This window comes from Diceros bicornis, chromosome 18 (genome assembly GCF_020826845.1).
Source record: "Diceros bicornis minor isolate mBicDic1 chromosome 18, mDicBic1.mat.cur, whole genome shotgun sequence".
NCBI classification, from domain to species: domain Eukaryota; kingdom Metazoa; phylum Chordata; class Mammalia; order Perissodactyla; family Rhinocerotidae; genus Diceros; species Diceros bicornis.
In genome coordinates this window covers 51,358,584-51,430,672 of record NC_080757.1, presented here as the reverse complement: position 1 = coordinate 51,430,672, position 72,089 = coordinate 51,358,584, and the positions used below count along the sequence as shown (strand labels likewise).

The 72,089-nt window shown below is 38.8% G+C and overlaps 1 protein-coding gene across 2 annotated transcripts; it reads right to left on the bottom strand.

The window, feature by feature from the left end:
- Positions 1-18,868: 18,868 nt before the first annotated feature.
- On the bottom strand, positions 18,869-70,937 carry KCNJ16 (potassium inwardly rectifying channel subfamily J member 16). Of its 2 annotated transcripts, none has more exons than XM_058561451.1 (2): positions 70,844-70,937; positions 18,869-22,511 (listed from the first exon to the last, which is right to left on the bottom strand). In XM_058561451.1, exon 2 carries the CDS (start codon positions 22,415-22,417, stop codon positions 21,158-21,160), a length of 1,260 nt encoding a protein of 419 aa, XP_058417434.1. In that variant the 5' UTR covers positions 22,418-22,511; positions 70,844-70,937; the 3' UTR covers positions 18,869-21,157. The 2 variants fall into 2 exon arrangements, with proteins under 2 accessions (XP_058417434.1, XP_058417433.1); XM_058561450.1 differs by lacking the exon at positions 70,844-70,937 and adding an exon at positions 43,007-43,511.
- Between the last annotated feature and the right edge of the window lie 1,152 nt (positions 70,938-72,089).

Genomic DNA, 72,089 nt, shown 5'->3' with positions numbered 1-72,089 from the left:
AATATAAATAATGCTTTTTTGTAACCTGATTGTCATTTCCCTGCATGTAAACTGAAATACGTGAAGACTCATACTGTACCTGTTAAGTCAACTTGGGGGAAAAAAATCAATTAGGAGAGCTAGCTTTCCTGCTTACTGAGATTAAATCTCTTATACGTGTTAACACATGCAATACAGCTTTCAAAAAAAACTCCTTGAAAAATAATGATATATTTCCCATTTGGGCAAAGGTCAAACTCTAAAGCCATTGCTCTTAATGTCTATTATTTTTATATAAAAATGTAGTACCTCCTTAGTACAGAATTAAGTGAAGGAAGGAATGTACTTAATAAATTAGTTGGCAGAAAGCAAATTCAAAGTATATATAAACAGGCAGACACACACACGCAGAGTTATATCTGTTGACCCAATGATGACATGTCTAAAAACCTCATAAGAGGTTGAAGACAGCTCAGTTTTGATTTGTTCTCAGTTCTGACAGAAGAGCTATAGTCAACATTGAACTCCATTTCTCAGTAACTTGCTTTCATGATTCTGATTTTATGGTGTTCAGAGTTCAGTTATATTTTACAACTTGCAATTTAAAAAAATCATCTACTCACCCATTTCACACATATTTCTTATGCATTAAAATATAAAAAATTCAAAGTAGATAGTGGCAGTTCTCTCAGTATTTTCCAAAAATAGAATAATCTATCAAGCTCTGAGGCTAAACAGCTTCAGTATTTCCATAAAACACTAGCTAAGTACACATCACATAAGCAGTTCCCTTAGAGTAGAAGACAATGAAAATGTTATTTGTATTTCCTTGGAGAAGTTATCTGAACATCTACCTGGTCAAAGCATCATTTAGCACTAAAGACTTAGTCACCAATGCCATACCCATAGTCTCAAAATCCAGACAGAATAATGGAAATTTATGCAAGTCTCCTTAATCCTGGGCTCAAAATGAATCAGTGCTCTTCCTTAAGTGAATTAAGCAAAGAAATTAGTTTACTCCTGTCTATATTCTATCCTCTTTCCTCATGCATTGCTTGCCTTGGTTCATTTTTCCTCTCCATGGTCCATACGTTATTTCAAATCCTACAAAAAGAGGATTGGAACTCAAACATAGCCAGTGATCCAGGCAGAGTGCTCAGAATTCTATGACTACCACAATTTAGCATTTGGTTCATCTCTGGAAATGTAGCTCAGGATCTGCATGATTCCAGCTCCACAGGCTCCATTAAAAAGCATAACTTATCAAAGCCACATGCGGGAAAAGCACCAAGCACACGTAACAATAAAAAACCAACCCATACCCTGCAGGTGAGACAGTCCAGTCAGCCAAAAAAAAAATCATTTTGAAATTATTTCTCCATAAGGGAAAGCATTCTCTATGAATGGACTTACAGGCCATGACATAAAACCAAAAAAAAAAAGAAGGAAAGAATAGAAAAAAAGAAAGAACCCTAGGCACTGACAGATATTCTGTTCTTTCTCTTGTCTCCTGAAACCTCTTCGGAGTATCCATCGGAAGGCAGCCTGACCTGCAGCCCATTCCAAGCAACATAGGACTTGGAGATCTCTCCCACAAAAAGGTTCCACCCCTAACTCCACTGAAGACCCCCTCAGACCAAGAAAAATTTTTCTCACGAGAGAGTTTGAGAGAGTTTATGAATTCATGCTCTAAGTGAATTTCATAATTTCCTCTCTGTGCAAATACCAGGGTATTTATTTCTCTTACGTAATTTCCAGGGAGTCCGTTACATGACCCGACTTCTATTCTGTTGGTCTACTGAGGGACCTTACCGTCAAACAGTCACCCTCGGTGAGAACATACCGGGGACTGATATATGACTGCAAAGGAACTTAACAATTCCTGGAAGGAAAAGGGTTAAGAGCCAGTAAAAACAGCATAACTTTACACATGACCTAGTACGATTACACTTTTATTCTCTTCCTTGCAAGGAACAACAACAATGGCAACCTCCATAACTAATACTTCTGGTCTAAAAAACCTTCTCCCTAAAGGAGATGTTTTCATCCTCTATAGATGATCTCAACAACCTTCTGGGTAGAAAGGATCTCCAGACAGAGAGATGTATTTGCTGGTGAGTTTTCTTTCAAAAGGATCTAACAGTTTCATTACATCATGGAAAAATAATCTCAATTGTTGGGCTGAAGGGAGCAGGCTGAAGGTTTGTGATGGTTTGATTCTGGCTGACAAGTACTAGAATTAAAACTGCTTTGTCCCAATCTTAACTTGCTAGAAAGGGAGATGGCTTGAATAGCCAGAGGACTTGGCTTCAAAAAGAATTATAAACAGATAAAAGCCACTGCAGTAGCTTAAGTGAAAAAAAAAAAAAACTGGCCCTGGGGAGAAATAGAAGACATGCATTTATTTTCCTTTACAGATGAGATCAAACGCTCCAAAGAGTGAATGAGAAGGACTTCTCGGTGCTCTCTGTCCTAACCTTGCAGTGGAGGCTTCCCTACATGAGCAAGCTGGCTCACTGCAAACTGAGCTCTCGGTAGGGGAATCACATGGCCCAGCAGAAAGTGGACAGGCTGGGCTGCAGCCACTGAGTGGTGGGACACCCTCTCCCGTACTCAGATTCCTTAACCACCCAGCAGCCCTCTTTTCTCTTTCTCCTCTAGGAATTTTCCATCAGTTAAGAGCAAGGACGTCAGTTGTCATACTGATGGAAGATGTCGCACTTTTACCCTTGGCCATGGATGCATCTGGGTGACCCTATATTTGTCTGTAGAGCCCACTAATGCTAGAGTGGCGTGCAGCAGCCGCTCTGGCAATGCCCCACCAATGTTGCTCTGTTCTTTTCCTCCCCTCTCCTCCTTCTTCTTTGCTGTCTACACACAAATTCCTCAAGGAAAACCTCTATGATGCTTCTAGATACAGCCAACTCTGAAAGGAGGTCTCCCAAACAGATCCCTTTTCTTTTGTTCATGAAAAACAATACAAGAACTGAGCATTTTTGATGGGAAAGTATCTGCAAGAAAATGACCCAGAATGGAGATATATGCTTTATAGGTGAATATCTTCATAATACAAGACCCATAGAAAATAAAATATTTTTCTGAAACCCGGGCCTTTCTGATATTCTAAATCAAGGTCATTACACTTTCCACGGTCCTGCAACTGGAGTCTGTGAACTACAGCCCACAGGCAAAATCGGGCTCATCCTCTATACAGCCCGTGAGCTAAGAATATTTTTACATTTTCATATCGTAGGGAAAAAAATCAAAAAAATAGTAATATTTTGTGACACTGAATATTTTATAAAATTCAAATTTCTATTTTCATAAATAATGTTTTATTGGAACACAGCCATGCTCGTTCGCTTACAGATTACCTCTGACCGTTTTTGGAAGAGATGAGTGGTTGAGACGAGACCATGTATGGCCCACAAAACCTAAAATATTTACTATCTGTCCCTTTACAGAAAAAGTTTGGTGACCGCTGGCCCAGAATAACGCTATGGAGCATAAGGCCGAATTGAGTAAAAAGAGTGTAAATGCTATTTCTCATCTCTGATTCTACCAGGCTGAATAAATTTAACTGTAGGATTTATTTGACTGTTGGTGCCTCCTTGTTAAAGTTGAGGTAAAATGTTATAGATTTATTTTAGGATTAACTACATAGTGCTTATAAAATATGTATTCAAACAATAAATATTTTCTGTTCAAACTAATTATAGTTGACATATTTTGATCAAATTCACTTACATGTTAAAATTAAGTGGGTTCATAAAATAGAATTAAGGTTACTATTAATATCTATCCTAAAAAAATCAATGAATGTCAAAACTGATGCTATTGAGATTGAATTTTGAAAATCTATAGCTAGACTATTTCAAGCTTACTGATTCATAGAGGGATCTGAGAGTCTGTGAAACTCTCAGGCAGGTATTTCACTTTGGGGAATTTGATCTCATTAGTGATCATTAAGTGTTGGATTTAAGAGTGTTTAGTGATTGAAAAACAACATAGAAAACAACAAATAATTGAATAAATTGGATTATTTTGTTACAAAAAAATTATGTCTTGAAAAATGTTTAAGAATTTCTTTTAATTTTGAATGCAGAGTATATCATATGACACCATTTCTTTGAGAAAAAATATTTATCTGTTTATATCAACTTCTATATCTGCACCTCTTTCTATAATTGTCTTCAGTGCTAGGATTAGGGCATGGTAAGGAAGGCACTGCACACCTCAAGTGTGAACTTTAAGAGGCACCAAAAAACCCCCCAGTAATCAAGATAAGTAACAGTTTAATGCACTATTTTTTAAAGTAATAAATAATGCAAAATAATCCATGATAAGCAAAACAGGTCATTGTTGTGTGTGTATGTGTGTGTGTATGTATATATCTCTCATGTAAAAACATCTGGAGATAGGTACTCCACAGAAGGTATGGTGGGGGCCCCATGGCATTTTTAATGCATCAGGCTCCCATATCTCAGCTCTAGCATCATATATCTATATCTCATATATATGATATATATATCATATATATGTTATATAACCTCATATATATGATATTATATTTATACAATTTAACAACAATGATTTAGTTGTGATTATAATTTTTTATTTTCTGTTTGTTTATTGCTGTGTTTAAATTTTTCTTTAAATATCTATTATTTCATAATATAAAGAACAAAACCTAATACACTATATAATTTTAAGACTACAAAGAAGATTTTTGTTTTAATTAAAAGTCTGTCTTCTTTATTAAGGCCAAGATGGAATTGTGATCTTTCATTTGCTGAGGTGGCTGCAAAGAATACCAGGTAAATGTTCTTCCAGGGCACGCAGATTTTGCAATCATGTTTCTCTACTCATTAGGGGAAAAAAATATTTTATCTGTCTAGAAACACAACTAAATCATTCATATAATATTTTGTTCTTCAGCTGTTAAATGAGTGAATGCAGACATAGTTCTAAACCAATATAAGTTCACTGGTGGAAGAAGCTCAGGGAAATTCCCTCATCAGGTTTAACAAGAAATAATAAAAAGTAGAATGCACATTTTCACCATAATTCAGTGTGCAGTTTTTACCACCGTGCCTCCTAGAAAGCAAATCTTCGTAAATTTCCTCTAGGAACCAAAGTAGAAAATTACCAAAGACTTGTTCCTACTAGAAATTTCCAAGAATTAGTGGAAGTTTGGTCTTTTCTCCTTGAGCCCCATTAGATGCGCCTATAAGCCTAATTTAATCCTATTCTGTAAGAGTTGTCTGTTTATTTTAATATCAAAAGCTCAGTATTGCATAAATAGGGTTTTTGGATTTCTGCTTATTTAAATACTTTCTTTAAAAGGAAGAGAAGCCAGAGTACATCCTATCATTAGCTCTCCTGCCCCTGGTTTGTCATTGCACTATTAATACTATGAAATGCTAAACCCACAGACAGACTCTATAAACCAGATTCTAACGTGAGAATCTTCCTGAAAATATTGATTTTCAGTGAGCTTATTTCTGATGAGTTTGTCACCTGACATTAATTTTTCTTAACACAATTAAATGGTAGCATAAAGCTGTGCTTCCATAGAGAAAAATTAGCCATTCAAATCATGTGGCATATGTGGGTAAAAATTTCAGAATTGCCTCTGGGAGTCCATTAAAGAGAAATACAACAGAGGGGGAAAAATCAAATACAAAAATGGATGGGATTTAAACAATAATAAATTATCACATTTCATGAGAAATTGTAGGAAGAAAATTCATCAAACATTAAAAAGAAATAAACCCAGCTCATTAATTTCCATGGAATTTTGAGTTTCAGAATTTACTCTAATGGCATGGAAATGATGATACTAATTACCTCGAACAAGGTAGAATTCTCCCAAATCCTTTATATTTAGTATTAAAAATTTTATTTTAAAAACAGATTTTAGTGATCTTTGGGATTCAATATTTATCAGAAATCCATGGACAAATCAATTCTCTTCTCGTATCCTGTTTTTTATTCTACAAACATGGAAGAGAGAATTGAACAAGATCTTCCTTATGATTCCTTCCAGATTTATTTTTCTGTGATCTCTTTGGCCAAACTAAAATGGCAGAAATTTTACCTTACGTTATTGACCCTCTTAACAATTTGATCCACTAGAAATAAAATGGTTATAATCAATTTTCAAAACTTCTGCATGAATGTAAGTCCTCTGACAGTCATATAATTTAAATGATTATGATATAAACACAGGTAAATATGAGTTATTATGTTAGTGCTCGGTGACCTGGGTGGTTTCAGTTGTATGACATGATTATATATTTTTTCTGTTTGTTTTTGCAGTTATTTTAATCTGATGACCTCCAAAGGTTGATCTAATGGTACTGTTACTATTATTACTATTCTCGTTATCATCCTCAATGTTGTTTTCAGTTCAGAGGATGCTAAGCTAAAGACCACTACTTTCTTTATTCATGGCCAATACTGCATATGAGTCTAAAAATAATGATGTTCTATCTTTTCAACACAGTGTTCTTTCAGGATTGTGGATTTCCTTCATACAGGCTTCTGGAGAAGCTAAGCAGACACCTGGCAGCTGTCATCGCAAATAATCAAAAAATAAGAAGATAGTGCATTTGACGCTCTCAAGAGTGTTTGCTTTGTAAATATTTGTAAATAGGCATACCAACAAGTTTTCTAAGCCTCTCTCTTGTTTATTTATTATGATAGTCAACAAAAATCAATGATTTACTGTAGCTACCTGATAAAGAGCAACTTTACTATAAAGGAAACATAAACACATCCCTCATTCAAATACTACAATTGAATTTACAATGACAACCACAAAATACACATTAGAGTTTTGTTTACATCATAAATGCCTATTTTTTAACACTTTTAAGAATATACATTTAATATTTTTCGTTAAACAATACGGTAACGCATGCCCTAATATACACCCAAACACAGCTTTACAAATACTTAATTTCTACACCGAAAACCCCATTATCACACTTGAATCCATCACTCTCTCTCTTTACACTTTTGATGAAAAGTGAACCTCTCTAGTTGTTATGTTCTGATAGATTGAGTGCAAATAGCCCTATTAGATTTTAGCGTTATTTAACTATATACTTCGTAACAGAAAATTTTAAAAGCACGAAAAGTAAATTTAAAAATCAAATTTAAAAAGACTTTGTTCTAAAAGAATACCAAAGACTATATCCCAAACCAAGGCAGCAGGAAATCCGTTAATATCTGTCCCATCTTCTCCCCAAAAAAGTGAATACACAAAGGGTCCATTGGGGAGCAAATCAACAGCCGTAGAGGGTATATAGATGGGATGGGGCTGGCTTTAACTGGCCCAGTTTTGACATTATACACAAATTGACATTGTAAACAAATGTGTAAGAAAAAAATCAAATCTATGGATGGAAAAAAATATGTTAAACTATCATGAGAAGAAACAACTCTTTGATTGAAATTTTTGTTTCTCAGTTGATTGCTATTTAGCTCCAGTATTAACCCACAGGAGCCAGGTGGCCACTGTTCTGGAACAATTTCAGTTTAAAGCAGACTCATGGTTCTCTTGCTCATGCACTCAGCACTTAGCCCTTTTACTATCCTTTAATATGATATACTAAAAAGCTTGTGAAATAGTATCCAGACCCATGGGCCAGGAGAGAGTCCCAACACACTTGACACATTTCCCTCAACAGTTGGTTGTAACATATGACCAACTAGAGAGAAAGATGGAGATCTGGCACGTTGCAAAGAGTCATAGGTTTTTTCTTTTTGGTATACTTAAATAGTAAGATGTTCTTCTTGAGCCAAAATGGTGATCTAGCCATTTATTTCTAGATCCTCACAATTAATGTTTCAAGGGCAGATTAAATTAGTTATCTCTTTTTATTGAATTGTGTGTGTGTGCATGTGCTACTCACAAAAATGAAATGTGTTCATTTGAAAAGCTGAATTTTTGTTAACTGATAAATTCTTGGGAACTAAACTTTATGACAAATGTCATAGATGAAGAAAAACACACCACCATGCTGGCAGCTGTAACTTTAAGGGTAGGATCACAAACCTCAAAAGGCACTTTGGGACTGCCAGGCCATCCTATTATATTTCCCTCGTTCATTCACACTCTTAGTCTCTGAGATGAGTATGTGAATCTTTTCTACCTTCACTCAAGCCTCTAATACCCTTCACTCTCAGCTGGTTCCCTTGCTTCTTGTTACACTGAAAAAAATGCAAGCAGAGAGAAGAGAACATCTTCAACCTTCAGTCCCCTACATCCCAACATGACACCCACCTCTGCATTTCTACCTACTATATATGTTGTTTTCCCTCCTGGATCTGTGGTTAAGATGTCACCCCTCCCTCCACTCATAGACTAGATGCCATCCCTTCTCTTCTATTCAAGGACTGTACTTCTTTAATTAGCCCATCTCTCCTACATCGTCTATTTTTTCCTCTCTATGGGATCATTCCCATCTGTTCATAAACATGTTGAACAACCTCCCACTAACGAAAGAAAGAAAAATGCAAAGAAAGAAATAAAAAAAGGAAAGCATCCCTTGACCCTATATCTCCCTCCAGCTATTACTTCATTTATTTTTCCCCTTTGTATCAAAACTTCTCAAAAATTGTCCCTGCTTTCTCACCTGTTCTTCTCCATTGAATCTTCTTGAGTCCAGCATTGACCCCAGGCATCCTTTCCAAAGCATGCTGAGTCAGCCAATGCTGAGTCCCAGGGTCAACTCTTCCCTCTTACACATGGCCTGTAAGCAGCATTTGGTGGTCCATCACTTCTTGGATCACTTTTTTAACTTGGCTAAGTGCCCAGTCTTCTCTGTGTTTCTCATCCCTCACTGACTGCTCCTTCTTCTCTTCTTGAACGAGTTTCCTGTTTGTCTCAACCTCCTGATGTTGCATTGCCCCTGGCCCTGCTACCAGGCTCCCCTCTCTCCATTCATTTCCTGGGAGATCTCATGCAAGCCTGTGCCTTTAAATACATATCTATGCAGAGGGCTTCCAAATTTACATCCCCAGGTCTGACCTCCTCCCACGACTCCAAACTCACATGTACGACTTTCTGCTGTTTGTTCCTGCTCGGCATCTAATAAGCATTTGAAACCCACCCTGGCCAAAACTGAACTCTTAATTTTTGTTACTCCCCCAGACTCTCAAACTTCTTTCTGCTTTAGGGCCTTTGCACTGGCTTGGAACTCTATTTCCCAGGTATCTACGTAGTTTACTTTTCTATGCTAGATTTTTGAGTAAATGCTACCTCCACTGAGAGACCTCCCTGACTACCTACCTAAAATGGCATCCATGGCTCTTTTTATGGGTACATTCCTTTATTTTTTTTTCATAGCACTTAACTATGTCTGGCATTAAATTATATGTTTGTTTCTTTACTTTCTTTCTCTCCTATTAGATTGTAAGTTCCAAGAGGGGAAGAGGGAAACCCAAAAATTTTTCTGTTTAATTTGTCACTGCCTTCACAATGTCTATGAATGACCGGACACAGGATGCTCAATATATGAATGTGTGAATTAAGGAATTTTAGAAAAATCGAGTACTGTGACTGAAAGCTCTTATTTCACTGACTGCCTTAATTCTAGTCCTGGCAAATAAATAAATAGATAGTGATAGATAGATAGATGGAGATGGAAGGAAGGAAGGGAGGGAGGGAGGGAAGGAAGGAAGGAAGGAACAAGGAAGGACGGAAGGGAGGGAGGAAAGAAGGAAGACTAGTCAAAAAATAAAGCCATGGTTCAGAATGAGAATTATTGTTCATTGCAGCAATCTCTGGGTAAGGATGCACAAGTAGGAGATATGGATTCATGTAGAGGTTCTGCTACTTAGTTGCGTCAATTTGGGTAATACGTTCTCTGATTCTTAGAGTTTCATTGATAAAGTGGTTAGAAGAGGTACATGGAAGATTTTTCTGTTTTAAAATTCTGTGAGCTACATCTCTATGGTGACATTATACCCCTAAATGAGGCAGTTTGGGAACATCTTGTGATGACAGGGATTTGAATATTAAGAATGGATACTTTCTTTAGATAATAAAAATAAAGGCGAGCACCATATATTTGCCGCTAACTCTGTGCTAAGTATCGTCTTAAGTACTTTTACATGCAATGTGTCACTTAATTGTCACAATTTTATGATGTGAGTAATTTTGCCCCTATTTAACAGATAAGGAAAACAGGCTTAGAAATATGAGTAGTTTGCCCAAGGGCACACCATTAGTAATCCACAGAACTAGGATTCAAATCTAGATCTGTCGACCTCCTAGATTTCCGTCTGAATTAAATTAGAGAGTATAACAGACAGAAACACAGAGACAGAGGGAAAGAGGCAGAGAGACTAGAGATAGAGAATGAGAATAAGAGACAGAAAGATAGAGAAATTGATAGATATAAAGACAAAGAAACAGAGACCAAGAGACAGATTGACTTAAAACCAATACTAGCATGACAATACATCTACGAGAATTTATTAACTTTCTCCTTCTCTCTCTCTCTCTCATCCTCTACACACATACATTACTTACGATGAGACAATTGTTGGAACTTTGTATTTTCCTAATACTTTCATCCTTGATAAAAACCATAGCCTTGATCAAACAAGCACTGATAATATAAAACAGTGGCCATTAAATTTCTAAATTTGTTACAAGATATATTATTTAGTCTCCAGCAGCCAGTGCTCTGTGGGAAGGTGGCCAATCCTATCTTTGTCTGCTCTTCACATCTGGATGATGACATAAGTGGAATTTAGAAAACAAAAAAATCCTTTAAATAAATGTCACAACTCTTTGAAATGCATAAAAATTATGAGATTATGATACACATATTTACAAAGCAAATCTTGACTCATGTTATTAAGCTGTTTTTATATGTGCATTAACATGATTATTCTAATACAGTATTGGTAATTGATACTTAAATTCTGGCTGCTTTGTCGTGCCATAAATAGATCACTGAATTATTTATTAGATTCTCAATGGAAATGATCCAGACTTCCATGCCTATATTTGTAGATCGAGAATGGCAACCTAAATGAACTCCAATTTCGTCTTCTAAATATATAATCCACGTTGAGGTAGCAGAGGGAAAAATCTAGTACATGGAATCCATACTTAGACCAATGCCATTTGTTGCTTTTCAGTGTACGCTATTTTCTGACTTGAGTGGTGCCCATTATATTTTGTTTATAGGCATTCTTGACAACATGCTTCCCAAGTTATTTTTCCAAATATTATCCCATAGCAGGGGGAGGGGGGGGGTAGGGGTGGGAGTGGGGGTGGGGAATAAAAACAATGGATTTACTTCACGGAAAAAAAAAAAAACGTGAGTTCTCTTGTGACCACAAGGTGGCACAATGGTGACCAATAATACTCATCCTTCTAATAGAATTGCAATTACCAGAGGCTTTTACATAATTGCTATTATTAATACTGTTGCTATTATTGTCATTATGATATTTCAAAAGACCGACACATCACTTTAGCCTCTGGGGAAAAGATAAAGTGCTTTTATTTATGTTTTTATCTTCTTTCATCTGCCTACAAAATCGCTAGTATTTTGCTTTCACCCAACCCCCAGTCCCAGAAAGGACAATTAGGTGTACAGATCTTTCGTTTTATTTATTGTCCAAAGCTTTAAAATAAAGGGTAATAACTTAGATAATGAGTTACATTGCTGGAGAAGGATAAACAAAACCTTATATGGTTTGATGGATCTGATATTGCTCTCGATTAAAAGTTTTAGTCATTTCATGACTATTTAATATTTATTTGTAATATAACAATAAAAAATCATTCTGGAAACTTTAGTTTTACGCTAAGGTGCAGATTTGTTATTTGCAGATTGCTATTTCTCTGATGTTGGGAAGATCACCCAGAATATTCCAATGTGCTCTCCATTTATTTTATGATTGTTTGGTATTAAGATTAGTCTGTCTCTCCTCATGCTCAGGGCATGGACTAGATCACTGGTGTTTGGGAATCTAGGTGCTGGAATCATAGTCAGTTATACTTATTGGGAGGATACAAAAGAACAGCCACTTTTCCCCAAATGGTAATGAAAAACAGGCTGGCCAGGTATAGTTGTTCAAGTCATTCACTGCATAAGTCACCAATTGGAAGATGCCCCTCTTAATAATAACACAAAGGATTAGTAGTACCCTGGACTGAGCATTTTTCTCCAACTTCCATAGATTAAGCATTCTGGCATTTCACAAAATTTAATAGGACATTTGATGCCTTTTGTTAGTTTGTCATCAATTTAGGTTGCCCTCATCAGAATCTCAGTGTTCTACTCTAGTTACTACATTTTTTACACCACTATTTGCTTCCTGCCATTGTAATTGCGAAAGCAGTATTTTGTCTTTTTAAAAAATCAGACTTTAAGTGCCTTAAATTGGGCTGTTTAAAATAGGTCCAATTTTAGAAAAGGACAATAATATTAGATCTGAAAACTAAATTCAACAAATACTATTATTGTAGCTGAATTGTTGATGTATTATCACGGGAAGTTTAAATTGCGCATCACAGTCAGTTGTACATGAAAGAAGGATTTAAAAAGAAGCAGAAAATAGCGTGAAATTAGAACTTTCCTATTAAGTTCAGATAGTACAGTCAGCATGAGAACAGGAAAGATTGCAGTAAATTATATATGCTAACAAAAAAATGTAAAAAGCCAACAAGAAACAGAAAAAGAATCAGGGCTGGTAGTAGAGTGGGGGAAAATCATCACATTTTTGGCTGCAAGGAGTCATGACATAATTTACAGCAACATTCATGCCATAAGTGTTTGGAAACCGTGGACCATAGAGGGTCAGTAACTTCCCCAAATCCCACTAAAATCAATTACTCTTGGGAGCAGGAAGAGAGTTCATTTAGAAAGCTGACCTCAGACATCCAGATGAAAGCCTAGATATTCAGAAAAAAATAATTTTGTGATAATTAGTAGATCATTATTACCCTACAACTAATAATGCTTTTGCTTTCAAATTCCTTTGAAACATACTATTACTGATATATATGAAGGAAAACAGGGAATAGTAGTTTATTGAGCAACTGCTATGTGCCAGATAGTTATGTGTACATGTGTGTATATATATCTTCACACACATATATACACATATACGTATGTATGTGTGTTTGGGTATCCTGATATTCTCTTCACAATTAGCCCACAAGGTAAATAGTATCTCCATTTATAGTCATAAATGAGACTGGACCTAAGTGACAATTAGGAAATTGCCCAAGTTCGCACAAGGGGCACTCCAGGAATTTGAACCCACTTCTTTCTGATTTAAAGTCCACAATCTTCCTACCATCATATGTCATACATTAGAGAAAAGGAAGAATTGTTCTTCCCCCATCCCAGGTGAGTTCAACGCATTTCTCCCTTTCCAGCTCATGAAGCATGGCTCTGTCTTCTGGGTGGTTTGCAGATCCCCGGGCCCACCAGCACATCACAGGCCAGCAACTTGCTCCACGTTCAGTTAGCAGGAGCTTGTTCAGGGTGTGTTGGGCCATTCTTGGGTCATGAGCCTGCTCCTCCCTGGACCCCTTTAATTGGCCGGAACATGTTGAGAAGTTTGAATATAATGCATGGTATTATGGTATAAAGCAGTTAAATACTTTTGGAAAGAGCTTAAATTTAATGCCCTGTAGGTAGTTTACACCGGGGGAGTATCCTGTATGACGTGCAGTCTGATTTTTCCTTGGTTTGGTACTATTCACTAAACCTGTGTATCTGAGTAGAGCAATATTTTTATTTCAAAGCACCGTTTTACTGAATCCTGTTGCCTCCAACAATGAACAGGAAATGCGGTTTACGTAATCCAAAGTGGTTTTGGTAAGATAGGACACAAATCATTTACATTTGGATGCGGATAATTTACATTCCTTCTACCAAATGCTTGCTCCTTTTAATTACTTGTTCTTTTTCTTTTTGGCTTAGTCAATGTTAAAAGTTAAGGAATGGAAATTAATTGATGAAAGACTGAAAGAGACGAAGAGTTTACTGCTGGCCATAATCATAGTTTGTGCTTTATTAGCACTCATTATGTGCCAGGTACTGTTCTAAGCAGTTGACAAATATTATCTCACTTAATCCTTACAAGAACTGTGAGGCGGGTGCTATTATTTTCCTCACTTCACAGTTGAGAAAACTGGGGCACAGAGAGATTAAGTAAATTGCCCAAAGTCACACAGGAAGCAAACAGTAGAAATAGGACCCAAACCCAGGCAGTTCGATCCTTAAGCCTGTACTCTTAGCCACAGCTTAAAACAGAAAGGAAAACTATAGATAAGGGAACTAAGACTCAGAAATGCCAACTAAGCTGCTCCAGGTTGCACAATAAATAAGATAAACACCTGTCTTAAACAGCCCAGTCTTTGTGACTCTCGGGTTGGGCTCCTTTCCTTGTAGGTCCTGCCTCAAAAATGGACCATATCCATTTAACGGAAGAAAACCCCCACTACTCATTGTGTTTGCTTATCCCTAAGGCAGGCCCTGCCAGAGGACTAGATGTTCCTGCTTCCAAGTGACAGGCTTGGCATGGCCCACTGTGCATTAACATTGCCCTGAAAAAGGGTGAGCCCTTTTAAAAAAATTCAATCATTTTTGTTTACCTTTTGGAGGAGATTATCCTCATTCATCATTGCTCTTACCAGCTATTTCCCACATTTCTTTTTCCTTGCCTACCCTCCAACCTGTCTAAATAATTCAAGACCAATTAACAGTTCAGTTCAGAAGCACTTCTAGAAAAAAGTGGGCTTCTGTGTAACAAAGGGTCTTGAAATGATCACTTTTCCCATTTAATGGTTACAGAATAAAAATATCTCAAGATAGGGCAGCATCAGGACTGCTTATTGCCTTTGGTGATTCAAATGAGCCCTGGTCGTTGGTAGTTGGGTTTTCTTCCTCTGCTGTCCCTCCATGGCTGTGTCTCTTTGGGCAGATAACATAACTTCTTTATGTCAGAGGTTCTCTCATATGTAAAATGGAATCTGATTAAATGAGTTGATGTCCCTGATGTCCTAAAGATCTTTGGTTCTGGAATTGGCAGCTGGCAGAGGCTAGCTCTGTCCTTACCCTGGCGCACGCAGCTAGCCTCCCTTCCCTAGGCAAACTGACATCAGAAAGAATCAACAGGCAGCACAATAAATAATTGATTTCCAACATGTGCTTCTAATTCAAATAAAGAGCCTTTAACCACAGTGTGTAGCGCTTGTGACTGAAGCATTTTATGTGGAAATTTGAAGGTTTCTGATAACTTTCTGTAAAGAAGTTTTTGCAGAGACTAAACCTCTTGGGGCTCTTTCTTTCTCAAGTTCAAGTTACTTAGCTAGTGATTAAGGATGTTTTATAGGCCCCTGTGGTAAATGATAGCATGGAGAAAAAGCGTTCTTTGGCTATGTAATTTAGCAAGACTTAATCTCTCTGTTTGGGTTTTCATCCACCGGGCTTGCCGATAACTTCAAATGATTAACCTGTTTCTCTGCAGCCTGTGGTGGCTCCGAAGTTTCCATCGAGAGCCTGCGTTCAGTGATTACCCGGCTCAGGTTGCCTAATTTATTCAGAAGACGCTCAATCTCAGTCCAGCTGCTTTCTCGTGGGATGACAGATCGACTCTAGATCCGGTATTCTTTTACTGTGTAGTGTTTATAAAATAGAACAAATCAATGAGACTAAACAGCAAAAGGCAATAGTTAATTTAATTTAATTTATTTTAAATTTTTCCTGCTAGGTACTCAGCAACTAAGAGCCTATTCAACTTTGAAACATTAAACTGTGTAGACTTGAGTCTGCACAAAAGATCGCAAACCACAGGCATGGACATTCCCCAGCAAAGGAGCACGGGTTGACATGATGAGGCAAGATGCTGCTTGCCCGCGGCCAAATCTCATGACCCAACCACACAGTCTAAGAGGATTGTGTTAAGTTGCTTTGGTAAACTAAGAGCAATGAAAGAGAACTTGGAAATTCACTTGGACATAAGGTTTTTCTTACCGAGGAAAAGCTCAAAGGCAATGCAGACCAGCGATGGTTTCCCAGCAACTCTGATTTTGCCTCTTCAGGAAAATGCTCCTGCAAGGAGGCCTTGCTTGCTCTCTGCCCACGGATTTATCTGAACTGAGTCTCAGTAACTAGCTCTCATTTTCAGAGATCTCATATCTAGGAGAATCTTTGCAGAGAATTTGTCAAGCGCCTCCTTGCTGCTAAATTGGTCTGTCTGTGTTATCCCCACTTGCATGCTGGTGTCCAAAGTCATTTTCTCCAGAGTGTGGGTCATACTGCTCCTTTACAAATGAAAGTGAGAGAAACAGGCCACACCAAATTTAGAATTGAGGCTCTGTGATTTATAGAGCACCAAGGGTGTGCAGGGGTGGTTTCTAGAAGTCCACAGGAGAAGCTTACCTTAAGAAAACACAGGGGTTTATACACACGCCTTGTAGAATATTCAGAACAGAAGAATCAATCCTTGTAATGAGTGGAACTAATAGAATATTTTGAACTGAGCAGAATTTGGTGCCCAGTCATTTAAATAGGAGTGGCCCAGAGAATCTACTTTGCACATATCCTGGCCAATGCAAAAGTAATAAAATGCAAATATTTAAAGTAAGGTTCTAGGTTCCTTGGTACATAATTAGAGTCCACTTGAATAAATTGATGGAGTTTTGTCTCTCTGGGGGTCCGAAACACAGTATAGTACAAATCTTAGTTGACTTACAACGGGGTTACACCCTAATAAACTGATCATCAGTTGAAAATATCCTAAGTCAAAAATGCATTTAAATATACCTAACCAACCAAACATCATAGCTTAGCCTATCTGACCTTAAACATGCTCAGAACGTGTACATTAGCCTACAGTTGGGCAAAATCATCTAACACAAAGCCTATTTTATAATAAGGTGTTGAATATCTTACGTGATTTACTGAACACTGTACTAAAAGTGAAAAACAGGATGGTTGTGTGGGTACAGAATGGTTGTAAGGATATCGGTTGTTTACCCTTGTGAGCACGTGGCTGCCACTGCCCAGCATCACGAGAGAGGATTGTACTGCATATCAATAGGGCGGGGAAAGATCAAAATTCAAAATTTGAAGTTTGATTTCTGATGAATGCGTATCTCTTTTGCACCATAAAATTGAACCACCCTAAGTCAGGGACCATCTGTATTAGCAGAGTTTTGTGTTTTCACCCAAGCTGTACAGTGCTAGCTTGCCTGAGTCTCCATGGATTTCGAGTCACTAGCCTTAATCAAAGCCCCATTAAGACACAGAATGTAATTCTATGTGAGGGAAGGAAGAAGATAAAGGGCAGCCCAACAGCAGGCCTAGTCAATCCTGTTATCAAGGTCACTCAGCCATCAGTGTCTCAGAGAGATTTCCAGGCCAAAACTAATTCTTTTGTGTTTGTTTTACAATAATAGTGGCATTTTCTCAACTCCCCAGAAATACATGGTTTCCACAGAGACCAACTCCATCAAATGTCATGTGCAAGTACAAGTTGGACCTATCTTTTCCATCATTTTTTCCTGACCAGCCTTTGTTTCCTGGATAAATCCCTTTAGATAGATTGCTCACTGTGTCAGTTAGAAATCATATTTATTTCCACTCATGCAGAAGAAGTCTGGAGATATGCAATCAAGAGTTGCACTCTTTCCTACTTTTCCAATTTTTCTTGGAAGGGGTGTCCTTGATTCTGATTCTCACAAGATGGCTGTAAGAAGTTCAACTACCAAGTTTGAGGTCTAGATGAGGAGAAGAATGAATGCAGGGAGTAAAAGGGCATATGCCAGCTAAGGCAACCCCAGTAGAAGAGCTTTCTTAAAGGTCACATCCAGAGAGTTCTGCTGCCATCTCATGGGCCAGAACCATGCCACTTAAGAGACCTTCCTCCCCCCAGCTGCAAGGGAGAATGGGAAGAATAGTTGTAATTATTTTTTTTAACCTGGGCACATTGTTGTCCTAATTGGGAATTTGTTAGAAGCAGCAAAGAGTGAGGTATTTGATGACATGGCAATTAAAAATATCCACCTTGCTGTTTTGTGGGGATTAAGTGTATCTGTGCAACACATCCATCAGTGCCTGATGAACTGGTGGTACATGAAAATAGCATTTCCTGGGCCGGCCCGTGGCTTAGTGGTTAAGTGCTTGCGCTCCACTTCTGGCTGCCCGGGTTCGGATCCCGGGCGCGCACCAACACACCGCTTCTCCGCCGTGCTGAGGCCGCGTCCCACATACAGCACCTAGAAGGATGTGCAACTATGACATACAACTATCTACTGGGGCTTTGGGGAAAAAAAAGGAGGAGGATTGGCAATAGATGTTAGCTCAGAGCCGGTCTTCCTCAGCAAAAAGAGGAGGATTGGCATGGATGTTAGCTCAGGGCTGATCTTACTCATAAAAAAAAAAAGAAAAGAAAATAGCATTTCCTCCTCTCTCCCTCCCTCCTCAAGGGCCCGGTTCACAGGCTTTGTCACGCTGTGGAGCAATGCTGTGATGCTTCAATTTGTTTTCCATCTAATTAAGTCCATTGAATAATTTCTTCTTTAGGGAGAAAATAGATGCCATAAGAAAAAACATTCAAGCTACTTATCATCATCGACAGAGCATTTAAGACTAGAAATGCCGTTTTGCATAGAGCCCTCTTGCGATGCTTACAGAAGCACTTAATTGTTAACTCGGATATAGCTGTTCTACAAGCTGTTAAAAACCCATAAAAATGGTTTATAATTCTGCCTATGTTCTAATTCTATGAGGCAGCAATCTCATTTTTGGTTCACCGTACCCGACGCTGACCATGTCTGCAAATAGAGTTTACACTATGTGAAATATAGGCATGTGCACACACTTTTTGCATTATTTTAAGATCTTTATTATTAAGTAACTCATTGGGCTGTCAAAGTATGTTAGAAATCTAAACAGAAAATTAGAGGTAAATATTACATGGGAATGCCAATTTTACATTCTATTCTGGGTAAGAGGATTTAACGGTGGAGTGGCATGGTACAACAGGATGTATTTACTGGGCCTTGCTGCCTCTATTCTGGTACTGACAAAGCAAGATCATGGATAGGCAGAGTTCAGGAAGCAAGGCAAAGTAAAATGAAACTAGATGTGTGTGAAACAAGCTAGCTAACAATGGAAAAAAACAAAGGCATTTTTGTTTGTGGTGGTGGTAGTTGTTTTCTACTAAGTAGATTGTTGTACTCTTATTTAGCTGAGTAATTGTTGCTACAAAATCTGAATCTACAGTGCAGGTGCAATTTAAAAAATTGGGTTTTGCTTTCCTGAAGCAACACAGAAAAAAAATGTGTTATTTAGATCTCTGGTATTAAGCTTTAGGACAGTTTTACAACTTGTGACTGAACAACTCTCTCATCCATAAAATACCAAGAATAAAATATTTGCACATGTGCATTTAAAAAGTAACTTTATTGCTCATAGACAAAAGAAAGAAAGGAAGGAAGGAAAGGAGGAAAGAAGGGAACAAGGAAGGGAGAGTGAGAGGAAAGGAGGCAACTGGGAAAGGAGAAGGGAAAGAGGAAGGAAAAAGAAGGAAAAAGAAGAAAAACAAAAGAAAAACTTTACATACCTGTATATTTTACTTTTATTGCTAATTTTGGACTATGTGATTCAGTTGACTTGTGTGCTTTAATTTACGTGAAAAGAGAGAGAGAGATTTCTCAGAAAAAGCCAGAACTATGTGTGTGTATACATTTAAATAAAATAAACAAATAAAAAACAGTGGCATATATTTATTGTCAGTTCAGCAACAATGTGAAAAAAAAACAGATAATTCTGAATGTAGCTAATAACTCTTCAATTTATAAAGCTTAAACTGACTCTTCACTCAAAGGTGATTGGATTTGTACTTAAAATAATCATGATTAACATTTTTTAACGTGGAAATAGAGTATACAAATTTATCTCATGTCCTAAAATTTAAGCAATTCTATAGCATTCAGCTTATCCACTTAATAATGTGCATTTAAATCACCTTAATTACATTTCACAAAATCTTCAATTTAAATGATTGTTCCAAGTTCAATGGATGAGTTTCTTAAAATCCACAATTCAAGTCATTTATGTCTTATAAAGTGCCCAAGACAGGAAGCATATATAACTGCTTCTGGGCACAAATAAATACCTTTCCCCTCGCCCTCCCCCTTTACCCCCTTCCACAAAAAGTGTTCCAGGCAAAGCTGCAGTTCATTCAGGACACATGCAAAGGTTTTTTCCTAAATAGTCTGAGACTGTTTCTCCTTTCTATCTATTCCCTCAGCCCATCTCTACGATCCTGTTCCTTCACGCTGTCCTTGGGGAAGGTGGCAGGTGGGCACAGGAAGCCCATTGTCAGAACACCTAGAAAGGTCATAGTTGCCTTATTTCTGCTTTTCCATATAAAGCCATTTGTTGGAGTCAACCAGGGCATTTAAGAGAGAAATACTGCTCTAAATAATAATGTCAACTTTTCTTCTGCCTCATGGGTTAGAGAAAAAATAGCTTCTAGGACTCATTGATCATTACCTGGGCAAGTGGCAGTAGAACTGTCTGAATTGGTGACATTGCCTATTTCTTACAGCCACTACCTCTGCCTGCTGATATCAAGACACTATGAGGGGCAAACATGGTACCCACCAGTTAATTTCACAGTTAAATATCTCCACATTACCATCTACTGAATGCATATCTTGCATATGTTGGTTAGACGACATGACGCTTTTATAGGAAACTACTCATTATGCTATTGATTTTGATACATTTAAAAATTTGTTATTCATGCTGGCTGCCTGTCTTCCCATTTTTATTTATTCCAATACCCTACCTTTGATCACCATTACTGAATATTACACCTCCAATTCAAGATACAAGTATATGGGATAATAAAAGGAGATGAAATTTAAGTTAATCAATTAGGTTCTTAACAGCTTCCCTAGTACAAAATTTGCCAGCCAAAAAAAAAAAAAAAAAGCTTAAATGACTGGATACTGTGTAATTTTAAACTTTTATCAAGTTTAACCTGCTCTTATCCCCCATCACTATCAAACATACTATAACCGTTCTTTAAAAACCTTGATTATAACTACTTGCCTTAAGGTGATGGGCTAAGAGTAAAATGATTGAGTGGTAGCCCTGGTAAACATAATTTAGGACTACATTTGGGATTCTACAGAGATTCTATTTAAAGTCAGGAGAGCTTTCTGATAAGGTGCTTCCTTACACTCATCCGTGGCAGAGGTGGTGATCTCCTCCGGGTTTTCACAGCTGCTGACAATGGCAGCTGCACTAAATGACCTTCTTCTAACCTTGATGTCTGATGAGCCGGATCCTCGGACTGGTGGGGCTTTCTCCGTGTTGTGGAGCTGCTGGTCTTTCCAGTCCAATTGTTTGGCACTGCAAAAGGGAGCATAGACTTCAACACTTCCCTCAAATTGCAAACAGTTCACTCTGTAATACTTTCTCTTAACTTCCAAGACATCATTAAACCTATGGCCCCAGAGAATTTCTCGGGGAACATAGGAACTTCTGGATTGATGGGATGTCCCAGTGGAATCACCAGTGTAGATAAACGTCACCAAAATCTCAAAGTTATCTTTGGCCACTGCTTTTCGGTCAAGGGCATACAGAGGGCTCTCGTGGTCAATTTCATGAACGATAGTTACTGGCGTGACGAGGATGATCTGGTCATTGACTAACTTGAGGTCTTTAAATGCCATTGTCATCCGCCCTTCACTGTCTTCTGTGTAGCGGAGAAGCTGGGCTCTAACTGTGCCTTCTACCACATGGTTTGGTCGGAAATCACCAATGCGCCACATGAGGCAAAGCTTCCCATCTCTCATGCCTATGAGCGCAAAATAGCTGAACCGAATGGTTTGGGCTCTCTTTCGAGCAGTTGCCATTTTGGCCAAGGCGGCTCCAATGATGAAGGTATTTATGATGCTGCTTAAAATGGACTGAAGTATCACCATGAGCACTGCCATGGAGCATTCTTCAGTGACACAGCGGTAACCATAACCTATGGTGGTTTGGGTCTCAAGGGAGAATAAGAACGCCGCTGTAAAAGAATGGACGTTGTCAACACAAGGTGTGATATCGGGATCATTTAGCAGATCTCCATGATGGAAGGCTATTAACCAAAAGATAGAGCCAAATATCAACCAGGAGAGGATATATGATAAAGAAAATATCACAAACATATGGCGCCACTTAGTGTCTACAAGAGTGGTGAAAATGTCCACCACATAGCTCCCCCATTCTCCAAAAATGTGCTTGAAGTACACATTACAGCTGCCATCTTTGTGGAGCAGACGTCTTCTTGCTCTTCTCTTCTCGGCTATAATGTGCTCTGCGGGGTAGCCTGGGTATTTGGGGTCCACGTTTACAATCCGATAGCTGCTGCCGTAGTAGCTCATGCTTTCCTGTACCCTTCAGGCATCCAGCTGAGTTTTGCAGTTGTAATAGTTCTAGGTGTGTTGCTATTTGTCAATTTGGGTTTTCAGTTAAGACCTGGGGAAAAAAAAAAAGAAAATTAAACACAGTTTAGCTTTGGCTATTAATTTCCATCTTGACAGCAATTTGCCAAACTTGAAGCAATTTTAAGCCATCTGAAATAGCTAAGACTTCACTTGAACGATAGACATTCAGTATTGATTACTCATTTCAGTTTAGAATTCAACTCAGTCATTACAGGAAGAAAATATGCAATTAGAGAAAATACCATTTTCATATATGCATAAGGCTTAAGTCAACACTATGATTATCCCAGATGAAGTTTCATAACCTTTTCTGACCTGAGATAAAAAAATTTTCTCTTATTTTTATAGACTCTTCTGGCATGAAGACATTTAGAAAACAAAATAATCTATGTTATAAAAAGTCAAAATATAATTCAGATATTTGTCTAGCAGTCTTAGAAGCTTTCTGATTAAGTCAGATGATTTTCTTTAGAAGAAGGCAGTTAAGAATTTCTACCTTCATGTGAAAACATAACTTACATTCTGGTTTCTATAATAGGTAGTCCCTCACCTCCAGCCTTTCTCTCTCTTCCACGGAGATTTTTCTTCCTCATGTACTTCCCCGGACAGCACAGAACTGACAGGGACACTATTTCAAATTCAACTTTTTTATCCTAGCTCCACCTTTAGTCTTGCGAGAAAAAAAAAATCTTTCTTAACCCCAGAGGAGTTAAAACCATTCCCAGGTAAGCTTTCAATTAGGTATAAAATTGCTTCTGCCTTTGTCTCAAAACATCCATCTTTTTTTTTTTTTTTTTTGATACTGTTCACTCTTCTCTTTCCGCTGAATAGAAGCCACAAATTTGCCAAGGTTGCTAATCTTGTTTCCTTCTTAAAGGGAGCATACTACAATTGGACCCTTCTCTCCAGCTTTTCAGTGGATTCCTGATGCTTTTACAGCCACCCCTAGGCAAAACCACTTTTCTCCTTCCAAATTCAGTCTTTAAAAGAGCAAGACAGAACATACAGTTTTTGTGACTTTTAGCATCTGTGGTATAGGCCAATGGATTTCCCAGCTCAAGTCTGCAAGTAAATTTTAAAAATGCAATGCTAACTGGTCTTGAGTTACTTCCATGCAAAAAAAGAAATTGCTGCAGCCCAATTTTAATGGTTTAGCAATTATTAGAATATGTTTTCCACATAGTCTACCTATGCTAGACGGGGGAAGGGGGGAGACTTGAGACGAGGGGATCCTGCCACTCTGCTGTGTAGAAAATGCAGTAGGAATAAATTCTATTCCTGACATTGAGACTCCCCTTGAAACCAAGCAGGGAAATTAATCACTAAATACTTATCCAGCGCCTTCCATGATGCAACAGGGCGGAAAGAGTTAATTTCCCTCTGGTCCAAAGGAAACATTTTTCTTCTTCTCCAGGGATGGGGCCTACTTTACAATAAACACTTTGTCTGGTGGACACTGTGAGGATGGACTCTGCTTACTCTGCTTAACCACCAAAAAATCCTGTAAGGCATATATGAGATTTTCTACGACCATCCACCCCTCGCCAGCCGCTTCATCCACCCACCCTTCAGATCTGCTTAGAGTAGTTACATCCTCTCCCTTGTCAGTCCTAAAACTGTGTTTTGGGGAGACAATTGTATAATTTCAGGATGTGACCCATGGCTGAAAAAATGCTTACTGGAATGATAAACGTACGATATTTTCACAAATGTCATCCACAGCATATATCATTCATTATAAGTTCCGGTCCTATGTGTCGTTGAAAGACACTTCACAAACAGAAGACGCGGCTCAAAAATTCTCAGTCTCCATTCTCTCACCTGATCATTCGAGGCAGGAGAAAGGGACCAATTATGATCCTGTTGACCAATCATGATCAACAGCCCACATAATTTCAAATTAAAAAGCAGATTTGGAGGTGGGATTATTTTCTTGTTAAATGCTTTCAACCCAGTCCCTTAAAGGGAACAGCACACATCGTTGGGAGTCTGAAAATAAGAAAGCACAGGTCATAAATCAAGAGCTACTGTGTGACTCTGCTCTTTTCTGCTGCCAAAAGAAAGAAAGGTTTTTATTTGAAATGACATTCGGTTGGCATCATTTTGAACTCCAGTGGAGCCAACAACTGTTATAAACAAGACATTTTTAAAACACCTTCAACAGTATGCTAATTGGGGAATGAATTTTCAATTAATACAAGCTACAAGTGAGCAAATTTGAGGATGTGGAAAATTTGTTTCTGAATAGTGTATCAATTTCAGCGATACAAGTTATAGCTGTGAGAATTCAGCCCTAAACCCACCACGTCCTCTGCTGTGGTTCGTTATTGTGATCATTCATTTCAATTTATTGAAAGAAAAGCTTTCAGATTCTGTTTAGGTCTGTACACTTTATTTGTTTATTCTTTAATTCACCGACCATGTAAATGATGCATTTTTCTAAAAGACAATTGTCTTTAAGCTAAACGATAGATTATAACCAAGCTAATTTTATTAAGTCTTACCCATTTCTGAGTCAAGAAGTTTATGGAGGCCCTTTTGTTAAAATGGCTAGACAAAATTTATTAATTTCTTGTTTTGTATACTCTGTTAATTTGAGCACTTTCCCAATTGTTTGCCATTAAATAATAGAGAGTAAGGCTTGTTGATTGACTGGACATTCTATATTTAACATTTGTGTGTCTCAGAATTAAGACCCGGCTTTAAAAGTGCCTTAATGCTTTCATAGTCGTCTTGTCACCATCAATTCCATCTTGAAAAAGAATTTGTGATATTCCTACTTCTATACTTCTTTTTGCGTGTTGTCCTCCCTACTCTCTAGAAACTGATGGTGGCTACCTCATGGGTTGCAAAATTCCTTTTTTTTATTAAAAATGGAAATTTGATCACTATAACTACAAAATTGTGGAACATAAAGTTCAAAAGTAAACACTGAATCAGGTAAGGTCCCCCTTCTGCACCAGTTTCAAACTATTTTGCCAGGTCATTCATGACAAAGGCAGGAAAAGACCTGCACTTTCTCTACCCTGATGCGGAGCGCTTTTATAGATGCGGCTACGGTAAGCGACAATGCACAGTGAGGAGGTGAATGGTTTCCTGAGAACGCCATCGAAGTTCATTACAATTTGCTAAGACACTTAAGAGAACACTATGAGACCCCCCCGATTCACTTCATCCAACAGAGACACCTGAGAGAGAGAAGGATGGTCAGCAGACCCAATCCTGACGGGGACTTTTCTCAGACCTTGCTCATTGTGTTAAGTTCAGACATAAAAAAATGTTTCTTAGTCTATTTTGACCAGTGAGATCTGCTTTTAGTCCTCAGTTTTCCAGATCTTTGTACGAATTCAAGGAGAAACTTTTACTGACTTAGTACTTATCAAACGGGCTACATGCACGACAGGGAACATTTTCAACGAAACAAATGAGCAAAAGAAATGGAGCATATCTGTCTCCATTTCTCAATTCACTAAAGTGCATCAGTCAGACTCACCGATTTTTGGAACAATGCCTCTGCTATTTTGCCGTATCCTCTCAAATTCAGCTATTTACCAAGCAGACTACTCTTGTAGATAGTTCCTCAAACTTAAGCTTTTCATTAACATGTTGAGGGTACAACACAATGGTTGTGACTTCACAATCCTGTGTCACTTTGATAATAAAATTCGATCTTGCCTCTAGCATCTACTTAATATAAATATATTAATAGTAATAGCAGTTGTCTTTGTATAATTTGAGATACCCCATGAAAAATGGTCAAAATATCTTTGGTAAAATTCTCTCATTAATACCCATGGCCTTTGAGATCAACAAGTACCTTCTTTACCATATAAATGACTTACATGAGGTCATCAGTAATCAAGTTACATTCCTGGCAGGTATTAGATGAGATAAATTTTCATGGAAACGTGCGAGTTGATAGGATAGAGAGTAGAGGAGATGGCCTAAATTCTGTATTCAGGTCATTGTCTTTGAAGACTGGCCTGGGTGGAGGTCTGTGGTGTGTGTGTGTCGGGGGGGGGGGGGGGGGGGTGCTGCAGGAAGGTCAGTGAGAGAAGGTGGTGTCAGATGGCACATGTGGGTGGGCTCTGCTGGCTGAGGAGGAAGGAAAGAGGGGCGTTAATGAGTTAGGACAGAACCCAAACAAGATACCTTATTTTGCTCAAAACCTGTCCCACAACCTGTTGCCCTGGAACTATGCCTGATCCTTATCTTGCCTGGAATCCTCGTGAGACATTCAGACACACTCAGGTGGAGCTCTTCATTCAGCCATTGAACAATGGCTTCACCCAGTACCTACTGGATACTGTCCAAACTTCTCCAGACACTCCCTGTCTCCTAATTTCAGACAGTTCCCCCTTTGTTGACAAACCCATGGCATTGTCCTGTTTCCTTCTCAGCTGCTGTCTTCCCCAGAGCAGGCCTTGGGTTGACCTACAGCTTTTGTTCCCTCTGTCTTCTCTTCTCCCTCCCAACCCTACCCTCCAACCCTGGTCCAGCTTCATGGCTTTTACCTCTTTCCTGATTTAACCTGATAATTTCTCCTTGTGAATCAATTTAAGAAAGTCTTGTGCCAGTTTATGATAGGAGAGAAGTTATAATATGTTACGAACAAACAACTAAACTGAAAGCTGGTGCTGGGAAAAAGAAGCAGAAATCCAGCCTTATAACATGGGAGTAACTTTATCTGAAAATCTTCTTTCTAGCCTACTTTTTCCTTAAGTAAGATCTACATCCTCATCATAAATTCTGCCTCACCCAAAATGATGCTGTGTTTTATATAGAAGTAAAAGAATTCGGGTTCTGGGATTATGTTTCTCCATTTTCTACATGTCAAGAGAGTACCGACATAATATGAATTATAATATCAAATTATTCTGGTTTTACCTTACTAATAAATCATCTGAGATAAAAAATTTTTTTGATGTTGTAGAGAAACTATGAATTGGGAGGCAGACTCCAGTTCCAGCTCTGTCCTCAGCCTCCTGAGTTGCTTGTATAATATAAGTGACTTGTCTCTGAACCTCAGTGTCTTCGTCTATGATATGGTGGTAATACCAATGTCATCGAGTTACTGTAAGGTTGGAATGAGGTAATGAATGGGAAGCCATCTTTCACTGTGCTGGGCTCATAGTAGCTATTCAATAATTATTGCTTAAGTCTGAAGCCCATGAGGACTCAGTTTCCCCATCTGTAAAGTATCAGAGCGTCTGCTTTAACCTTCTCAAAGAGCTTTCCACTTGCATAACAGCAGGGCAGACAATATGTGGTTCCCAATAGATAAGATATTTCTATTTAAGTTCAGGGATGTCACCACTGTTTCCGACCACTAAGCCACCTAGGCCTCTTCTCTGTCCTTCCACTACTTCCCCAAAACCCCAGGAACCAGGTCATTTTCCTTTCTTTCTCACAACTGTTACCACATGGGAGATACCCTATTCCCTGCTCTCAGTACACACACACACGCACACACACGCACATACTCATATATACACACATAGTTCCAATCAGTTTAAGAATTTTATTGCTCTTCACTGTGAGCAAGCGACCTAAAGGAAACAGGACTGACAAGCTTGGCAAATTTAACAGCTTCAAGAAATTCACAAGGTGATTATCATGGTTATTCTTCATCTTAAATTGTATGTACATGTTTTACTAAGATGGTTCTAAGATTTCTTTTGTTCTTATCTTGAAAATCAGCCTGCCCAGCCCTGTCTCGGTTGGATGCCAGCCTGACTTGCTCACAGTTTATCTTAGCAGGAACTGGGTTGGTGCAGAAGTTGGATATCATGAGATCTTATGTCTCTTTAAAAGACCACAATTCAATTTCTCCTTGATGTGTAAGGAAAGTACTTCCCCAGTGGCCTCTCTAATTCTCCAATGGAGAATTTGTTACTGATAATTTCCATTCTTGTTTTGTTTTTTATTCAGTTTTTAAATTGAGCTCCTACTGCGTGCCAGGCCCACCCATTTTTAGGAATGAGTGAATAGAGTCCCACCTTTGTGGAATTTGCCTTTGCAGGTTGGGCATCAATAAACATAAAAACAATAAAATGAGGTCATCGCTGATGCTAGTAAGTACCCAGGAGAAAGCAAAATGAAGTACTAAATGCAGAATGGCCGGAGCAAGGAGGGAGGGTGTCACTTAACAAGGGTGATCAGAGAAAGTTTGGTCCAGGACCCAACATTCAAGCTGAGAGCATTCTCTTCACTTCTCCTGGCTCTAGCCTTAGGTAAAAATGCTCTCAAGTCAGGCCTATTCTCTGTCCTATTCTGCTTGTTTGAGTCACAGTCACTGTCTAGTTGTTAAGGCTTTTACTATTTACAGGTGTAGTTTGGCTGCTGCCTCCTTTGTTCCAAGCTAATTTTAAGGCCTGGTTCTCATAAGAACCTATCATTACAGGAACTCATTTGCATTTTTATCACCGAATTCAGGTTTTCCTGAATTCAGATCAGATAAAAACCTGCTTTTACCTGATTTACATAACAGCCTTCTAACTCATTTCTTGCCACTTTTATCCAGAGTGATTGTTCTAAGCTGAAATGTAAATTTCCCTTCTCCTGCTACCCTGGGGTACAGTCCAAGCTCCATAATATGGTCCTTTGGTAGTGCAGTTAAAGGGCAGGAATATTTAGATCAAAGACTTGGATTCTAGTTACGGTTCTACCACACCTTAGTTGCATGATATCAGCATCTTACAAATATCTTTAAGCTTCCTTGTATTTATTTAAAACAAGGACAATAGCTGACTTGTCTCCAAATGTTTTTGCAAGGAATACATGACATAATATAAAAGAGTCCAATGCCTAGCACGTTGCAAGCTGTCGTGATTTATAGTCCTCCTTTAATCTTACGAGGTCCTTATCTAGTCTGGGAGAGATGGATGTCTCAGCTACAATCTGGAAGAGGTATCCAAGTTAACTAAATTAGAAGAAAGAGAAAAAGAGTTTCCTAGGCAGAGGAACAGCATTTGCAAAGGCTCTGAGACTCAAAGCTGCACAGGGCATGTTATCCACAGAACTCAGTTCAAGGCAAGGGATGGGAGTGGGGTGGAGTTGGAGCTGGAAGGAGAGAAAGAGAGTATAAATGATCAAGGAGGCAGAATTAAAGATCTGGGTCTTCTCCCAAGAGCAGTGAGAGTGATTGAAGTATATTAACCAAGGGCACAGCATGACAAGGTTTGTGTTTTAAAGAGATCACTCTGGCTATTCAGCGGAAAAGTGGTTGGAGAAATGTAAACGCAGATGTGGGCAGATAAACCAGAAAGGTATTACAATGACCAGGTAAGAGATGATGGTGCCTGGGATTAAGATGATATAAGTGGAGGTAGCAGAAGCCACCGCTCACTACAATGTTTCATCAGCCTGCACCTGGAGCAGGGTCACATGACTTTGGAGTGGCTAACCAGAATGGCACAAACAAGACTTTGAGTGACAAGGTGCTGAATCCCATTATTCCAGGCGACCACCAGGAGTCAAGAGGCCCCGTGGTGTGGTGATGCATCTAAGTCTCCCTGGAGAAGGACCCAAGTCACAGCTCCTAGGGAGATGGTCCCTGACATAAGATTTTCATTTTGCCTTGCCTCTTGCTTCTGCTCAGATCAGGTTCTCTCTCTTCATACTTCCTTTGATGCTGTAAGCCACCTGATATCTTTTCAATAATATTTTTTTCTGCTTGTGTTAACCAGAGATAGTTTTTATTGCTTGAAACAGAGAAAATTCAGTTTGATTTACATTTTCAAAATATCTCCTATATACAAGAGTATGGTCTATTCGCTCTCCTTTATTCCTATCACGTAAACTAGCAGTAAGTCCTGTTGGTTCACCTTCAGATTAGATCTTAAATCCAGTCACTTTCTCCTAGTAGTCAAAACCACCATGTCTTAGGTCTTCAAGGGACCCCAACAATAGCTTCCTAAGAGATCTTCTCCTTCTGCCCTTGCTGTACTTTAATCTACTCTTTTTAAAAATAAAATCAAAACATGTCACTCCCCTGTTTAAAACCCTCCAGTGTCTTCCCATTGCAATTAGAGTAATTTGCCTAATCTGTATTACATACAGATTGTATACATCTGACCTCTGCTGAACTATGGAAATTTTTTCCTACTAATCTTCTTCTCACTGTTTACTCTCTATCACCACTGTATCTCCCTTTCTCAGTAACACAGGGGTCAGAAAACTATAGTCTATGTGCCAAGTCTGGCTAATTGGTTGTTTTTGTAAATAAAGTTCAGTTGGAATACATTCAAACCATTGTTTATAGGTTGTCTATGGCTACTTAACTGTCAGGCTACTGCTGCAGACTTGAGTAGTTGCAATAGAGACCATGTGGTCCACAAAGCCAAAAATATTTACTATCTGGCTCTTTATAGAAAAAGTTTGCTAAGCTCCACTCTAACACACAAAGATGTTCCTGCCCCATGGCCTTTGCACTTCCTTTTCTGCGTGTGTGGCTTCTTATCATCACTGATGCCTCATCTTTAATGTCACCTTTTCAGAGAGGCCTTGTTTGATGAGTGTGTAAACTAAAACCCTCCCCCACACCATTATTTTCTGCCTCGTTAACATGATTTATTCATTTCAAAACATTTACCACTAGTGATTGATTTATTTGTTTGTTGATTGGCTTGTCCCATGACATAGATTGTAAGCTCCAGGAGAAAAAGGTCTCCTTGTCTTATTTACCATTGTATCCCAGCAGCTAGACCAATATGTGGCATGTGGGCACTCACTAATTATACTTTGAAGGAATGAATTAATAGATAATTGAACCGTATAATATCCTGAAGGAGCTTTCAGTCCTAGTAAGAGAATCAGCATTCCTGGAACCGTAAAAACGTCAGTGCTGACAGTTTTCCAAGCACCAGCTCTCAATTCCTTCCATTTACCCTGCCTCGCCCCTGTCCTAGCTGCCAGTTTATACACAGTTAAAAAAAAAAAAAAAAAGCTATTTATTTCTGCTTAGCAGCTTCCCTAGACCTGTAGATTTCAGTGTAATAACCTCATGTAACTACGCTGCAGAAGTCTGCAGAAATCCAGAGTTGAAAAAAAATTGTGCCTGGCATGAAAAAATATTTAATAAAATTTGTTAAAGCAGTGATTGAATTATTAGAAATACGGTTCTCTCAGCACTAAGGCATGTTATTATATTGCCATTTAAAGATATATTCAAACATAATCTGTATGTATTTACTTTGAACTATTTCTGGAGGTAAGTTGGCTCTATGTGACAATAGTCTATGAATTTGGTATAGCTTCTGATCCAGCAATTCCCCTTTAGCAATTTATCCTAAAGAAATTGTCATGAATGAGCACAGATTCATAATTTGTAGGACTATTGTAGTAGCAAATTTTGGCTATGGCCTAGCCATCTAATAAATGTGGGATTGTTTCACAGGGAACGATACAATTGTATTATTACTCATTACTTTTACTATAGTCATTAAAAGTGATAGAATAGAAGAATGACAGGAAAAATGTAAAACATATTGTTTGGTAGAGAAAATAAAGTACGACTGTAAAACAGCTTGCATAATATAAATTTTTTAAGTTTAAATATATTTAAACACGGGGAAAAGACAGAAGGATATACAATAAAACGTTAATTGTGGCCCTCTCTGGTATGATTATTTTTCTCTTCTTTTTTCTTCTGTTTGCTTATTTATATTTTCTAAAATTTTACAATGAACATGCATTCCTTTTGCAAAAAAGAAAAACAGGTATTTTCAGCTGGTACTTTGAAGTGTACCAATTTTCAGGCTCCACAAAGGGAAAGCAAACCAATGGCAATCTAAAAGCATTTATTAGAGCCTTTAAAAGGCAACTATAAATAGCCCAGAAAGGCAGACAGTCTTACAGACGTTTAAAGTCAGACATTGATGCTGTAATTTTTGCTGGAACAATTCACAGCAACAAATATAGTGACGTTTAATTCATCTAAGTAAAACCAGATCTCATTTAAAACAAGGAAGGGGTGGAGAGAGGGAGTCGGGTCAGATTTGGCCACTGGAGACCAATTGGAGAAATCACGAAAGCAGTTGCTAACAAATCAGAGATACATAGAGCAGAGTTAAAATTAAACAGTCATCAAATGCAGTTCTCTCTCAGCACCCCCTTTCTCCCTTCCCCGCTCCAAAATATATTAAACTGCTAATACCTTCATTTCTTGGCTTGGTAGACCAAAGTCTGTTTTAGGAATCTTCCTTTTGTCTTAATATCTGCAATAACTTTGGAAAGAAAATGTTAAAAATTGTACTATTTTGCAGCTTTACTACTTTAAGGTCTATGTTAATAAACTTTTAAGATCCAAGGAAATGGTCCTTTGAAATGGATGAATTTGAGGAGGCCATTAGATATTTATGATGTAGATTTGCCTAAATAGCTGGCCCTAGCCAGTTCTTAATAATTCACATTCTAGAACTCCGAAACCTCATTCAGATGCCCCTACAGGCAGTATAGTAGGGCAGTGTTTTTCGAAGTGTTGTCTACTAACAACCTGCTTCTGAAATCCTAGGGGACCATGTTACACCTGCAGATCCTCGGGTTCCGCTCCAATCATTCTGACTTCCTTGCCCCCTAGTAGATTCGTATACATCCTCAGGATGGAGATCTACTACCTTAAAGTTTCAGGCATTGAGACCCTCAGTTCTGACAGACTGAGATTGAGTTCAGACGCTTGCTTGATCACTAGTAAGATGAACTGTGCACTTTTGCATAATTCACTCAACCTCTTTGAGTCTCTATTTGCCCATCTGAAAAAAGGCAGATCGTAGGATTGCTAGGAGGATTAAATGAAGCTGTGTTCCTAAACCTCCTTTCACGGTACCTGGTATTGAATACGTATTTAATGGCAATGCTTGTAGCTATGACGACAGTTCATTCAAGTAGAGATCCAAATGAGGGGAGAGAAAGAGAGAGACAGATTGAGGGTTATCTGCCATTTTTTTTCCACCAAGAATGACTAGATTGGCAATTTCCCAGATGTGCTTGAAAGTTCCCTTCTAGCATCTAATTGCCTTGACATAACCTTCATGGAGACATTACGGAGCTGCCCAGAAGAACCACAAATATCACTAAGAATAGAAGTCATTCTGTACTAGTCACTCACTTTGCTCTCTAAATGTCAGGTTACCTACGGCTGTCCTTTAATGGCTCCCATATAGTTTGGTTTGGGAGCTGCTTGATTAAATCTAACTGTTCATCCCCAAACAAATGTAATTTATGGAAAGCGTATATGCCACAACTTTTGACCTTCTCCAAGCTTAGTATTTACAGTATTCAACAGAAAACCAAGTCCTATCTCTCTGTTGCTATTTTCCCATTTTGTGAAAACTGCTTGCAAGTTGTCCTCTCTGGCAATTGACAGAGAGTCTATTTGCTAGTCTATTCGATTTGCTGGGATTCACTGAACTCACAGATGTGATTTGCTAGTAGACCAGGAACTCCCCGCATAGTATCTACAACTTCTTTTACCCTTAAGTAGTTGAGTTTCTGTTTGAAGCTGTCAAAATGAAAACCCAGGATATCTTTATGGGGAGGAAAGTAAAGCAACTGTCATTGGCTGTTATCTCAATTCCCATTTTCTCTTGTGGACAGATAAATTGAGAAGGCCTTAAAATATAGACAAAAGATCTCCCTAGGAAGATCCAGATAGATAGCCTATTGAGACAAAACCTTAAGCAGTGTGTTGCCTGTTACATAGGATTAGCTTTCTGTTAGCATGCGCCTTTTCAAGGGCACTTGGCAAAAAGGCATTGCTACTTGCTGCAGATAATAGAAGATTTAGGCAGCTGACAGAAGTTAGTGCATTTGACAGACTCTTGTATTTCCATGCATTTCACTTTCTACACCGGTATATTTCTGTTTCCACTAGAATGGGATAGAAGAATGAATGATCCTACCTGAGTTGGAAGGTTTGATTTCATCATCTGTGAATGCCTATACAAACAGAAGTGACCCAAATTAGTAATACTTCTCATAAAAAGAGAATTGATACTGGGGCCAGCCTGGTGGCTTAGTGGTTAATTTCACACACTCTGCTTTGGCAGCCCAGGGTTCATGGGTTCAGATCCTGGGTGCGGACCTAACACACCACTCATCAAGCCATGCTGTACCAGTGCCCCATGTACAAAATGGAGGAAGATTGGGACAGATGTTAGCTCAGTGACAATCTTCCTCAAGCAAAAAGAGGAAGATTGGCAACAGATGTTAGCTCAGGGCCAATCTTCCTCACCAAAAAAAAAAAAAAGAGAGAGAGAGAGAGAATTGATACTGTCCCCAGCATTTCTTAGGCTGGAATATTAACTGTGATGGACACTGGGGAGTTCAGTGTGGGGCAGACAGAGGCGCTTTTCCTTAAACCTCATGGTAAGATGTTTAAACCTTCACTGTAATTCAATATATCATTTAGCTAAACATACCAATGCCTGTAATGATTGGAAAAGATCATGGAAACAGCCTTTGTGTATTCTTCAATTCAATCAACATTTAACTATATCTGAGGCATTGTGAGGACTATTACTGAGGATTATGAGAACTATTACTGCTCATGAGCTGCTCAGTCTTGCCAAGTACACCACAGACATTCTGTCAAGACAGCCCACTGAGAGTGAAGGCTTCTATAGCAAAATAATATCAAAGTGGGCATGATGTCATAGACCCAAAAGAAACGTGGTTAGGTTTGAGACCTTTCTCAGCATTTACAGTGCAAAGGTGCTTCCCCAGGATTCTGCTTTTGTGGTTCATTCTTGATTTTCTAGGGCAATGAAGGAAGATGGTGCCATAGATAAGCCATAGAAGGGAAATAGAGAGAAATCAATTTGCATTTGGCTTGGAATAAATCATATGCTTTGGAAAGAATGCCCCATTTCTACACATTGCAGGCTATTAAAATGATTTTCTGTTCCCTGAATTCAAGCTATCAGACAGGCAGGATGTAATCAAGAGGAACATTCTGGGTAGTTGAGCAAAAGGCAGTTTAGGAATTTTTATTTTTAATTCCTTGGTCTAATTCATCCAGTAGATAATCTGCCTATGGAAATTTGAGTGGTACTTGGCTTGAACAAATAGATTCCCCACATCCAAATCAAAATTCATTCTTAGTCAAGAATGTACACAGTGTAGTGATATGGAGAAAGATTTCCAAGATATTTTGAAAATTCAACAATTTTTAGCTACTGATTTTATTAAAAATTATTCACAGCAATTATAACTCTAGCCAGCATGGCCTCCTTTTATTTGAGGGTGATTGGAGGAAGGGTTGAGGAGGAATGTTTTTCTCTGGTAACAAAATTACCTTTTACTTCAAGTTAATCAAAATGCCACTTTGCACCCATATAGAGTAGATAACATTTATGAAAAATTCATTCAACTGATGAGCCTTGGCAGTACTGCAGAAGTTTAAAATCTTAACGGAAAGGATATGCTATGGACTAAAATAGCTTTTTCCATTCATAGAGTTTAGGACCAGAGGAAGAAATAATGACTTTTTAACTGAGAAACGTAAATATCATTGGTATTTGAACCCAAGTCTCATGTAACTTTCCTGCAGAAAGATAGATTGGATACTCTCACTGAAAAAAATTAGAAACCAAAACTCAAAGACAGATTTTCAATAGTTTGTGAATATGCCCATGCCAGCTTCGATATCCACAAACGTTTAAGAGAGGAGACATAATAGGCTGAGGGAATATTTGTCCTGTTAGTCATTCATTTTTGGCTAAATCGCACTAAAATCTTGTGAAAACCACAGAAGTGTAAGCCTCTACCCCTCACTCCCCAGCACCACCAACCTAGAGCTTCCACTTGGTTCTTAGGTTCTTGGTGCCAGGTTGCCTAGGCATGGGAACACAAGATCTATGCCTGTGCCATCAAGCAAAGCTGGTCTCCACTTCAAAGAACGCTCTCTTTATGGAAGCAACACATTGGGATTTGTGACTGTGCCCATCTGTGGGCATATTTCCCCAATCCCTTTCCCAAGGAGATTTTAATGTCAGTTTAATAGAACAGCACTAATAAAAATCTCAACTATCTAAACACTGATGGCCGGGAAAGTCAAAAGCTACCACCAAGGAGTTCAGTGTGGTGCAACCTTGAAGGCCCAGCTCATAGGCAATTTCTGACGCTAATTACAAATTCTCTATGCACTCCCAGCATCCACTTTTAGTGATATCTGCCCCTCAGTCCAGCTGAGTCTTTTCTTTCAGGCCCTCAGCACTGTGTCACTCTCTCTTCTAATCCTAAAAACAATCCCCAAAAACAAGTTTCATTTTATCTTTTATGTTTTGCAAATTCACAAACTAAGATTTAGAGAAATGAAGTCTTCACTGTATATCACAGAGTTGGAAAGTGAAAGAGCTAGGATTGCAACCCAGTCTCTATAACTAGATTATAAATGGTGCATAAAGGTTAATGTCATGCTCTTTGATGTGCATATCTTTTGTACATAAGGCTAGAAACAGGTTTTCTAGAATTAGGGAGATTATATGCTATTCCTGTAACTCCAAACACCAGTGTTGCAGGGAAATATTTCAACATCTGTGGTTATTTTCAAGATTTCTTGAGATGTGTCTACTCACTCTACTGATAAGATCAGCCCTTGATGTGCATACCAGTATACACAAGCACAAGGAACTGTCAACCAGCAGAACTCCACCTGATGGAACCATTAGGAATCTAAACAAGTGTCAGCAAGAAAAGATGCCGAAGGAAGCCCAGACCTGGGGGGGTGGGGAGGATGCTATCAATGATGGCTAATTGGGAGATGCCTTTTCATGGAGAAGAATGTTTCTAATTGTGAGATTATGCTGCCAATAGGTAGGCTGGAGGGAAGGCTTGTTGCCTTTGGATGCCCTTTGGAATTAAGCCAAAGCGTTTGAACACAAAGGGAAAAACAATCAAGTGTGGATGATGTCACAAAGCATCCTGAGGAAAGCAGCAAGGATAAAGCTTCCCACTGCTTGGATCCAAAGTACACAGGCTTATTTTGGCATTAATTCCTTCTGCAGCCAGCAGCTTGACTCTTCTGGAGGGATTAGTCCTAGTCATAAAGACTCAGTGCTGAAGAGGAGGGTGTGTGTGTGTGTGTGTGTGTGTGTGTGTGTGTGTGTGCAAGTCCGGTTCCTGATCTGTGAGCTAGAGAATCAACATTCCCATCTCTCCTCCACACACGCTCTCAGTTGTTTATGAAACCATCGTAACCAGATAAAGGCCATTTTCACTGAGGTAGACAGAAAATTGGCTTGCTCTCTTCATGGACACTCCAAACTGTGACCCGAAATCTGCCTTCTCATATGATAATGGAGATTCTGGTCCCTCTTCTAGCTGGGAGAGACTGCCCCTCCCAGGGCTAGCCCATTCTTAGAGATAGCAAAGGAGCCAGCCTGGAGCATGCTTTTGATATACAAACTAACTAATCCAGAGCCATACCTCCTCTATCTGGCCGGTATACTCAAGGAGGCGATATTCTTCTGCCTTAAGCATTCCAGGGCCAGGTACCAAGCAACTAGGGACCACCCCTATAGCCCAAAACCCACCAAAATTATTCAAACTAGCCAATCCTAAACTATTCGTCCTGCCCTGCCTTGCCTTTCCCACGCAAACGCCAATAGATGCCATGGCTTAGACCTTCCCCTTCCTCCTGTCTTCTGCCTCCTGACCACCACGGTGTCTTTCCCATGTGGTCCTGTGAGGCATGCTGTGCCTCCTGTCTCAAGGATCTGTGAGTATAATAAACTTTGTTTTTTCCTGAGTCTTGACGCTGGCAGGGCCACACCTGACTGGCCATCTCATAAAAGAATACAAAACAGCTTAAGATTGGGATGGGAAAAAACACATTTCCATCTTCATTTGAAAAGAAACTGCACAAGGGTAAAGAATGTATTATTGTTATGGTCTAGAATTTTTTTGGGGGGGGGGGGGTGGAGGAAGATTGGCCCTGAGCTAACAACCGTTGCCAGTCCTCCTCTTTTTGCTGAGGAAGATTGACTCTGAGCTAACATCCAAGCCCGTCTTCCTCCATTTTGTATGTAGGACACCGCCACAGCATGGCTTGATGAGCACTGTGTCCGTCCGCACCTGGGATTCGAACCTGCACACCTTGGGCTGCAGAAGCGGAGTGCACAAACTTAACCACTACACCACCAGGCCAGCCCCTGCTCTAGAATTTTTTAGATGGAAGTAGTGCGTTCCACTTTGGAGAGGTATCTTGTAACATTGTAGACAGAGGACAGCCTGGTATTATGAGACTTGGGAGATCATTGCTAAGGCTGATGTAGCAGCTGCTTGTGGAATACAGACTCACAGCTTCTTGCTCTGTATCATGTGGGCCTGGGGAGTCAGCCTGGGGATGATCCATTGGGATCATCCCAATGGCTGGGAGCACTGATTTAGCAAGAAGACAGTAATGCCTTTCTAAGTGTCAAGTCTGATATATGTGGATTAATAGGCAGTATAATGGCCAGATACCTAAGGTCAAAGGCCAAGAATTTGGGAATTCCCTCTGGAGTGGGGCATTTGTTGTGCCCAGAGGCAGGTCCAGCTATGTTGTGGAAGGGCAGAACTTCAGGTGAGCTGCTAGAAGACAGTATAGGGAGAAAAGAGTGACAGGGCTTTAGTTGATGAGCTTACCAGTCGCCCCGTAAGAAGACAAGGAACAGGAAGGAAGGGAAACACAGAGCTGGGGACTTTAAGAGAAGTGAGAGCAGGCAGCATGCAGATATTCAGGTAGCAAGCATTCCACATCAAAAGGATATGGCCAGAGGTAATTGGACCCTAGACATGGAGCCGGGGTTTAGGACCCAGACTGAGATAAGGGTCAGATACAATCCTCATCCTGAAAAGAAACACTTATTAAGTGCCAGGCACTTTACATCCATGAATTTGCTTAATTTTCCCCCCAAATCCTGAGAACCAGGTATGAATATCATCCTTAAAATATTACATATTTTAAATATTAAATATATTAAAGATGATGAATTGAAGCTTAACTAGTTTGGTAGATTTATCCAAGCTTGCAAGGTAGTCAATGTTGGGGAAACAAGGCCTACAAGATATTCATCTCATTCCATAACAAAAGTTTTATTGACAAAGTGTGCTGTTGGAAGCAGAATGAGGGTGAAGGTGGGTCTTTGGACCTGATCTCAGGGAAAAAGAGGAAATCCAGTCACTAGGACTGGGGCCCAAGTTCAGAGCAGAACTAACTGCAAGAGATGTTGGCTGAGTCCCCTGTTGTGTTTTGGAGCCACTGAAGTACTCTGCGGATTGACCCATCTTAAAATCTGGAGCGGAGGGGCCTGCATTTGGGGCCAAATGCACTTAGCTCTGGGGATTGGAAAAATTCCCAGCAGGGAAATGTAGACAACTGACTATACTAACCAATCTCAAGCTCAGAAGGCTAGCAAAGATGAGAGGTAAACAGGGAGGAATGGCCATGAGCTTAAAAATATATCTTTCCCTGAAATCAAGGCAATGATTCAACAAAAATGGTTTTTCATTCACACAGAATTTCATGTGAAAACAATAAAAGTTTGTTTGATTGGTGATATTTCATATCTGAAGTGTAATGTTCAATTCTGGGTATCTTGCTTTGTGAGAGAGGTCACTATAATAGTGAAGAATTGAAGAAGGAGAAAGCATAGGAAGAAGAAATGAAAGAGAAGAAAATATACACTCATGTATTCAAAATCTTCATTGGGTACCAACTGTGTTCCCTGTACTGTGCCCTCAGTGTGCTGAGATAATTACAACATGACCCTGCTCCAAGTAGTTCACCCCCTTGAATGTGGAGATGGGCCATCCATATTCACGCAGCAGAGAAAAGGATTCTGCTGTGTGATGTACAGAGGGCGGGACTAGGATCTGTGTATGGAACTTAGAGGGAAGTAGACAATATCTGTATCAAGAAGAATGTTTTTGCTGTTAGTATCTCCAACAATCTAGTGAAGATTGGGTTAATCTACAGAGAATTTGGATCATCAACTTGAAGAATATATAGAAGAGTTCCCTGAATTTGTTGGAAGATTGAATTAAATAACTCTGAAGGTCCCTTTTTACACAAAGATTTAAAGGTTTTATGTTACATTATTTCTCATTAACTAGTAAATAGCATTTACTCCAATTTTATAAGAACAGTGGTGAAATACTGTCCAAGAGGACTAAAAATAAATGGTGTCAGAGAGACCTCATCTTCTCATTAAAGTAAAACAACTTGAGTCTTCTAATTTTGTTTTTATAATTATGAGCCATCTTGTCATGCCAGTAGGAAAGATCATACTGAGTCATGTTTTGGTACTATTTGTGCCTTTGTTCATTGCATCGACTTTTTGTTTGATCTGATCTGTTTTTATTTTCATTTCGTATTTTTGTGTATGTCTGAAACTTCAAAAAAACTCAGGCTGGATCACAGATTTTCTTCACGAAAAATTAGAGAAAACTCAGGATAATGGCTGACAGGGAAGTTTCCAAGGGCAGGAGGTGCTTCTAGATCAGTTACTCTTGCATTCCAGGTGCCCCTGAGTCCCACTGTGAGGTTGGGCATGCCCTCTCTTGAAAGTAACCAAATTCGAATTTTGATGGTCTGGGTCCCAGGAGGGCCTTATCAGGTTCTTATCACAGCCTATCATCCCAGATATTTAGATAATGCAAACAAAACAGTGCCTTTACCTTAATCACTTAGATAGGATTTTTGGAGTCAAACTGATTTCTGTTTGAATCTCATTTCTACCACTTACTTACCTATGCAAATTCAGACCAGTTATTTTACCTCTTTGATCCTCATCTCTTAAAAAAGGGTAATTATGAGAATTAAATCAGATAGCATTACAAAATAGTAGGTGTCCCATAATGCTGGTAGTTCTCACCTGAAGCTTATCACTTGAACAAGATTGGAACTTGGTTGGTTGACTTGAAGCAGCCACCGTGATAATGATAGAGGCAGATATTTTGATTTTAAAAGATCAAAATGTGAAATGACTGATTAGTCTTTATTAAACTATGTGGACACGAGGGAGTCCCTGGCCCCAACTCTCTTCTGGAGGCTCAGTACCCCTCATGCCAGCCCATCCCAACATATCTTCCTTGACCTCAGCTGCCTGCTTTGCAGCTGGGCTCCTCAGAGGGGCGAGGCCAAGGGGTGGAATATGGATGTCTGAGAGCTAAAAGTTGAATATAGCAGGTCAGAGCTGGTATAAATTGCTAGAACTACCTTAGATATTGCACCAGTATTCCACCTTCCTCGTTACAAAATTGCAATTGGCTCGTGTTTTCTCAAACCTGAGAACAAGACTATGTTCCCTGGAACCGAGCCACTTGAGATAATACCCTGACCTTAGCTATTAACCCACTATCACTCTCTATATCAGAGCTTTCCTTGCCTCCAAAATGGAGCTAATAATAATTGTCTCCATTTAGTCTGTGCTCACTATGTGCCGGGTACCATATCCAATGAGATTAAATAATATCTAAGAGACAGATAATTATTAAAAGCTTTTGAAAAGGAAGCAGAGAGAAGCTAAGTAACTTGGGAAGGTCACACAGCTAATAAGTAGCCAATTTGAGCTCTACCTTCAAGATTATGGGCTTTCAGAACCTTTGGGATATTGCCCCTAGCTCCCTCTGAATTCTCAGAATTATTTCAAGGCTCATAGAAAATGAAAGAAGAAAAAAAAAAGAGCTTTTAAAAAGAAAAGCTTAAAAGTGTCATAAATAAGACATATTTATGGTTAAACCCATGGTCGTGCCTCTATAGTCTTGGACAAGCTGAATTATCTCAACCTCTGCTCCTTCCACTGGTCAAATGGAAACCTGAAGGCATCGAATGTCACAGATGTTATTTACTCCATAGCAACAATCCACATTGCAAGCCGAAAGAACAACAAGTAGAAAATAAACACTAAAAGTTAGAAAGCCCAGTGCTTTTATACCTAATCAGACTTCAGTGTTTGAGGAGCTTATTATTTATCGAAGTTATCTTACAGCACTTTTTTTTCTAACACGTCTCTATGGTATTTCTGTCTATATTTTTAGTTGTAAAGACGTAATTAATTACAAATCAATGACAACATTTTATCACACTGTTTCAAATTCTCAATGCCACTTTGTTGTCGCTCTGGAACAGTGGAAGAGGGACGAAGACATACAAAAAGACGGTTTTATGAATGACTATTTCCACAGGAAATTAAAGACTCATCCTTTTTCCACATTGTCCCACGTCAATAAGTAATGTTCAGCTGGTTAAGTCATCATGCTTTTAGTCTCTCTCTCTCTGAATGTTACTTCCCTTAACTGATCTATAAATGGCACTCACGTTCTTAATCTGTTTGGTTCAGCGCTCCCCAGAGACTGTATGAGAAAAAGAAAGACTATTCCCAGCCGTAGACCACACAGCAATAAAGCATGACAACTGAGCCAAAGGAAGCATCATAAAGGTGCCTATTAGCAGGCATACACACAAAAGAGAATGAGCCTAAGAGAGCAAGCGAGCAATCAGTTCAGGTGTGGATCACTTTGTAACCCACTAAATGGTCTTACCTTAGCTACAGATAAAGAAGTTCAGATCAAAGCCCCGTGTCCTTTTCATCTTGTAAGAGGACTGTAGCTAGACATCTCAGGGTTCTTTCGTCTGCTCCTTCGTGCTTCCTCTAAAGCAGTCGGCACCTACCGCCATGGAGATGAGAAACTCCACAGGAGAATCTCGCTCTTCTTTGCCTTTCCGGACACATTCACCACACACAAAGGCCACTGAGTTCTCGGCTTCACTCTAGTGAATCAACACTTTCTTTAACTGGTTCCCATGCCTACACGTAGGTAGTCTTGCCAATGGTGGCTTACAAAAAACAAGAATGAAGAAGAAATATCCTTCCTTTCTGCCCATCTACATCTTTGTTTTTTGATCAAACCTTTATGAGCTTATTCACTAACAAGAATCTCCTCAAATCACAAAATGGCCAGAAATTGTCCCTAACCTTCGTAGAAGGTCCCAGAGGCTAGATTTTTTCCTACTGACACCTCCAGGCTGTACAACTTCCCTCAAGTATGTTCTTTTTAAGCGTAGGTGCTCTGTTATTGTCATAGTAAAAATTTTTTTGTGCAAACCCACACCCTGTTTATGTAATCTTAGACCTAACGCAAACGGCCTCTTGCCCAACATCATTTCATTTGGCTTCCAGGAAAGTGTGTGCCCCTAGAAGACAGTTGACAACCTCAATAGTGGTCTCAAGGACAAAGTTTAGATGTTTTTCTGAGAAGCTGGTTTTGTTTTGTGGCTTGTTTGCTTCTTCTAAGTTTGGGATAAGGAAGGGAATAAGTTTCTTACTCAATGTTCATTTTTCACCTATAAGGAAGTCTCATAATTTGGAATAAACTAGTCATGAAAATGCAGATATTTATAAGAAATTGAGTAAATGCTAGTGCCATTTACTGAAATAATAGAACTGGGAAAGAAGGAACTTTGAAGTAGGAACTTTACTCAATAGTAAAGATATTGTTGTGGTAATTAGATACACTCTCTGGCAACCAAATGAAAATGTCAAGTAGACAATACATTACTCTGGAGTTGAGGGGAGAGGTCCAGAATGGAGGTATAAGATTGGAAGTTATCAGTACATATATGGTATTTAAACCATGAACATGGATGAGACCACACAAGAAGTGAGAGTAGTTAGCAAAGGGAAGGGTTCCAATGACTAAGCTCTGGGGCAACCCAATTTGAAGTTGGGAAGATGAGGCAGATCCAATAAAGGAGATTGAGAAGGAGAATTGCCTGAAGTAGAAGGAAAACCGTGAGGTGTGGTATGAAGTGAAGAAAGTGTGACAAGAAAAAGGGAGTGATCATCTGTGTCAGAGATTAATGATAGGTCATGATGAAGACTAAGAATTGATTACTGGATGTGGCAATGTGATGTCACTGGTGACTTTGATGAAAGATATCCCGATAGAGTTTTGGAGACAAATGCCTGATTAGACAAGGAACAAATGGGAACAGGGTAAGAGGAAGTGGAGACAGTATGCATCCCATTTGTAGAGAGTTCTGTTGTCAAATGGAGTAGAAAGATGTGGGGATGGATGGGAAGGAATATGGGAGTCACGAGGGGTTTATTTTGGGGAGAAAGTTTTTTGTTTTGTTTTGTTTTAATACAGGAGATGTTACAAGTTGTCACATAGGATGTTGTTGATTTATTAATTTTTTAATTAAGTAAAAGTCCTAGAATTACTTGTGTGTCATTTCTATTAAAAATAAATACTCTTGGGGGCCAGCCCCGTGGCTTAGCAGTTAAGTGCGCACGCTCCACTGCTGGCGGCCCGGGTTCGGATCCTGGGTGCGCACCAATGCACCGCTTCTCCTGCCATGCTGAGGCCGAGTCCCACATACAGCAACTAGAAGGCTGTGCAACTATGACATACAACTATCTACTGGGGCTTTGGGGGAAAAAATAAATAAATAAATAAATAAAATTTTAAAAATAAATAAATAAATACTCTTGGTAGACTTGAAGAAGTTGTCTTTTTTGGTCTCATGGTTTCATTTCAAAATCGCGGAGAGAGAATGGACTAATATTTTTGGATCAACAACTGGGTCTGCTTTGTGCATGTTATATTACTAACCAACAGTTTTAATTAACTGGGTGAAAAGTGAATAATTTAATCAACTATTTTCTTTTGATCTTTTTCTCTCCTATTTTTCATACATTATATAAAATACTTTGCTCAATTTCATCCTAAATAAAACATTGTTTGTTTTTATAATTGTGTAAAACAATGTAAATAAACTATAGAAAATATAAAACCCATAATAGTAACTTTTCAGTAAACATTAACTTAAATAATGCTAACATTAATCTACAAATTGATCATAGCCTAATCCTAAACTATGTGTTCATCTAGAACATTGCTTAGTATACAGTTTATGCTCAATACTTATTTCTTGAAAAAAATGAATGAATGAATGAGTGAATAACATAATACTAAAGAGATCTGCTATTATAACCATTTTCCTTAAGAGTTACATTTGTATTGGGCCGGCCCCGTGGCTTAGAGCTACTGGTGACCTGGGTTCAGATCCCGGGCACACACCGAGGCACCGCTTCTCCGGCCATGCTGAGGCCACGTCCCACATACAGCAACTATAAGGATGTGCAACTATAGCATACAACTATCTACTGGGGCTTTGGGGAAAAAAAAAAAAAAGGAGGAGGATTGGCAGTAGATGTTAGCTCAGAGGCGGTCTTCCTCAGCAAAAAGAGGAGGATTAGCATGGATGTTAGCTCAGGGCTGATCTTCCTTACAAAAAAATTAAAAGTAAAAAAAAAGAGTTGCATTTGTATTAACACTAGGTTATGGATTTGAGTCCTTTATTAACCATTCAGATTTCTGAGAGGAGAAAATAAAATATAAGACATACAAATCGAGTCTCCTTAATCTGACAGAGTGATATGATAATAGATAGATTAGTTTAGTTTTTATATACATATGGTTTTTATATAGCTTTTATAGTACTATTGAGGATGTGCATAAATTGTTCTCAACAGAATCGTTTTAAATGCATGGGATACCCTAGACCTGGTTTCTCAACCTCAACATTTCAGGCCAGATAATTCTTTGTTGTGAGAGGATATTCTGTGCTTATATGCTGTTTAGCAATATCCCTAATCTCTTCCCACTAGATGTCAATATGACCCAAATCCCTGGTGTGACAGCGAAAAATGTATCCAGACATTGTGAAATGTCCCCTGAGGGACAAAATCACCCCCAGTTGAGAACCACTGTCTTAGACTCAAAGAAGCAAGTAGATGAGTTTAATTCTTGGTTAGTGGAATCTTCAATAGAACATGAATTCACAAAATATGTAAATGTGATTTCTTTCGTAAAATATAATACATGTGAACTCTTGAAGGAGAAGGTACGTATGTAAAATGTGTATAAAAGGAAGTAGTGTTTGTAACATCGACTTTAATATGGCTCTGTGGCAAAGCTTATGAAAATATGTATTCATAAGAAGAAAGCTGGACTTCAGGGAAATGGTAGGGGTGAAGCACATTTCCATGGAGGGATAAATGCAAACATCAGTTTTTCAGAGAATCATGTTAAGATGGGTTCAAATGAGAGAGAACATTGTGATTAAGAGCTGACATGGGTAACTCTCTACTCATTAGGATCCGGTCTCTAGCTACTTTATTTAGCCACTCTGTGCCTTAATCCCCTCAGAGGTAGGAGAAAAATAAGAAAAATACCTATTTTGTATAGGTCTCAGCAGAAGTAAATGAGTTAATATTCTTAAAGCACTTAAAACAGTATCAGGCAATATTTGCCATCTCAGTGTTGTTAAAAACAGTCTGGGAGACCATGAAGAGAGATGCATGTAGGTTGGTGGAGGAGAGCCAAGGTTTCTGGGTGGTAAAAAGTCAAACAAAAAATGGAAAGCATTGGAGGAACTTACATGGTTGAAGGAATGGGCAGGGGAGTGTTCAGTAAGATTCAAGGTGTGCAAATGAAAGGTACCGGTCTTGGAGAGAAACTGTACAAACTATTCTTAGGGTAATCCACATGATAATCAAAGTGACTAATTCAGTAAAGTACTTTGAAATAGGGAGAAAACAGTCTGACTTTTATGTGGTACAATGTAGACAGTAGATAATGGACAGAATTATTTATTTTAATCCAATTTTCCCTACACAATGAAAACTTTTCAATTGTCTCCTACCACCTCAGCCCCTGCTGAAACCATGCCTTCAGATAGACCCAAACAAACTTCACAGGTGCCATTTTTGCTGGCTCGAGGGCTTCCTGTTATTCTAACTGCCTGGCTACCGTAGAATACAGAGGAAATATCTAAAGCCCTCCTACAAACAGTGTGCTCCTCTCCCACTACTTATGAAAGTCTCTCCCACTACTTATGATCTGAAAGTTATTTGAAACTCACTAACATATTTTCCTCTCTTTAGCCAAACTGTACTAAAGTAGAATAGATTAGCCTAAAAGATTTCAAAATCTGGAATCAGAAATAAATCAGTGAAGTTGATTAGCATGTACTTCCTCTCAAATTAATGATAATTTTTTAATTTTAAAATTAAAAAATGAGACAATAAGAGTTTCTGTTTGGGTCATTTTTTTCTGAATTTGAATGAATTATTTTTCCGGCTGGTTGTTGTACCAACTCCCCAATACATAAGTTACCAAAAAAAATCCCTCTGAGAATTGCTAAAATGTCTGAGTCAGGTACTGTCAGGGAAGGATTCAACTCAAAATAGAAATCCTCAGAAAGGCATTAACACAGCAAGAAATCATTGCCTTAGAACTTCTACAATACCCCCTCAAGTTGGCCCTCAGTTTCTGCTTGAGCATTTTCATTGACAAGGACTTCATTGACCCCTCACGTGCTCTGTTCCTATTTTATGATGACTCAACTCTACCAATGAGGAAGTCTTGCCTTAAACTCAGAAAAAAATTTGTCTCCTGGTGGCTTTCACAAGACTTTCCTGTCCTCCTGCTGTCCCTCTGCAAAACAAGTCCTGTACTGCGTTCAACAGCCAGTTTTTCAGATAAAAAAAGATAAGAATCTTATAGTTGCTTCTTACCTTCTAACTCAGTCTTCACTTCTTCCAGTGAAAAACCTCCAAAGCCTCCTATTATTCCCGATATGCATAGTGATTATTTGGTCACTTTTGAGAATGAAAAGAGTAGGGACAAATACTAAAACGATGAGTCACTCAGACAACAGGTGTCAACCAGGACCACTAGGACATTTAGTCAACTAATTTATCAGCGGTGATGTGCTGGCAAATTTTAATAATAGGCTCTCTGAGGAAAAAAGGGACTCAATGGTAGAGTTTGCCAATTTCTGTGGTGTAAATACTCCATCATGGCCAATTTCAGGTTACTGACGTGATGGCTCAGAGTGTGGAGTTGGTAAGAGGTGTGCACAGTTGGCTCTTGTGGGCTGGTATGAGCCTGCTCCAGTGCAGCTCTGTATGACAAGCCCTCTTTTAGAATTTGCTCAATGTCCTGGCTGTCCTCTGAACGTCTCTTTTAACATGCGATATATTTTAATTGATAATTGCCGAGGTGTTGTTTGACTAGCCCAGAATCAGTTCAGATTCCACTCGAAATTTCACTTCAAGGATACAATTCCACCAAAATTCAACTTCAAAGCGTCTATGAATGGGGGGAGGGGTACACAAAGTCACAGAGGAAGACTCCACCTTCTAATTTTCGGGTCAGAAAAAGAAAATTGATCTTTAGTGTCTGTACTGGAAATAAAATTGGGCAAAGTTGATACATTAGGGTACATTCTCATTAAATTATATATACCACTAAGCAATTATTATATACCACTAAGCCTTAATTAAAGTCGTCATTTTTTTTTTAATGGAACAGAAAAGAAACCGGGTTTAAAACTGCTGGCTTGTTGAGAGAGATACTGCAAAAAATGATTTAAAGTTTTAAATGTTTCCATATAATCCAGTAAGCATTTATTAAGTCCTTATCATGCATTAAGGAAACTATAAACATTCAACTTAAAACTCTGCTAATGAAAAACTTGTTTTTATGATTAGTCTTTTTCACTCTTGGATAGGCTCCTTACTTTCTTAAAAGCCATGGATATGTTTGTTTTTGTTCTCCCGTGAATCCATTCTGCAGTAGTTACTTGTGAGTCACATTTCCCCAAGGGTGTAATTTACACCCTTACTCTATTCATACTGAATGCAACTGGTGGTGACAAACTGTGTTAGCATTGAATAGGAGTTAGCAGGAGAAACAAAAATGTTGATTTGGCTTGACCATGGGATCTGCGATGGGGAGAAGTACGAGATAGAGCGGGAGTGGCGAGCAGTATGTGGTAAGTCAGATTAAAGAATTTCGATTATTCTAAAGCAAATTAAAGGGCTTTGATCAAGGGAGTAAGACAATCTGATTAACATTTAAGAGAATGTATTCTGGCAGCAGTGGTGAGAATGGATTGACCCGACAACAGATAAGGAGGGCAATAAGGGAGATATTGCATAACCTAGGGGAATAAAGCAAAGGGAACAGTTTAAAGAGATACTTGGGAGTCTGAATCCACAATAACCAGAAATCCATCAGGGAGGGAAGAAGGGGGGAAGGGAAAAGAGGAGTTGAAGAGTCAAGGATGATTCCATGGAAAGGATACAGCTGTACAGCTGCAATCAAGTCTATAGGTTGGGTGGCAAGAAGTTTGTGATTTTATTTCCTGATGGTAGAGGAGACAGTTTTAGAGATTTAAAGAGAATGGAAAACATTTGAAATAGTCACTGTAGGGAAGTTGAAAAATATGTTATGTGGGGCTGCATTGAGGGCCCGTTCTTAGTAAAATCTCCCAAGAATCTCATTGAACATGTACATTTTGAAAAGTGTTCCAGATGCCCTCAATGGGTCTTTCCACTTCCCTGTAATGACCTGTTCCTCTAATTTCTAATGAAACCCACCAAATAAAACAAACACTTTTTGATTTAAGAATTTTAACGAGGTAACTCATTCCATTCTTGGTTTCCAGATTGACCACTAAATGGCCTTTATGACACAAATAGTGAAATTCCCACAAATGCTTGTTCCGAAAACATTTTCTGGAGACCCCCCATCTGCCCCCCGCTACAAGTCCCTGACATCAGCGAGGAGACAGGAGCGCACATGCAGTGCAGTCGAGGCTGTCCTTGTGTGGAACTCCGAAATTTAGTGAAGGAATAAACCCCAGTGAGGTCATGTCTCGTTGGGGATTAAATGGCTAACTCCGATTCTGTGATCATATTAAGAAAAATGCACATAAAATGCCCAGGACTTTTTCCTTTGTTTGATTCAGAAATTAAACTTGCACACGTCATGTCTGCAAAACGAGCATTTCACCGTGTCAGATGCTTTCTTTGATGGTAACAGGATGTAAAAAAGAAGAGAGAACATGCTACCTTCTTCAGCTGGCCGTGTCGTGTTCCCTACTGCATCTCTGGAGTTACGTATTTTAAATGTGGATTTGTCTACACTCTAAAAGGTAAAGTTTATATCCAAAAACCTTAACCAAGTCACTAGCTATAACCTGCTCAACCAGTAGAGCCTACTGAGAGTACTGAGGTCAAAACATATTCTTGATTGCCTAATACCAAGTCATCCCGGTTCTGAGAGACCTGGTTTTCAGTATAGCAGAAAGTGTACATCACTCATATTATGAAGACAATTGCCTTCATTCTCCATATGACATAATATGTATATTTTCTGATAATAGTGCTTACTTGGTACCTAATATCTAATCTGAAAAACTATCAAGTTACCAGCAATTTCCAAATCTTTGCTCCAAATGTTCTGTGTTGTCACATCAGATATAAAAAAGATTGTTCATTTAGAAATATGAGCACCTAGGGCCGGCCCCGTGGCTTAGCGGTTAAGTGCTCGCCCTCCGCTACTAGCGGCCCGGGTTCGGATCCTGGGCACACACCGATGCACTGTTCCGGCCATGCTGAGGCCGCGTCCCACATACAGCAACTAGAAGGATGTGCAGCTATGACCTACAACTATCTACTGGGGCTTTGGGGGAAAAATAAATAAACAAATAAAAAAAATTAAAAAAAAAGAAATATGAGCACCTATTTTGATGTAATAATCATAGCTACCATTTATTGAATACAAACGTATTATGTACAAGGACTTTGGTAACTGTTTTACAGAAATTATCTGCTTTTTCTGTTTTTGATTTTGTTTTTTTGGTGAGGAAGATTAGCCCTGAGCTAACATCTGTTGCCAAGCCTCCTCTTTTTGCTGAGGAAGATTGGCCCTGGGCCAGCATCTGTGCCCATCTTCCTCTACTTAATATGTGGGATGCCTGCCACAGCATGGCTCGATAAGTGGTGCATAGGTCCACACCTGGGATCCAAACCTGCGAACGCCGGGCTGCCAAGTAGAGCTCATGAACTTAACCACTACGCCACTGGGCCGGCCCCAGAAATTATCTGTTTTAATTTTCAAGCAACCTGTAAAATAGGTACTAATGCCACTAGTGACTTTTCAATAAGACTTAAATATGTTGATAGATTCTCCAAAAGTCTCATTATAAATAAAAGTTATTGGCACGATTAGAATTGAAACTTTCTAACATCAAAGACCACACACTTCTCAGTTAATAAAGGCAAAATAGACCTTCTCAAAGAAATAGAGTCAATTTGGACTAACCACAGGTGAATGTCCTGTTTCCCCTGAGTAGTTCCACAAAGAAAACGACGACCAAAACTAGATAGTATGCAGGAGCAGTGTCAAGCAGTGAGAACTTTGTTGTGATGGCTTAGAAAGAGGACTGAATAACACAAATGCCAAATTATCACAGATCTGGGCTAGGTCAAACCCAAATTTGAACCAGTTTGAACAATTTTTCTGGCTTTCAAAAATATTGGCTCTACGTTTAATATCTAGCGACCCTAAATGATTTTCCTAACTCAGGCAGGGCTCATCTTGCCATTTAAAGATTTCTATATAGAAATAATAATAAACAGCATAGAAATAAACAAAGACCACCCAAATGAGAACAAGCAGGGGCTACCATTCAGAGTTTGCTATAGCACGGGAGTCAGCCACCATCATTTGCGTTTGGCAGAGACTCAAAGGGAGGCAGAGGAGTGAGAAAATGTTATAGTGAAAAAAGGGAAGGCTTCAGGTATGGTCTGATCAGAGGCTGTTGGCATGGGGAATCTGGAGACGGACTGACCCAAAGCGAGGCATCCTATGTGATTGGTTTGGGAAACATATTTTGCTCTCTCCAGTTGGTTCTAAGCGAGAAGCAGGGGAAAAAATTAGGGAAATTGGAAGTCAGTGTCCAAGTCTTGATCGTTTGGGGCCCATTACCACAAAAATTATGGTTTGTCTGCCCAGGCTACTTTCTATAGAGGTTGTGGGTCAGAGTTGTACTGTCTTATAGGGTCTTGGCCATGGTTCCTTTGTGTATTCAGCCTCCCAAAATAAGCTACACGATATGGTGGTAAATGAATGTCGGACAGCAACCTTACACAAATATGCTTCTTGAACCTATGGTCTCTGTACCAATACTTCTAAATTGAATCATTCGTGAATAAAACCATCCAAATAAATTATTCAGACTCTCCTATTACATGAGTCAAAATAGGCATTTAATCACTCGTTTTTTCTTCAGGGCAACTTGGCTTTCTTAGAAATCTAATTATCTGTTAGCTAATATATTAACGCTGCATTGATTTAATTATAATTGAATCTTTCTGATGTCGATGAAAACTATTGTAACAAATACTCAATGATAACGGTTTTTCTGTGGGGAAATTGCACGGCCTTGCAGCATAACATCTTGAGAACAGCTCCTGCCATCTCTCAGGACTGGTAAACTCTAGTAAGTTGGATGCATCCTGTTCTTGGAAACATGGAATTTTGCCCACTTTGCCTTCACTTTCAAGCACAACTCTATTTTAACAGTCCAAAACTATTTTAAACCTAGGGGGGATGGTGTATGAGAAATTTCAGCCTTGTCAAATCTACCAATTCAAATTTGTTTTAGTCACAAAATGTAAGGCAAATATATTTTGCCATTTTCCCCACCGTTTCTGCGGGCTATATTTCTCTGCCTTATTACCTCATTGGCTAATAACGCACAGTAAATGGGTGTGGTCCTTTAAATATTTTGCCAGCCCGTTCTTTCAGTCTGGATGGTGTCTGTGTATACAATACATACTTTCACTAATTGTTAGCAGCAAGTTCTTTCAACTTCTGCAACTGTCTCAAATTCAAAAACGCAACACTGATTAATCAATAGTATGTACACGTTTCAGCATGTCAATATTTTCTTTCATAGAAAGATTCATTTGATATTCTCACCTTTCCACCCTCCTCCACCCCCAACTGCTTGAAAATGTTGCTATTGCTGCCATGAAAGTAAGGACCAAAAAAACAGCCTTGCCCAAAAGACTTGAGTCACTTATTCCATGCAGACGCTCCTTGAAGTTTACTTTTATTTTCACTTTGACTTTTTCCAAAGCCTTAAGTAAATGCAAATGTTACTATTGTTATTTCTCTTTAGGCTAGGAAGTCTGAAAAATATAGAGGAAGCTTCAGAACACACGGCTGTCTGGGGTGCAAAAAAGTTATGGAAGAAAATCTGAGTCATGAGCTGTTGCGTCAATATCCGAATCCCTATTTTCTCCATGTTTATAGGATAACTATTTCTGAGAATACTTCATGTCTTTCACCTTTCCTCAATCCACAGTTAATTTTTCTTTTTATTTTCCCTTTTTATTTGGCTTTTCCCTTCCTCTTTGTGAAACATGTTCCTCCATCTCGTTTATTATCAGCATTAAAATGGCCTGCTTGCTGACAGCTAATCAAATTCCAACAGTTACAGCAAATTTACAAAAGAACAGTCAAGCCATGACTCTTCAAAGGGACGAAAGATTCAAAACAATAAGTAGAAAAATAAATGCTTCCATCTAGTATTATCTTACCATTCCATGATGGCCAACATAAACTAAAAACACTATGATAGAAAGAATTATTAAGAAAAGGAAAGTGAAGTCATTCTTCATTTCGTTGTGTTTCTCCACTCTTTTCTGAGGAAAGTGGAGACTCGTTTGTCATCATCATCTGTTATGGATTGAATCGTGTTCTCCCAAAAAGATTGTTTCAAGTCCTAACCTCCGGTACCCGTGAATGTGACCTTACTTGGAATTAGGGTCTTGGCAGATGTAATCAAGTTAAAATGAGGTCACTAGGGGAGGCCCTAATCCAATTTGACTGGTGTCCTTATAAGAAGAAGGAACATGAACACAGAGAGAAGGCCGTGTGAGGGGGGAGGCAGAGATGGGAGCGATGCAGCCACAAGCCAAGGAACGGCGTGGGGCCACCAGAAGCTGGAAGAGGCAAGGGAGGAGCCTCCCCTGGAGATTTTGGAGGGAAGGTAGCCTTGATTTCAGACTTCCAGCCTCTGGACTGTGAGAATAACTTTCTGTTTTAAGCCACTCAGTTACAGCAGCCTCAGGAAGCTAATACAGCATCCATACTTGCATTTGAAAGCTTATTGTACATTTTTTAGAACTTTCTTCCTCTCTGAGTTATCTTCTACTATCTTTCAACCTTTGCAAATTTATGGACTAGTAAGTAATTCAATTATTTCCAACTATAAACCTACCTACCTGGCATAAGTCAGGTTCTGAGTTTGTTTTTCTGAAATGCCTTTCTAGACGTTAAGCTTACTCTTAGGTTGTAACATTTAACATAATCAAGAGGTGATGGAAACATTAAAATGTTTGCTCTTCAACTTTACATGGTATCAACACACCACTAGATATATATTTCCTGGGGGGTAAATCTGCTTATATAGTTTATTCCATAATTCTGAATCTATAGGCTAATGGGAGCAAGCATATATTTAGAACATGTTGCTTGAGTTATCGTGATCCTATATGGAAACTGAGACTCACAAAACAATAAAAACTAAATTTAAAAAATTAAGAGTCTGCTTTGGTTCATTCAAACCTGCTTTTAAATAGATATATTAGGCTTCTGTTATTTATGGTGCAGACAAAATTTTAGACTTTTTGGTATTGTAAACACGTGTTTTCCTGGCCTATGAATGAGGCTCTGCTTAAACAAAGCAAGTTACCACCCCTGCCACCTGCCCTAAATTAAAACTCCCCTCCTCCCCAGAGCCTCATAGTACTTGACTTATTGACATTATTCACCATATAAGTTCATGAATCCAAGAGTCTCAAATTAAATGTAAATATTACATGAGAGGGTAAAATAAGGAAGCAGTGACACTTCGTGGAGTAGGAGACGAGGATGATTCGAGAGTACAGGCTAAAATCAAGCGAAGCATCCTCTAAGTGTCTCATAAAGCCCCACCCGGGTAATAGCAGGAAACTGAATCCCTGCCTGAGACAATAGCAAAGAACTCAGCCTGCAACCAATAGACTAGATGAAACAAAAGCATCAGAAGGAGCATATGAACATGCGAAATGCACCCAATGAATTGGCAACTCAATCTGTAAGTAGGGCTATGTGCCTAAATTAGGTCCATAATTCAGCCCAGAAAAAAGTGCTTGGGAAAATAAAGTCCAAGTGTTTTCATTGACCTCAATTACCCAAATAATGTGTGCAATTTTATCCAGCCAAAGTGTAACAAAGATGATCTGGTTTCTCCTAGCTAAAGGTTTGAGGGAAGGCACAGAGTGTTTTTAGGTAGACCTTTCCCCTTATCAGAGAGCTTTCAAGCCTGTAGAATTTTCTTTCAAGGGATAAACAGAAAACCTGGAACAATTACTCCATTCAATTATAAAATCTCTGCAATCAGCCTTTCTACCACTGACCCTTTGGACAGAAGCAGAAACAGCAGGTTCTGCCTAGATCGAGTTGCCCTGTTTTACCAGCACACATACTTTGGCAGGAAAATAAGTGATTAAATCCAAGGTGGAGCCTAAAAAAATAAACGCTTGAGCAAATGATTGAACAGCTTTCTTGCAGTGCAATGGGACAGCTGAGGCTGCACAGAAGTGGACTCCACCAGTTCTCTTGTCTAGATCTCCTGGCTTAAAGCAGCAGTGCATCAGGGCGAGACCCAGGGTGAGGGAAGCAGTTCTGCTGGAGTTATGAAGTGTTAGCATATCACATTCTGCCTTCTTCTTGAGTGTGATGTAACTAGAGATTCTGAACAGAGTTAGTCAGAGCTATGTGTTCTCTGTAAACACTGGAGTAACTAGCTTTTAATCTTTCTATCTACATATCGATTTGATAAACAGAGATATGATAACCTTTTGAAAATATGTTACATGCAGTTGTAAGTCTAGTTTATAGCTAAATATTTTCCCTTCTTCCTAGTGAGTTAAGCTTATTTTTTCGTGTGCCCTCTGGTTATAGACAACCACAATTATGGAAACCCTGAAGTTTTATACTTTACAGTATAAGGTTTTTTGTTTTTTTTTTTCTCACTGTCTTCCCCAAGTCAGGAATCCCACCTTGGGAACTATTGAAACAAATAAACCACAAACAGCATGGCTTTGGGTGGTTGTTTCTTTTCAAACTTCAGGAATCTGGGCATGCGGAGACTGAAATAAAAGCAGACATCCCACTGCTGTCTTTCCTGGTAGTTAACCCTTGTGTAGAGATTATGCAAGACTCTTAATTCAATCTAAAGTCAAAAACTTAGGTGGCCAACTGATGTGGCTTAAATTCCCCAATTCCTGTTACAGAACACCTCTCACCCCCTAATAAAAAAAGTCAAATAAGTGAGGATAGGACAACCCCAAGCATACAGCATAGTGCCTGGCACGTGGTGGGTATTTATCAAGTGTTCTCCACTTTTGTAGGTCCAGGAAGAGGGCAAACAGGGGAATTCATAAGGAGAAATTGGCTTGCTGTGCCTGGTTATACTTCCATATAGCTACCTAAGACCAACTGTCATATATTTTGGTGGACGCCGGCTGAAAAACTTTTTTCACTGAGTTTTTAAATTAAATTTATAGGGGCCGGCCCCGTGGCTTAGTGGTTAGGTGCGCGCGCTCTGCTACTAGAGGCCCGGGTTCGGATCCAGGGCACGCACCAACGCACCGCTTGTCCGGCCATGCTGAGGCGGCATCCCACATACAGCAACTAGAAAGGATGTGCAACTATAACATACAACTATCTACTGGGACCTTGGGGAGAAAAAGGGAAAAAAAAAATTGAATTTATAGATTTTTGAAACTGAGGACTTTTAAATTACTGAGCCATATTTAGATAGACAAGGTTTAAGTAATTCAAGCCATGGGACTAAAATTGACCACTGAGGAAAGCTATTGTGACACAATTGCCAGAATCACACAAACAACAAATAAAATGGCGGTGACAAGGACAGAGGTCCCGTCCCGTCCCTGATCTTTTATTAAAGTTCTCACTAGAAAAAAATCACTGGGCTTCTTTTTTATTTCTTTTCAATGGCAGCCACTAACTACTTCAAATATAGCCAATGTGTACCATCCAGTTTACCCATAAGTTAGAAATAATCATCTCTTCCGGGTTTAGAAATAGTACTGCACCCAAGAAAGAACACTTCACTTCTGTTCTCTTGGAGGACCAAGTTGATTGAATGAGTTGGAATTAACCCTTGCAATAAAATTCAATCCCTTGGGAATGTCAACATTTCTAAGATGCCTATCTACTATGTGTTAGTTTCACATTCATTGCCCTGATCCTCATAAGAGCTCTATGGCATAGGTATCATTGACCCAATTGAAAGAGAAAACAGAACTTCTATAGTGGTGAAGTGCCTTGGCCTACAGCACCGGTTTTCAAACCTTAACGTCTGTCAGAATCACCTGGGAGGGTTTAAAGAAACAGATATGCCAGACTTCAGGCCCAGAGTTGCTTTTATTCAGTAGGGCTGAGGTTGAGCCTAAGAATCTGCATTTTTTAGACCTTCCCAGGTGATTCTAATGCTGCTAGTGCTGGATCACACTTTGAGAACCACTAGCCTGAATCACGTAAGTCGTAAGTAGCAGAGCCTAGATTAAAACCCAGGTCTATCTGATTCTAAAATGCAAACCTATGCCATGCTAGAAGGCACCCGTTAGCCTCTTAAGATTTCTTGACTACAGAGATGGAAGAGGAGACAATGCACTACAGTAGCTGGATGGTGTGTGAAAGAGAAATGGGTCTGGAGTCAAAACCCTGGAGTTTGAGTTCTCTTGTCTGCCATGCACCAGCAATCACTTAATTTACTTGGTCCTTAGTGTTTCCATCGCTATGATAAGAATTCTACTAGTATTACTCTCACCACTCTTTCAGAGTTGTTTTGAAGACATAATTGATGTAAAATAATTTTCTAAGCTTTGAAGTGCTACCACAAATGTTGTTTGTTATTTTCATTAGGAATCAAATCAAAAAAAGAGTAAAGATGAACAAAACAAGAAAAACAAAAATATGCCGGTGGATGATCTGGTCTTTAGTTTAAAAGCTGAGACTACGTAAAAGGAAATACCAAACACAACACAGAAGTTTATTAGAACCTTCAGGAGTTCAGTGATCTTTAACATGAATGCACCAACAGTGGTAAGGGTAGGGCAAGTGCCAAATTTTTTCCAATAGCTTTTTTGTCAACTTAAAAAATAAACATCCTATTTCTTTCTTTAGGAGACATTTTTTTGAAGAATGTTGAAAAATGATTAATAAATTATTTTTTGAATAGTAAAAATTTAACATTAATAGCTTTCTTTCTCAAAAGTGTAGTTTTATTTCATAAAATACTGAAAATATTTTACTTTCAAAAAGATAATTTTATTATGCTGATCATTGGCTTTTGTCTGATGCTCTTTCTGAAAATATAAATTTGACTTCATTTGTAATACACGGCTGAACCAATGACATACAGGATTTGCTACGCAATGAATGGTGAACACAAGTGATTCACATCACTGTTACTCTTCATTAAGTAATTTTAATACAAGAATAAAAATGAAGATTGCTTCTACTTTCTCCATTAAAATTCTCATTGTAACTATTTCCATATCAAGAGCAGTAATTTCTAACTAATGAAGTTAATATTCACTGGCACAAAGAAAAGAGGCTATTCTATATTGGATTAATTAAGAAGAAACTTTCTACTCTAAACTAAGAAATCTGTCAAGGCCCATCGGGCTCTGCTTTTATCTACATTTTTTTTCCTCAAACAAATGGCTTATTTGGTATTAAAGCCAACAGACTTCCGTATATCATTAGGACCATCAAGAACAATGGCGTTTTCTCCCATCAATGAAGTATTGCTTTCCTTAGATTGAATATTATACTTGCTCATTGAAGTGAAATCCTTATTGATTTATGTTGGTAGAATTCTGTTTGTGTTTATTAGCTCTTGATGAAAATGACAAATCCCTAAGCTGTTGCCGCTGGGGTTCTGCCCATTAGATAGAGTGCAGATATCTCCTTTTCTGTTTCTGATTTGCTTGTTTTTATTCTTTAAATGCCTTGATAGAGAAAATGCAATTTAATGCTTGGCATGCAAAATAGAATACTTCAAAGAAATCAATAGTCAGAGAGCAGGGTTCAGGTGGTAGGATTTGATTCTATTTTATAATTTCAATGCCTGAGCATTTCTCAGTCTTTCACTTTGAGTTGTGTACAAAGGTTTCTTGACTGCTGGGTATATAATCCAAATTATGTGTGAATATAATTTATCATCTCTAATAATCACACAGATATGAATTTATGGGGAATTGAGTTTCTTTAGATTAATAGTTAAAGACAAATACTATAGAGAAAGACCATCCAAAATCAGCCATTTACTAGCTGTGTGACCTTGGGCACATTACACGGCCTCTCTGTGCCCCTGTTTCCTTATCTGTAAAAATGAGTTTCCATTATGAGGATGGAAGGACTAATATTTGTAAAACACTTAGAATGATGCACAGCATGTAGTTGGCACCCTGTGTTTGTAAATAAAAATCAGTTGGGCAGCTGGCTCAGTGGAGTAGTGCTTAAGTGCACATGCTCCACTTCAGCTGCCCGGGATTCGCAGGTTTGGATCCTGGGCGCCTACCTATGCACCGTTCACCAGGACATGCTGTGGCGGCGTCCCACATACAAAATAGAGGAAGATGGGCACAGACGTTAGCTCATGGCCAATTTTCCTCACCAAAAAAAAAAAAAAAAATCATTGAATATATTATTTCTGCTGTGAAATGAGATATGTTTCTTTGTTATTGGTAGGTGAAATGCTTCATAAGTGTCTCCATGGTAGTTTTCTATCATTCATAGAAGATTCAGCAGACATATCTTCTTTTTATGACTTTAGTAACAGAATGTTTGGGATGTAGAACCAAATCCTTCAAAGAAATGATGAGGCCATCTATCATTGTGACACTATCTCTGTGACATGCAAAGAAAACATGAAGTCTTTGAAATATACATCTACCCAACTATTCAGCATCAAAGGAAGAGAGACTGAGGCAGAAGATCAAGGTGAAAGAGTTAGTCTAACATAATCTAATAAAGAAATAGCAGGGAAAAGCTATAGAAGATGGTGCTGATAAAGGAGTAGTTTTCATAACACAGTTTTAGCATAACATTTTGAGGCTATTTCCTATCTTCAATACTTTTTTCAAAATCAATGGCCAAGGAATCAATGGTCAAGGTTAACATATCTCTGTTATTTTTCTCAGCTTAAAATTGGGGTAAGTTGTACTTAAGTGGGACAAACATCATCTCTGTGGATAAATGGTTGGTGATTTGAATAGGCAGAAGTAATGACGAACGAAAGGCTCCGGGTTAGCGTAGAGACTTGGTTGCTATCCATTCAGCACCACCACTCTACAAAGTGAAATAAAAACAAAGACCAGAGGCTCACAGGGAATCCCAACTTATTAAAATATCTAGAGTAAATGTATTTCTCAATGTTTACTTTTAAAAATAGAAGTAATCTAAAGTCAAATGGCCAAAATGAGATTCTGAAAATCCATAAAAAATTTAACACTTTCGAAGCTTATTCATGTGCATTAATATCACTTTATGCTTGTAAAAGAGGCTCAATCATCAGGGCTTGATTAGAGAAGCGGAACCACTAGGAAAATTCATATTTATTTTATAGACGAGGAAACTGATGATAAAGAGTTTCTTACTGTCAAATAATAATAAATGTATAACGCTAGTAAGACTGAAGACTTCTGACTTCGAGCCCAATGTTCTTTGCACTGCACCACGATGCCTCTTTTAGTCTATCTACTCATCCTTCGGTTCACAGAGGAACTGAGCCTTTGTAGGTGCATTCTTAAAACCACCTTAAGCACTCTATCCAGGTGTGAAAAGATATTCTGACCACCTACTCCACACAAAGTGGCATTAAGTTAACACTAATGCAGTTTAGGACAATAAAAGACAAGGAAAGCTCAACTTCAGAGGAAAATAGAACCCTGATAAGCAATTATCAGATTCTTTGTGTTAGAGATAGTTTTATTTATTGGAAAAACCTACCTGGCATCAGAACAAAAGAGTCCTCTATAAAGTAGGAAAACATCACCAATTTGCTTCTTTTACCTCTTCTCTGCTCTCCACATTTCCTATTAAACCCTTCTCATTTTCCAGAATCAGTCTCAGGTAACAGGAAACTAGCTCAGTTTTAGAACTATAGTCCCGAGTGATTCTGGGGAGAAGGGTGAACACTATGAGCGTCCTTCCATGTAAGACACTACCTAGGTCATACCTACTTCTTTACCTCGTTTATTACCACTCTGTCTCCATCCTCACACCAAGAACCCAGCATGCCGGTCACATGGAACTTCTCACATTTTCCCAAACATGTTAAATTCTTTATAAATTAGGCAGACATCTCTCTTTCTTCAAGCTAAAACACAAGTATTATTTCCACTGTAAAGCTTCCCTCAATTCCCCAGGCACAGTTGGTTTTTCTGCCCACGTTCTCCTTTGCTAGGTTTTGACTTTTCCAACAGTGAGGAACTGATGGATTTATCTTTATATACCTGGTGCCCAATGGAATGAGTATTGTACACCTACTTAGAAGAAAGGAGGTACCATTGTCCAATTCATGAAACCAAAGTGTAAAAGATGACAACGTTCTGTTTACTGGCAATGGGTTTACTGAATGCTAGTATTTTGATGCCTAAAATAACCAAGTCCATAAAACTGTACTAATGGTATAGTGATGATCACGATATTACTCTGTGCATAATTAATAGTCATGTATTTGCCACACAAAAAGAAGCATGGTGACTCTGAAGAGCTAACGTTTACAAGACACAATTTTGGACTTCTCCATCTCACCTCCTGTGCTTCTGTTGCACAAGCTGCTCCAACAGTTCACAAATTCCACGCATACCTGGAGAAATGGTGTCTACTCTTTACACCAGCAAAGAACAGGCATGAGTTGATATAATTGTGCAGGAGAAGCATGCAAAAAATATTCTGCCTATTGCAATATGATGCATTGAAGCATTGTCCTGATTTGATTTCCACTGCTCTTGATTCCCGTGAGTAACGCACAGCATATTTTGCTTCTGTTTGATTTTTTTTGAGTCTGCTTGTTTGTGATTTTGCTTTGTTCAGCTTCATTTCTCTGAATATTTCTTTAGCTTTTAAACTCCTAATGCAAATGGTGTAATCTTATCTTCAGCTCAATATTGTTATCTGATACAGTTAAATAAAATTTTAGTCACAAGGAAATGAAACCACCTTCTATTCCCACAAAGCCTAAATTTAAATATGTGTAACTCATAAGTCTTAGATAATTTGCTTAAATTAGCCATACTGTTTTCTCCTTGAGTGTTATCTAACCACCCACAAGTTGACTCAATTCTGACCCAAACAAAAGGCAAGCTAAACATACAAAAGGAGCAGGCTTCTTGATGTGACAGTCCTGGCATACACCTCATAGTCTCTAATGTTCTGGCACCTTCTCAAATTTTAGTTGCAAGTCTAGGGAAGGATTGTACTGGACCATCTATAAATAGAACTCAATAGTACATTACGAGAATACTGAAAGGTCAGTTAACCTCATAGCTCATCAGGGGTGGCTGAGTATGTCTTTCAGGTAAGTGCTAGTTGGTGAGAGCTATTAAGTTCTTGTTCAGCAGACTCAATGTTCTGGCTTCTGTATAGGAGAACTTTGAAGCAGAGATCTATTGAACAATTTTTGTGGTCCAGCCATTACGCCAGGTGCCTTGTTTTGTGAGGTTACCTTGGAATTATTTTCCCAAAGTAGAGACAGAATGTCCTGAATTACCCATTGTTTGGAACAGTCTCACATGAGATGAGAAGAGTACATAGTTGTGAAAAGATTGGCCAAGTTTGTGAGTGAGTAGATATTTTTCTGAGGCAGAGCCAACTAACTAATCAAGTAGTAACCTAACCCAAGAATTTAGTCTCACAAAAATCATCCTTTAATAGTGCTTCTCAAAATTTTCCACTAGAAAAAACCTAAAAAAACAGAAGAGAAATGAGCACATTACCCTTACTCCCACCCCAAATCCTGGGGAATGTGAGACAATAACACAAAGCAGTGGGCCCAAGCTCGAAATATTTCAGTCTTATGATTTTTCTTTACAATATATGCAATATACAGTATATATTACTACAATATATAGCACGTATAGTATATGCTAGTTTTAAATTCTTATATACTTATATATGCATATATCAGAATGCCTGTGTTACAAAAATAATGATTTAAACTGCTTATCAGTTAAATTATTTAATTCCTCCTATGCTCCATCCAAATTGTTGAGTTAAATGAATGCTTCTAAAAGGTACACCACATTTATCTTATGGCTTCTCATAGCTCCTGGCATGAAGCTACTACTATGGACACAGTTATTGGAGGCAGGACTCATACACATGAAAAATAAACTACACGAAAATATAGGAGAGAATATATAATAGCTGAAATATATGGCATAGAAAGTGAAGTTAATGGAAGAGGAGACAATGCCATTAGAAGGCTGGACTGTGGGAGTCTTTTAAAATAATTTGTTCTTTGTCTCAAGTAAAAGAAATCATTTTCTCTTTGACCAAATTGCATTAATAAAAAGCTGTAGCACTAAAAATGCTATATTTTATGGAATTTAACATGTATATAACTAGTAAAGTACAGTTCTTAATTTCTTTTACAGAAACTGAAGCTTCAATCTTATAATGTTTAATCACTGTATGGCAAAATACAATCAGGGTGAAAATGCCCTATGTTACTGTGATGGTTAATTGTTATGTATCAACTTGGCCGAGCTATGGTGCCTAGTTGTTTGGTCAGACACCATTTTGGATGTTGTTGTGAAGATATTTGTTAGATGTGATTAACATTTACAATTTGTAGACTTTGAGTAAAGCAGATGACACTCCCTAATGTGGCGTGGCTTCATCCAATCAGTTGAAGGTATTAAGAGCAAAGACTGAGATCTCCCAAAGGAGAAGCAATTCTGCCTCAAGACTGCAACATAGAAACTCTGCCTGAGTTTCCTACCTGCTGGCCTATCCTACAAATTTTGGACTCAAGAATGTAGTATCAACTCTTACCTTAATTTCTGGCCTGCTGGTCTACCCTACAGATTTCAGACTTGCCAGCCCCACAGTCATGTGAACTATTCCTTAGAATAAATCTCTGTCTCTTTATATATACCTCATTGGTTCTGTTTCTCTGGAGAACCCTGACTAATAGTTACCAAACTATAGAGGAAAGAAGACAATAATCATAAGAGAACTGTCAGAGTGAGCTTCTGGCAACAGAAAATCTTGTAAAAGAGTTCATAGTAAAAACAATATTTCAGTGTCTAAAAGTTCTGAATTCCAAAAGCACACCCAAGACAACACCAACATGCCTCAAACTTGACTATCGCCCTAGTGCTTTCCTGAAAAAGAGTTCAGTTGGTTGGTGTGCTAATCATATCTTATGCTATCATGGTACTATGCGTTGAATTTCCCTTAATTATTTGTAGATCTGCTTTTTTCTGCCACACTGAGGGCAGGGACCAGGTCTTTGTCATCTCTGTATCCAAACTTAAGAAATGGTTATTGACTGCATGGGAACATGGTTCGCATTTAAAATGGAATATAATGAAAAATTAAAATTCACCATAATGAAATATGTTTTTGGTCAGGTTCGCTAGAACATACGTTTTTATTTTTTTAAAAAAAAGAAGGAATAACTGAATGTTTGTTTTTAAGTTAAAAGAACAAATCTTATGGAATATAATCTAAGGCCACGTAACCATTTGAATTCTTAATACTATACTCATATAAGTAAAATAAAATTAGTAATTGAGGTGATATTTCTGGAACTTAAGGTAAAAATCACCTTCTTTATGTAGAATTGTTGGATAAATCTAATTTGGGGCTGTTTCTTACTCAGAAGATTGACTTTTTTCAATTTTCCTTTGCATCTCTGGACAGTTTCAGGTCTATTTTTGGGAGAGAGTGAATGTGGAGCCAAGGTAACTAGAATAAGTTGTATTTAAAAGTGGAAAGCCTCTTTAAAATGCTATATATGTTTTGCATCTGAATCCTTGATTTTAGAGTAGAAAACAAACCCTGGAGTGACAAGAGGAAAAAAAATTGATCCCATTTTTTTCTCTTAAGAGCAACTATCAGAAAAATAAAGTCATCTACCCCTTATGTTTAGATAATTGCAAGGCTAGGGCACATACGGCCTAAAGAATGATGATGAAAAGAATTCTCCTCCAAGTCTGCTGAGGCTGGCCCGTGAAGAAAGCAGGATGCAACTGCTTAGGAATCCCTGCATAGGAATTCTTCAATGCAATGCATTTCTGAGTGTAGAGAAGCCATTTTTATCCCGAAGCTGAACTCTCAGGCCTAGAAACTTTAACCGTACACCTATCTGAGTTTATTTCAACCTTCTGTGTTTATTTTCAACAGATGCTATGGACTGAATGTTTGTGTCCTCCCCAAACTCGTATGTAGAATCCTAACCGCCAATGTGACGGTATTAGGAGGTGGGGCTTTTGGGAGGTGATCAGGTCATGAGACTGTAGCCCTCATGAATGGCATTAGGGCCCTTATAAAAGAGACCCCAGGGAGCTCTCTTGCCGCTTCTGCCATGGGAGGACACAGTGAGAAGACAGGCCTCTGTGAACCAGGAAGTGGGTCTCACCAGACACCAAATGTACTAACACCTTGATCTTGGACGTCCAGCTTCAAAAACTATGAGAAATAAATGTCTGTTGTTTAAGCCCCCCAGTCTACGGTATTTTGGGTACAGCAGGCTGAATGGACTAAGACAATATGTATCTCAGAAGGACTGTTTTTTTACAGCCCTATTCCATGGTTACCAACAAAGGGACCATTTGAAGATGCTAAGACTGATGGATGACTTGCTGGTCATTAATCGCTAAAATCAGAGAGAAGAGCACATCCTAATCAGGAGAGAGGCATTTGGAGAAAGACTTCTAATACTGTTTACTGCCTGAGAATTCTACTTTTGTTTTGTAGTTGCCTGTCTGCTGGCAACATCTGGGATGAGCCAAATAGGGCCTGGTTTCTGTGTTGATGAGATTTGTGTGTTCCTTACAAGGAAGTCTCATTTGGTGAGTAGGTCATTAGCCTTAGCACGGTCTTGATATTAAGATATCTTTTCATTATTCCACTGGTCAACTAGAGAAGCCATGTCTTCATTTGCCCTCATCCCCACTTCTGTATTTTGTTCATCCACATTACCCACCTGCCATCCATGATGCTCTTCCTCATTATCTCTCTGCCTGCTCAAATCTACACCTTCCCTGGTCTTTTATAACATCTCAAAAAACCATCTCTGACATGTCTAGCTTGCAGAATCGTCTCCACCTTGGAAAAAATTCTGGCACATTACATGACTTCATCTATTACTATTCTTCCCCTCGCAACTTTGCTTCAGCCACACTGGTCTCCTTCCTGTTTCTCGAACATGCCAGGTACACTCAGAGTTCCATCTACCTGAACAGCTCTTCTCTCAGGTATCCATATTGCTCACTTCCTCACCACCTCCAGGTCTTTGATCAATATCACTTACTCAGTGAAGCCCTCTATGGCTGTGGTAGGCAGCTTTGAGGATGGCTCCCAATGATCCCGCCTCCTGATGTTCATGCTCTTGTGGAATCCCCTCCCCCGTGTGTTGGCTGGAATACATAACTCACTTCTAACGAATAGAACATGGCCGTACTGAGGGGAATGTCTCGTTCAAGATTGGGTTAGAAAAAGACTCTGTCTTCTGTCTTGCTTACTTCCTTGCTTGTTCTAATGGAAACCAGCTGCCACGCTGTGACCTATTTTATGGAGAGGCCCATGTGTCAAGGAACTGAAGGAGGACTCTAGCCAATAACTAGTGGAGAACTGACGTCCCTCCATCCAACTGCCCCAAAGGAACCAAATCCTGCCAACTACCATGTGATTGAGCTTGGAGGAGAATCCTCCCCTAGGCAAGGCTTGAGATGACTGCAGGCCCCGTGGATGCTCTGAGTGCAGCACATGAGAGACCCTGATCCAGAGGACCCAGATAAGCCTAGATTCCTGACCCACAAAAACTGTGAGCTAACAAGTGCTTGTTGTTCTAAGACACAGTTTTGGGGTAACTTGTTACATGGCAATAGATAACTAACACAATACTCTCCTCCTCCACCCCCCACATAATTCCTTCCCCATTTTGTTTTCCTCCATACTACTTATCACCATTGACATGCTATTTATTTTACTTATTGATAGTCTCCCCCAACATCTACTAAAAGGTAAGATACATGAAGGCAGGAATTTTGTCTTTTTCTTTGCATCAGTATATCCTTAATGTCTAATCAATGCCTGGCACAGAGTAGTCAATCAGTAAATATTTGTTGAATACATGAAATATCATAGTACTCAATGACAAATCATCTGTTTTTCCTCCTCCTCCAGGCTTAAGTTCCTAAAGAAAATGGTTTCATTGTAATACACAATCTCCCACCCAATCCTCAGGCTTTAGGACTTTTTTGTCATTTAATACATATTTGCTGAAAGGATCAATCAATGAATAAATTAAAGAAAAATATCTTCTTGCTAAGAATAGTACCAAATCAAATCAGGGAAATGACCAGATGACCCATTATCTTGACGTCAGTGTCTTACAGCAGTCAAAGACTTGAGACTATGGTGGCCAAAAAAAGGAAAAAAAATCAGAATTCTCGAGTTTCTTTTTTCGCAGACAAAATGTAAGTCATTGCTCTCTTAAAAATATTAACTTATTTCTTACCCGTTATTCAAAAAGAATGATACTAGTGGGAAAAACAAATAACAAAATTTCCTCCACCGTGAAAGAACCGCTTTTATCAATGTGACATGATTGTATATGCCTAGAAAAGAAGCACAGTGTCAGTCATCAATTTATAAAAAGAATCAGGGTACATTCTTGAGGGCTAAGACTTCAGCCATGTAGAGTGATAGAGCTACAAGCAATGATAGGCACCCAATTGGTTTGTTGAAACCAATATTCTTGGAGAAAGCATCACAGGTTCAAGGGAGAGGGTATTGATGGCCCATCTGGATTCTCAGCCACATCCACACACAATGGTCACATGTGAGAGATCTTTTGGGCGCATTTCCTCCTTGCCCTTTGTGTCACGTCTAATAACTCTCAGTATCATCGTATTAAAAAGATATGGTGTTGGGGCTGGCCCGGTGGCGCAAGCGGTTAAGTGTGCGCGCTCTGCTGCGGCGGCCCGGGGTTCGCCGGTTCGGATCCTGGGCACGCACTGACGCATCGCTTGGCAAGCCATGCTGAGGTGGCGTCCCATATAAAGTGGAGGAAGATGGGCATGGATGTTAGCCCAGGGCTGGTCTTCCTCAGCAAAAAGAGGAGGATTGGCAGATGTTAGCTCAGGGCGGATCTTCCTCACAAAAAATAAAAAAATAAAAAAAATAAAAGATAGGGTGTTGTGCAGGTATGGGAAGCACATGCATTTTGGAATTCAGACAAGACCGAGTTTGATTCTTAAACTCGAAGAAGTTACATGGCTTTCCCAAGACTTACCCAGCCAGAAAGTGGAAAATCTAAGCTTTATCTATAAAATGAATATAATAGCTTCTTTCAAAGTTGAGATGAAAATCTGACGAATATAGTATTTAAGCATCCAGAACATAGTAAGCACTAAAATGCTTTTTTCTCCACCCTATCACAAAATATTTATAGTCTATGTGATGCCTGAAATAATGAAATTTTCCATCCGCTATTCCTAAAGTTAGATTTGAGGCCACTTTTCCTAGAACAAGGAAGTATCCTAGAACAAGAAAAGTAACATAGAATACTTGAGAACTCATAGGGGACAAAAGATGAACAGTTTCTTCAAATGAGGAATTTTACAAATTCAAAAAATAAAAGGTTCCACTAAATAATATGGTTGTTTTGGTACCAAACATTTACTCCGAATATCCTCTATACATCAACCATTTTCCACAAATAGCCAATTCCTAATTTTCAACTAATTTATGTCCAAGTCTTAACTTGGACTCACCACTAACATGTATAATGGAACAAATATATTTTTTTAATGTCCTTGAAAACTCTTGTTCTCTTAAAAGTCAAAATACACTCATTTAGGAAAATGCATCAAAATAGCATATTGAGTGCTCCTCCCACTCCAGTCTTTTCTCCCAGTTATAAATGTTGTCATGGTCTTGTTTTGTATGAGACTAACGTCTTGGATTTACCACAATTCTCGTGTTCTAGAAATAGACTTAAGCAGGAATTACATCTATCAGTTACTCTAGTTCTCTCCTGTCTGTCTCTTTCTCTTCTTCTGTCTCTATCTCTCTGTCTCTCTCTCCCTCCCTCTTTTTCTCTCTCTGCTGATTTGAATTGATTGAACTCTGGGCTTTTAAACCTCTTTTTGGCTTAACTTCAGGAACTCCTTAAATGGTATTCTACAAAACAGCTGTGGTTTAGGCACTTCGTGTCACTTTATTGGTTAAAACCTGGCATAGAGAGTGGTTTGCCTACATTTTCCAAAGTAAAGTGGCAAAGATACATTAATTTTTTTTTTTTCCTGAAGGATCTGACTCTTGTAGCTATAAAGGTAACACTCAGCATAAATATTCCAGTCCTATTTTCCTAAAGACCTTTCACTTCATATGACTATATAAGAGTATAATGCATGTGATCAAAATCCATCTGGTTTATAGAAAAGTGCTGGTTTACCACCTACATCCACCAACGAAGGAAATAATTCAACTATATATGTTAGAGAATTCATGGTATCCAGAGAGCAAGGATCAACAAGTCCACACTTTCCTGAATAAATACTCAAGGACAGAAGTTCTAACATTTTTCGGACAGGAAAAAATGCTTCAGAGAGATTAAGGTGAACACAACAGGAGAAAATTCTCTACTTCTAATTTATGTTAAGATCAGTCTAGAAAAATTGATTTTTAAATTTTCTCTCATATCATTATATACAATTCTCAGAAAAAATTAACCTATTTTTCTTGAAGTTTTTTTAGGGGATATATAAATGCATATTTCAATGATTGAAGCTGTATATTCATAAATGAATACACACATACAAGATGTAAAAATTTGCTTTTGAAAGAAATCGTGGAATACTCCATCTGATATTGAACATGGAGTATGATGAAGTCACTTTTAGATATCTACATATATAGTGGCATGTAATATCTGTTTAATAAACTCTGTAAGAACTGATTTGAAACTACTTTTGATCAAAGCTTCAAAAGAACTCAAAGAATATAACACACTGACTCCTACTTAATGCACTTGGATAGGAAATTAAATTATCTTAATTGCATTTAATTCAACATTGATATTTACATTGCTAGACACAGAGCATTGCTGCTCCCTAAACAAAGAGGCCAACGTGAGCAAAATATAGGCTGAATGACTTTGTATAGTAACAAAAATAGAGCAATGCTTACCTTTATTCACTGTCCCCATAGAGGATCTATGAGCTAGGTGCTCACAGCTGGGCAATGGTAAAAATGTTCTGTAGTTAATAATAAAAGGAAGAAAAGCTCCAGACACCAAGAATCTGGGTTAACCATTGACACTGGTTTGTTCCTCCGGTTCCACCCTGGGAATCTACATAGGTAGCCCTTGGCATCTTATAAAGCAGGTGATAGCCGGTCAGCTGAGACTGAGGTTACCTCACCGCCTCTCTACCTCTGGAGGAGGTACAGTGTGAAGGTCATTCAGGCATGCCCCGACTAAGTTTTCATTCCCTCAGGAGTACAAAGAAGGAAGATTTCCTGGACCAGAAATATGCTCACCAATGCCAGTAAGTGAGTCAAATATTTACAAACAGGGATGTTGGAAGGTAGTCTACAGAAATGCCCATGTCACTTTTCAGACTTTGTCTGAGCAATGCAAAGTAACCCTTTTCACCAGAACTCTTTACCTATGTTTTAGCAGGTGAAGATTGAGATAGCATGCCGATGAAAACAGATAAGACAGCGGGAAATAGCTAAGCACGCATCATCTCTTTATGCAACATGCCTTTAAGGATGACTAATCCTATGCAGCACAGTGCCGAAGAACTGGCATCCACAGTTGAAGCCCTGATAAATGGAAGAGAGAGATTGAGGCTGGAGGGTCCTCCCTCCTCTAATCCCAAGAATCAGATCTTAAGACAGAGATGATAAATAAAACTCAGGATGTGGTCCAGATCCAAAATATAGAGTCTGATAGTTCCTCTATCCCAGTAACTGGTCCCAAGGGGTTAAATGAAATGTTAAAGTGGTCATGTGGTCAAGCTGACTGACAAGAAGTCAGAAAATTGAATGATAAGCAAAGAGGTGGCTTTAAAATGGTAGAATCGAGAGAAAGGTCCAGAAAATGTGAAAGGCAGCCACAAGCAACTAAAGAAATAACAATCCTAAACTCTTCAGAACCTGAGGGAGCTGTATCCAGGAGAGTTTAGAAGGAGTATTCTGCTGGCAAGGAATTAGCATTTTTCCTTGCTCTAAAGAGCATTGGTAACCAGGGGGTCTAGGAGGCCACATCTGGTTTGGTTAACTTTCCAAATTTAGGGGGGCCGTTTCTAGGTTCTGACCGTAGTTGCTGTTTGGGGGTTGTTTGGTTTTTGTTTCCATTTTAAAAGCATGAACACTTGAGAGAGCAAGTTTGGATTTCAGTGTTGCTGCCTTCACTTATTGCCATTGTGAC

Coding starts and splice junctions, on each gene's coding strand:
- KCNJ16 (XM_058561451.1), bottom strand. CDS start 22,417: ATGAGCTACTACGGCAGCAGCTATCGGATTGTAAACGTGGACCCCAAA.